General features: G+C 39.3%; 2 protein-coding genes and 3 long non-coding RNA genes across 7 annotated transcripts in view; 2 read left to right on the plus strand and 3 right to left on the minus strand.

Annotated features, from left to right (window-relative positions):
• Positions 1-10,928: 10,928 nt before the first annotated feature.
• On the minus strand, positions 10,929-36,220 carry LOC111937856 (transient receptor potential cation channel subfamily V member 5). Of its 3 annotated transcripts, none has more exons than XM_086882552.1 (16): positions 35,782-36,220; positions 35,536-35,698; positions 26,043-26,140; positions 25,521-25,643; positions 24,497-24,637; positions 23,866-23,964; positions 23,483-23,658; positions 22,470-22,616; positions 19,934-20,146; positions 19,504-19,590; positions 18,381-18,457; positions 18,026-18,191; positions 17,684-17,750; positions 16,833-17,101; positions 15,980-16,086; positions 10,929-14,492 (listed from the first exon to the last, which is right to left on the minus strand). In XM_086882552.1, exons 1-16 carry the CDS (start codon positions 35,804-35,806, stop codon positions 14,219-14,221), a joined length of 2,232 nt encoding a protein of 743 aa, XP_086738678.1. In that variant the 5' UTR covers positions 35,807-36,220; the 3' UTR covers positions 10,929-14,218. The 3 variants fall into 3 exon arrangements, with proteins under 3 accessions (XP_086738678.1, XP_086738680.1, XP_086738679.1); XM_086882554.1 differs by having other exon boundaries at positions 16,819-17,101; positions 35,782-36,180; XM_086882553.1 differs by lacking the exon at positions 35,782-36,220 and adding an exon at positions 18,969-19,038 and having other exon boundaries at positions 16,819-17,101; positions 18,381-18,450; positions 35,536-35,752.
• Positions 35,856-38,886, plus strand: LOC111937867 (uncharacterized). The gene is made up of 2 exons (XR_002868802.2): positions 35,856-36,144; positions 37,287-38,886. It is a non-coding gene; the product is annotated as an uncharacterized LOC111937867 (long non-coding RNA).
• Positions 38,887-52,363: 13,477 nt separating this feature from the next.
• LOC111937874 (uncharacterized) lies at positions 52,364-56,382 on the minus strand. Its single transcript, XR_015284926.1, has 3 exons — positions 56,276-56,382; positions 54,933-54,992; positions 52,364-54,770 (listed from the first exon to the last, which is right to left on the minus strand). It is a non-coding gene; the product is annotated as an uncharacterized LOC111937874 (long non-coding RNA).
• Positions 56,383-56,458: 76 nt separating this feature from the next.
• Positions 56,459-58,295, plus strand: LOC111937978 (uncharacterized). The gene is made up of 2 exons (XR_002868817.2): positions 56,459-56,690; positions 57,886-58,295. It is a non-coding gene; the product is annotated as an uncharacterized LOC111937978 (long non-coding RNA).
• Positions 58,296-60,225: 1,930 nt separating this feature from the next.
• KEL (Kell metallo-endopeptidase (Kell blood group)) overlaps positions 60,226-68,883 on the minus strand; it is a 21,284-nt gene continuing 12,626 nt past the window's right edge. The window contains exons 11-19 of the mRNA XM_023939477.2: positions 68,552-68,662; positions 67,427-67,525; positions 66,761-66,838; positions 66,201-66,304; positions 65,221-65,331; positions 63,115-63,182; positions 62,720-62,877; positions 61,805-61,897; positions 60,226-60,546 (exon numbers count right to left, since the gene is read on the minus strand). Of these exons, the coding sequence (XP_023795245.2) occupies positions 60,370-60,546; positions 61,805-61,897; positions 62,720-62,877; positions 63,115-63,182; positions 65,221-65,331; positions 66,201-66,304; positions 66,761-66,838; positions 67,427-67,525; positions 68,552-68,662 (999 nt within the window). The 3' untranslated portion in view covers positions 60,226-60,369. The remainder of the gene's footprint in view (positions 60,547-61,804; positions 61,898-62,719; positions 62,878-63,114; positions 63,183-65,220; positions 65,332-66,200; positions 66,305-66,760; positions 66,839-67,426; positions 67,526-68,551; positions 68,663-68,883) is intronic.

Below are 68,883 nucleotides of genomic sequence, written 5' to 3' on the forward strand. Positions count from 1 at the left end.
AGCCAAATTAAAAATCTCAGTAAAACTGGACCACACAACATTGCTATAGAAGGTCATGATGGGAAGACAGTTCTGTGGCTGGAACATGTAAGAACAAAGGGAAGTGCAATTTTCCATATGGAGATCCAGTAGTATTTTCTTGTGCAATTTTGGACAGTATTTACTTTGAACACTTAAGGGTTTTCAAATCTTGTGTGCCTGACTTGAAAGTAAGCTCCCTCTAAACTGTGGGAATCTTAAATGAGTCTTCATTTCAACTCTTTGAATTTGACTATTGCAGGGATGAATAGTATTGTCCCACACCATAGGATACGTCAAATATTTTGACACCTTTGCATGGTTAAGGGTATAGAAATGTAAAATGTTAATGGCAACTCAACAGTCAAGATAAATTGACAGGAAGCTAGATGAAAGCCTGTTATATATTGCACACTTCTGAAACCAAACATGAGGAAGGTTTTCAGCTGAAATGACCACATGATTTGATCTTACAGACCAAGATGCAATCACAAATCGGGAGCATATGTCCAGCATTCTATATCTGCACATGCTTCCACTTATTAAGGAAAGCTTTTAGCAGAACAGACAGTGAATAGGAGCTCTATAAAGAGTACAGGACTTTTGATGAGCTTCATCTGTTGCCTAAAAGTACCAATTCTGACATTGTGCTTTAAGAGACAGATGCTGCAGAAGAGTTGTGTGTTAACAGAAAAAGCTCAGTGTTTTCAAGATGTTTTACATTTACAAAGCAACTTCTATCAAAGGTATGAAAGACAGAAACATGGAGAAACGTAAACCCACAGTCTTCTCTATTCCATTCTTCTATTATCCCTCTAAATAGCTGAGCAGAGTCAGCTGCCACCTCCATATATATATACACACAAACACAAATTCTATTCTCTTTTTCTTCCCACACTTAACTTCAAAGTTAACTTTGCAGTTCTGGGTCCTAATTTGTTGAATTTACAAAATGCATTTAATTTCTCCTTTTTTTTTTTTTTTTCCAGTTCATCTTATTCATTACTATTCTGCAGCATTCCTATTTTCCTCAGAGTAGAAGCTTGATTCATATGTTGTTTCTCTTTGAAGCAGGGAGATCTGAATACTAACGTGGCCCAACATGAACAGGTACTGGAAATGTCAACTATAATTTGACACTTTATGAAGTAAATTAAGCAGCTATTATGAGAAAAAGCTTTTAATCTGACACCACTCAGCTAAAAGCATCATCAGGATATATAGGTATCCCTAAAAGACTGCCACCAGACTGATATTCACCTTTCATAAGTACTGAAAGGAAAATATTATTACAGAAGCTGAAAGTGGATTCATACACATGAGTGTGCACACATGAATATTCACAAAGAGACAGTCACACAGATATGAATGAGGCCAAAGCTCAGAGTCCTTTATATGCTTATCTAGAGGACAACATTTATTTTTCTAATCTTCTGTAAGGAAATTGCTGTCCCTAGCAAGCACTCTGGGAATTGCCAGCAGTCACTGTCCCCCCTCAATGATCAATAGTTTTTCTAGCTTGCTTTTTTCTGTTTCATTCCATGTCCTCATGGCCACTTCTCTGTCTGTAATGAGAAATCAGAGGTATTTTTTCCTTCTGCCTTCCTCAGCTTGTGCAGCATTTTTTCATCTCTGCATTCTTTGGAGTCACTGAATTCATAGGGAGAAACATAAATAGTGTATCTGCCTTTAACCCCTCTGCTACCTTCTTCTTTTATCTTTAAGACTTTTTAAGGTTAAGGCAAAGCAATACTTCACACTGTGTCTGGCAGACCAGTTACTGAGGACTGTTGTTTTCTCCTATTTATGCCTTAAGCAGAAAACAAAAAGAAAAAGGCCTGGCAAAATTTGATGTGTGCAATGTATTGGATCCATCCCCGTGTCACAATGTTTTAGGGTTTCCTGTCACATTTGCTACATGTCTCTGGGAAACATCTCTTTCTCACATATGTACTGGCAGTCTCTGAGCTGGGAGACAATCAGGAGATTCAGCTTTAATTGCTCATTTTAGCCAATGGCTGGCCAAGGATGCTGATCAGGAAAAACTCAGGCACAAATGGAAAACTAAGAATGTCTCTTAATCCCATTCACTTGGATCTCTGCTGTCCCAGGATTTCAGTATATATTAATGAAAATAATTTGCATTCCTATTCTATTAAATATGGGAAATGTTGGACCTAACAAATCATTGATTCTTTCCTTTCTTTCCCACCTATTTATATTCAGTTGTAGCTTGGAAGAGTAATGAGTGCCTTTATTTTCTAAGTTCTGGGTACTTTTGATAATGCCTGGAAGCCCTCCAACATTGCTCTATAAGACAACAGACAACATAAAACAATGCCTATTGTCTTGTGTATTGTCTGACAAACAGAAGAAGAAACAGTTTCTGGAAAGGAAAATTGGCAAAGACAAAGCCACATAGCAATAGAAGAACAGGAATAATTGAAACCACATCTTCAGATAGAGTGATTCTCATGTTTTCTCAAATGAAAAGTAAATCATGCACGCATCTCTTGAGCAAGCTTAAGGAACTCTAAACAGATTCCTCCAAGCTGTCATTTCAGCTAATAAAGAAAATATTTCAGATGTTCTTCACTGCTTTGATGGGAAAGAATGAATGCTGGGAGCTAGCAGTGATCTGTTGTCTGTAGCGGGAGCTCATCCTCACTCTGCTGGAATGTCTATAGAAGTTGTTTCCCTTTTTGCGATAGTCAGCCAAGGCTGAATGAACTCAAGTCCTTCATCCCCATTCCAATGACAGTTCAGCCACTGATGTGGAACAGACCTTCCCTTGCTCATGTATAAATATCCTATGAAACTCATCACTCCTCCAAGGCTAATACAACTCCCCATCCATGACACACTCCACTTGTTCAAGGCAAGATTAAGGCAAAATGAACTGTAGACTGTGGAGGCCTTTCCTTTCTTCTGTGTCAGACTGTGATGTTTTGCCTGTTTTAGCTAGGTGTTATCAGGCTCATACATCCCATGTGTACAAAATGAAAGACAGAAATCTGAGGCAATGATTTCACATTCAGTGTAAAATTTTATCACTCCCTGCAGGTCTGTGATCACCTGTGCTGTGGAAACAGTGTTCAAGCTGTTCTGGAGGGAGCATTCACCACCACCTGCGATGATGGTACAGGAACTTTTCCTTCTTTTCATGTTGGCATAAAATACAGACATGATCTAAACTTTTTGGGAGTCACTTTCTCCTTTTTTTTAATCTCTTTTATTTCTGTCTTCTATGTCTCTGTTTCTAGTCTGATCATTATTTCTTTCCCTTCCCTTCATCTTCTCCCACATGAAGCAGAACATTTATTAGAAATGTGGAATGCAAGAAAATAGAAAGACGGAATGGAGAAATTCTGGTTGTTCTGGTCAGACAGTTTTCTTAATCTACTGTTGTCTTACAGTTAAAAATTGCATTTCTGCTGTCTTGCACCTAACCATCCAATCTGGAGCTATATTTCTTGGCTCAAGGCTTGGAGATGAATTTCCCAGTGTTGCAGACTTCCTGAATGATATCAAAATTTCTGGCCAAAGGGACTTACCCTGAGGTTTTCAGGAGTCTACTTTTTTGACATTTCTTTATAGATTTTAGAAAAAGATAAAAAAGTTTCCTTAGGTTTAACTATAACTTCATAAAATAATCTTGATGAAACACTGAAACGAACTAGATCAGAAAATAATTTCTTGATTGTCTCAAACTTGTCTTCTCAAGTGTAGATTTGAGCTCAGCAGAAAATTTTCCTTTATAATTAAAATTATTACATTTCCAGTTTCACATTCACAAAGCCTTCAGAAAATACCCAGGTAGTATCATAACTGCAGAGAACTAGGTAGTTTTAAAATATAGTGGTGCCTGAATGAAGCAACTACACCGTGGGGCCCAATTTTAAACTGCATTTTTACTAAGTGAACAAAAGTGGAATGGAGGAGTGTCTGACAACTTTGTGGTGTTTTGGTTATAAAAATGCTCCTTATTTATTTGCTTTAAGTTATTTCTAACTACTTCTTTTTCTTGTAATTCTGGGTTGCGTTGTTTTGGGTTTTTTTCAAACACTTTTCTAGTTGGCTGAAATGCAAAAATGTAATAAAATTATGAGACCTGGGAAACAAACTTTTGCGTAAGTTTCCAATTTCTAGAGGCAAATGTTTTAACTTACCGAGCTGACATGATGAAGAGTTAGGATAATGTTAGAATCCCAGCATCTGACTTCTTTATCATAGTGTTTTGAGAGAGAGCTACAAAGGGCTTTTTTTTTAAGTAGAAAACTTTTATTAATTGAGACCTGCTCAGTTATGTGCCAGTATAGAAAATATAACTTCAAATTCAAATAAGATATAGGAAATACGAGCTGTAGCACTGCACACACCCCCACCCATCCCAAGTGAAGGCTATTAACATAACCCAAGAATACCTAGATAATAATGTTTTGCACATGAGATTTCAGGGGAATCTAAGATTCCCTCCAGGTTTAAAATACTTTTAAAATAATCCTGCCAGATTTTGGATAATTGCATGCATGTCTTGTTGAGGAATTATGGAGATCAGGGTGTCTCATGGGCAGAAACATAGGGTCAAAAGTTTTTAGGAGTTTTTTAGGAGTTTCCAGTATTAGACAACACCTGTGCAAGTGATTCAGCCAGAAGAATGGACAAATTCTTTAGTACTATTTTCAGATCCAAATAAGACTTTATCTGTATTTTTTTCCTCATATTTTTTTAATTCCTTTGGGATTTTGGGGGGGGGGGGTTGTTTTGTTTTGTTTTGGGTTTTTTAATTTTTTTTGTTTTGTTTTTTTGAGTGATACTCAGAATTGATCTGACAAGCTTTCATGTCAATTAAATATAAGTGTAATGTAACTTTGAGGTTATATTGGAGATCTTTCTGGCATCTGCATGAATAAAGCAGAAAGGATTTGGTTCCCAACATGACAGATCGCCAAAATTTCCATTGCTCCCTTTATAAACTGCCATAGAACACTTCTTTTTACATTCTCCAGCAGAGCTATATGTCATAATATCAGTTTCATGTTCTTTTTCAGCTTCAAGTGTAACAGGACCTGGGCATTTTCCTGTTCATTGTTAAGAAATATTTATTATAGCAGTGTGTGGTGTTTCCCCCTGTGAAACCATCTCCATTAACAGGATCTGAAGTCATCATGGGCTCTGTTCCAGGTACTGTGTAAAATCAAGTTAGTAGGAAGCCACGACAACTCACTGCATTGCCTCTGCTTATGTTTTCTGCACTGAGTAATATGTGGAAAAGCCCTGAACTTTCTTCAAACCATTTGAAAAAATACTTATTTTTAGTGAGGTTCTCATTGTCTTAATTTGCCCGTGGATGTTCAGCACAGTGTTATCTGCAGATAATCTATTCAGCAGTGCACGGTGGGAAGTCAAGCAACAAAGTCAGAACAAGAGGGCTTCCAACTGGACATAAGGAAAAGGTTTTTTATTATGAGGACTGTTCAGAATTAGAAGAGATTTTGGAGGGTGTGTGCAGTTTTTTTCAAGCATTCAGAAGCTTCCAAGATCAGATTGGAGAAATCCCAGAGCAACCTTGTCAGACTTCACAGGAAACCTCGCTTTGAACAGGAGCATGGGCCAAACAAACTCCTGAAGTCCCTTCCAACCTGAAGTATTTCATGCCCTTAAGGACCAAGTTCTCTCTCTCATGGAGATGTGTCAAACAAAACAGATTGTAACGTGTTCTACCCATGCTCTGTATCTCCTCCTAAACACAGGAAAAAGATGGCTAGAGAAGATTCTCAGTTCTGTCCATGGGCATCTCTCACTAACTGTTTTTAGGCTCATATGGCAACAAGGAAACAAAAGTTGAACTAAACTTGTCTTCCTTGAAAACTAAGTAATTTATTCTCTTATAGCTTTATGTTCTGTATAACGAAATACTAATCAAATTTAGTATTCCATACTAAAAAGTTCATTTTTTCTTTTCTTCCAAATTTTCAGAGACAAAACCATGGATGAAACATCACTTGCAGAAAAGTTAAACAGTGGTTAGTCACTTCTGGATTTATTTTTTTTTTCATGCATTTGCTTTCCTTTTAAATACTTTTTAAAAACTCTCCTCTCCTTGCTAGATTTTTATTTATTGGCATGTTGAACTAGTCAAACAGGACTCACATCATTGCTGACTATTTTTTTATGTGTCACAGGGTTTTTCCCAGGTCTCAAAGGTAAAATATGCACGTAGGTGGCAAATACAAACAGAGAAAGGTTACTTGTGTGCATACTGAAGTTGGCAAGTGAAGAAAATACTCAGTGGTTACAAACAAGCAGTTCTTACTTCTGTGTATGTTGGGTGTGTGTTTGATGTGACCAAAATGAATAGAAATGCACTAACCACATGTAGCAGGTTGTTTTTGGAAAGACAAGTGTCCACCCCTCGCCCTCCTTCTTCCCCTAGCTTTTATTGCTGAGCACAACATCATATTGTATGAAATATCCTTTCCATCAGCTGGGATCAGCTGTCCTAGCTCTCTCTGCCCAGCTTCTGGTGCACCCCCAGCCTCCTTGCTGGTGGGGCACTGTGAGAAGAAGAAAAGACCTTGACACTGTACAAGAACTGCTCAGCAACAGCCACAACGTCCCTGTGTTGTCAACACTCCTTTAATCACAATTTTAAAATACACCACCATACAAGCTATTGTGAAGGAAACTAACTCTATCCCAACCAAAACCAGCATATTAAATTAATTTTCTGCATAAATTATTGTGGAAGAAGCCTAGAGGGTGAAATGACAACAGAAGATAGTGTGGAAGAAATCCCCAAATTAGTTGCCACAATAATAATATGAAACAAGAGTTCAGCTCCCAAATTTCCAAACTCAGCACAAATGTCTAATGAAATAATGTGAAACCCTGGAAAAATTATTTAAAGCAACTGCACTAAGTGCCCAGTTATGTTACATGCTTCTGTATCTTGTTTGCATACTCTTCATGCATGTCTACAAAATACTCTGGAAATTGTCTGACCTTTTCTGTAAGTCTGAACTCTGTGGTTCTCAAAATGCTTTTGAATCTACTATGCAATTACCACTAAAAACAAATATTCTAGTAATAATGTAGCATTTTGTTCCACCATGAACATAAGTTCAGGAATAAAACCCTGCAGTTCCTAAGTTTAAAAAAAGCAAATATGCTTTGCATAAACAAAAGGGACCTTGGGTATAGATGTCTTGAAAAAGTGATATAAACACAGACCTTTAGATGGATTTCAGTGGTTAGAAGCCTGCAAAGATGATAATGAAAACTGTACTGTAAATTGGTGATCTACCTCATTTCTGACCTTCAGCATTGTCACTCTGAATAACAAGTCCATTGAAGTAGGGACATGCAGCTTTTTTCCCATCGCTGTGGGAAAAAAGCGATGCCTTTGTTCTCACGGGCATCGCCATTTTAATATATTATTATATACAGTCCATACTGCAGCAGGTGCAGTTAGGTCTGTCTTAATTTCAGGGGTTTTCAGTTGGATTCCTTTACTTTTTGTTATGGGCCCATTCTGACTGTACTAGTTTTCATACCTTTTGCACAAAGCTCAGGGCATGAGGGGAGGTGCCACACAGACAAGTAAATTCTAGGCTTCTTTGAATCGTAAGCTATGAGGAACATCTCACAAGTTTGAGATTTTTTTCTGTATTTTAGCCCCAGGAAAATATCTTTCTCTAAAGTCTCCTTTTCTAACAGGCTAATAACATTAGTTTCAGTGTTAGGTTGCATTGTGATGCTGAGAAAGGAACTTATTTGTTGCAGAGCTGCAAAACCCCCGAAAGCAGTGTGCAAGTCTATCATATCATAAAGCTAGGAAAAGTTTTGATTGTTTCTTCTCCTGTCAGGGAGTGGCCCCAAACTAAAGAGTTTTAAAAGACAAATTGGCAGATTATCCCATACTCAAAGAACTGTATGAAAGTATTTAGGGAAGGAACTGCTGAAGCAGTGAAGAAAGAGAATGACAGAAACAAAAAACTTCTTTCTTCCTTCCCACTAAAGAAAATCCAGATATAGAGGCGTTTAAAATATGAAGACAAATACACATCCAGAGGAAGTATTGCTCAGCATAGATCATCAAAATGGCTGTCAGAACCACTTATGACCAGCAGCACAGACACAACTCTTGTAAACTAAAGGATCTACTTAATTAGATATTAGCAATAACTTCTGACTAGTCAATAGGAGAGATGGTGGCTCATAAGCAGGCACAATTAAATATAAAGATTTTATTAATTTAGCATTAAATTCTATGCCTGAATCTTTAGGCTCAAATATCTGGAAAGTACTGGAGAAGTAAGATTTTAGAAGAGATCTTCCCAAGAAGCTACAGAGTTCCTGACTATATCACTTCAACCTTTTCCTTTTATTAGTGATCAGTTGTGCTATGGTTCAAAAATGCCCTCACTTTTAAGAATTTATATATATTTGTCTTTAAATAGCTCACCTCTTGTGTATTATGAGGAGGTAATAGACATTAGATCTGACGCTAGGTCATTTGTATTGATGTATCAAGAAGAGAAACACCATGGTGGTTACTTTTGTAGTTTGCCATGGCAATGCTCCTTCAGATTCTCCCAGCACCTTGCTCACCAACTACTGATACTGGAAAGTCATCTTAAAAATGCTCAAAAATCACTTTCAATGATTCTTTCTTTACCTGAATGATGTGCAACACTACACATCAAATAATCTTGAAGGAAAAACGTTGAACAAAGACATAAATGGTAACTGCTGCTTGAAGTGGAGAAGAGGTGGAAACTCTTTGGTACCATATGTAAAAAGCATTTCAAAATATCCTATCCTTGCCCTTCACAGATAACAGGAGGAGAGCACTGAGGCTGGTTGTGAAAAGCTAGTGGCTAAAGATCTTAGCACAACCAGGACCTGGACTGACTACATTGTTTTCTTTCAGCATAAGTTCTGCCAGACCATGAGTCTTGAAACTATTGTTCTTTAAGCCTAGGAGAAGCAGCTAGGATCACCATCTGCTATTTGGTGAGCCACTCCTTCTACCAGCCCTGCCCCAGTGAGATCAGTATTTGTTAAAGGTCAGTTGCTTTAGAATGAAGATCGATACCCTGATATGTGTGTGCAGACTGTCCACGGCCACTGCCAGCTGTTGACACAATGCTATGAAGCTGACCTTTTGCACACTGATATTATGATCCATTCCTGATTATTTCATATGTGGAATATTGTAGAGTCTTACCAGTGGGAGTGGGTGAGGCCCATCCCAATGCCTGAGACACAGGAGGAAAAAGCATGCCAGCATTCCCAAACATCTCAGCAGTATTTCCAGAGTCTCATGTTAGAATGAGCCAGTCTCTATTGCTTTAACAGTCCAGGGCACTTTCCCCAGGAGACCAAGCGAATTAACAGGACTATAAGCTTGAAAAAAGACCTAACTCACATCTGAATCTATTGGATTCTGTTTCATGTCTATAATAAAAGATAATATGAGGAAGCACTATGGACATCCATGTGCAGAAAGAGCATAGATGCAGCTGCATCTGCCATATACCTCCTTAAAACCTGTTATTGTAATTTTATTATCTTTTAGTTGAAGTGCAAAGAAATTAATTATTTGCCCTGCTATGTCCTTGGGAATTCTAGGAAGCAAGCACTTTCTCCTCAGTTTTCCATCCATGACCCAGACAGAACAATGCATGGTATGGTGTTGCCAAGTGGCTGTCAGAGCAGCTTGACTACACCAATAAACCAACCGATTAGTATCTGTTGCAGATTTTGTTTCCCTGGAAGCTTGAATTTATTGATGTTTTATATTAAAATTCTTAGGCTAACTTAGAACTTCTCAGAGATTATAAAGAATCAATTATTCTGATACTATAGGCTGGTTGAATTTACACAGCAGTGTTTTCTTTCCTAGTCCTGATTCTTCCCAACATGCAGTCTCAGTTAATTCTTACAATAAAAGGAGAACTTCAGCCAACCAATGCATTTGATTAATGAGTAGGAAGGTGTTCTAAGGACAAGGTTTTCATGTATGCAGAGGGTTGATGGTAGACTGTGCTGCTTTTGGAGCAGCAGAGAGGAAATAATTTGCAATTATCAACTAAGCATAAAACAGTAGCAAGACCAGAGGGTTTTCACATGGCCCATCTCAGAGATGCTTGCTTACTTCTTCACTAGTTTCTTGTCTTGGGTTGTAGGTCTCTCAGGGCAGGACACAACTCTTGCCAGAGAGTTCTCAGTGCACAGTTGAGAGCTTGATTTAAATGCTGTAATGTCAGTGATAAAGACTACCTTATTCTTAAAATCAATAGTTAATGGCTCTAAGTATTACCCCAATCCTCTGTGAACCTAGCATTTGTTGAATTGGTTCGTTCCCATTTAGGAAGCTTTCAAACAATCAGCTTGAATCACAGTACTAATTTAAGACGTGGTGTAAACATCAAATTCGGTGAACCATGATTATACACTGGCATTATAAAAATGAGCTATCTGTATCTGTTTTGCATGTGCATTACTGGAAAAGCTCTGTATATATGTGCATTTTATTGCAAGCAGCTATAGCAAGGACGGCTGCCTCATTGTCCCACATTTATCATTCCACAAACATGAAAACACAACTTCTTCTCTGAAGAAGAGAGAACTGTCCTGCAGTTTTCACTAAGCTCTCAATGACTTTAAAAAACAGGGCCTTGACAGTTCATAGTTTGAAACAGAAATCAGCATTTGGAACTTTATACAAACTTTGTATAAAGAAATACCTGAAGTGGATTGCTGTGGAACAACGGATTTAAGAAAAATATTTAGTGTAGACCCGTAGATGAAAATACAATTTGTCAGCTAATGTCTATTATCGCTGATAGAAAAGAAAACACAAAAATTGGCTCCTGATAGTTATTTCAGACACAAAGAAGCACTCAAGATACTCCATATTTTTATTGTCAGCAAAATAGATCTCATTTAACTACAAGCAAGTGGATCAAAACATTCATTCTTATCACATTATCATAAACTTCAGTAACGTAGAAGACAGGTTGAGGTTAGCACTTTCAGGGAGGGAAGGAATGTCTGCTTTGAAATCATTGCAATGTTGTTAGGAGGGAGAGGAAAGACACCTTGCAATAGCAAGGAGCAGCAATACTGTTTCAGAATTTTAGGACATAATTACATCAAAAAGCACAAGACTTGAAGCAAATCTTGAAGCAGCACATTCATGCATAACACTACAGTGAAAGTGCTTTGCCTCTGTGTGACTGCAGTCACTGCTATTGCTGAGTCAGAGCCAGACTGCATTGAAACAGCTCAAAGGTTATTCCTGTGCCTCCTATTACTTCATCACCTGAGATTCACACAGGTGCACTTCATGTGTATATGTCCAGATGAAAGAGAGTAAGCCACATTCATGTATCAAATTTAGTATTTCCAACAACTGGTGTGCCCATTACATCTGCTGAATTTCCACGCCTCTAGTTTTCTTCTGGAGCCATTTATCCTACAGATAAATAAAATTATTCTAAAAATAGTCTGCATCACTGATCATCAACTAAAAACCAGGGAATCAATTTACTATTGGTAAAATATTCTGCCTCCTTTTTCACAAAGTCATTTTCCAGGGTTTTCTCTTTTTTAAATATGCAAGTAATTTTAGGAAACTGGAAGTCAAATTCCAATAGGAGCCAGTAAGAAATTTTTTTACAATGAAGGTGGTGAAATACTGGAACAGGTTTTCCAGAGCTGTGATGGATGCACCATCTCTGGAAATATTCAAGGCCTGGTTGGATAGGGCTGTGAGCAAACTGATCCAGCTGAAGATGTGCATGCTCAGTTTCTGGGCTACATGACCTTTAAAGGTCCCTTCTTTCTATGATTCTATGATTCTCTATCCTATTTACATTAGGCAACCCCTAAGTCAGAAAATCAAACACTCTGTTCTGATGCTGTTGTTTGCAGGGGTATTGTGCAGGAAATTTGAAAGCTAAGTATCACAGGATGCAATTCTATGAAAGAAGGCACTTGGAGAGCAGATACCAAAATCAAAAAAGGTCTTGCACTGGTTACTGAGTTATGTTCTGCCTCCTGCCATGTCAAAGTGTTGTTTTAATTTCTAAGATCAAATTTCTCAATGTTTTTAGCAATGAAGAAGAATGCAAAATCAGAACCAGGGCTTACACAGCTTGTACTTCAAACTACCATTATTATTATTATTAATACTATCATTAATATTATTATTTTGTCATAAAGGGGAGTTCTTTTGTAGAAATGACAGTATGTGGTTCCATCATAATTGTATTTCAGTGGTTTTCAAACTAGTAAAAATTCTACTATATTTGGGGCCAGGGATAGGATCTGGAAATCATTAGTTCTTCCCTTCTTGCTACTGCCTACTCACTATGAAATAAAATTAATCTACAATCAGAGCAACAATTCACAGTTCTGGTTAATGTACCACACTGCTCCCATTTCCACAGATCACCAGGGTAAAGGCCAAGGGTTTTGGGAAGGAATGACAGCACTTCAGTGACTGAAATCAGACAACACCTTCAATTCAATATTAGTCAACTCAAAAGCATACAGTTGAATTCCAGAGTGACAGCCTTCTCTCTGTCTTACACTGGAACACACACACACACAAAAAAAGCATTCAAGTAAGGGAAAGTGGACATTTAAATAAATACACACAATTGCAAAGATCATGATACTCATTACAGCACCTGCAAGTGAGAAGGTGTGGGAGAGGTTTCCAGTGATATTTCAATACAATCAGAAATCCACTGGATTCAGCTTTTTCATTGTCTGCTTTGATCATCACAGAGTGATTTAGCTCAAAGTCTAGTGCTAGATAATAGTCTTTAATTTCTTAAAGAGCAAAGTCGCTTTTATTATTACTGTTGGAAGGAAATGTTAAGACCGTGGATTGCTTTCTGCTTAACTTCTACTACTGGAATGAAACTCCACATGCGTGAGAATACAAAAAAAAAACCTGAAATGACTGTCCATTTCTCTGAACATTTCTTCATTTTTATTAAAGTGGTCTGAGGCAGATGATAAACTGACAGACTGGCATAGTGTCATGCCTGGAAGGGAACTGTGTGGATGCCTTAGCTGTTCATTGGATAGTTTTAGACTTTGAGAGAGAGACAGAGAGAGAGAGAGAGCACCAGCTTCTGAACTGTCTCTGCAATAGCTCTTATTCATCTATTCAATATCTCCTCACCATTTCTTTCCATGCTAAATAGGAGCTCACTACTCTACCTTGCTGGCTCAGTTATAAGTCAGGGAACTATGGCTCAGAAACCTATTCTTCCACAAAAAGCAGAAGACCAGCTTTAGCTTACTTGGGAGATAAATATCTCTGCTGAAATTTCACACTGCTGGAAGTCACCTAACCAGGTCATACACTCTCTCAACTGGAAAAGAAGTTCCCACTTTAGAATCCTCCCAGGAACAGCAATCACTTCTTTTCAAAAGCTTAAAGTGCATTCATGTGACAAAAAAAAAAATAAAACAAACAAACAGAAACATCCATCACCAATAAAAAATCCAAACAAGCAAACCAAACCAAAACCAAAACAGTCCTGCTAAAGCCAGAAATGTTGAAACTGCAGTTAATGGAGACTGCCTTTCTTCAGAAGGCGAAATATGTCAGGCCCTGAATGCCAGCTGGGTAGTTACAGTCCTTTTCAATCATCACAGTGTCAACAACTACCTTCATTCCTGAGATCAGTTACAGGGTTTGTGGGGTCTGGGAAGTTTGGGGTTTTTTTCCTGTTCTGTATCAAATCATAAATCAGAACTTCAGTCATTCTTTGCTATGAGAGCCTTGCAATTTCGTGAAACTGGTGGGGGGAAGGTTATACTCTATGTAACAGTCTGGAAGAGGGCTGACTGATCACTTCATTGTAAATGGATGAAATCCCTTTGCAGGCTTCTTTTGATCATTTGCATTACACAGCTCATCAAGCCCACCAGCTCGGTGTAAATATCAGTGCAATTGCAGAGACGCTTATAAGTAGGAGAGAAAAAATTGCATTTTTTATCGTAGCACACATGCCATGAACTGCTCACAAAATCTTCGCCAGCAGAGTTCTCCAAGGCTGACGAATGTGTGCGGCATGATGGGGAGTGTTCGCGCAGATGTCATGACAGTCAGACAACTGTCATGGCAAAAGAACCACTTCATACACTGTGGAGTGAAAATAGAGGCTTCTTAGACATCATACACCTCCTCATCCACGGCAGGACCGACCTCTCCACAAAGCTGGCGGAAGGTGTTGCGCCTCAGGATCTCCCAGCCACGGTGAGAACTAGTTCTGGATGTGCTCCGTGACAGTGACAGAGCAGACAGTTCCTTCTTGCACAGGGTGTCCCCGCTGGTTTCCAGCTTTTCTGAGCCTTTGTCATAGTTATCCCTATCCTGAGCCTTAAATGCCTCCGTGTACCGCATCATCTTGTGTTTGTTGGGATCAATCCTGTCTTCAATTCTGGAAGAGGATTAGAAGATATAAACTGAATTAAGTAGAAAAGTGCCAGCTTATCAACAAAACCCCTCCAAAAAACAGGACTACTGACAGAGACATTCCAGAAAAATCTGCACAGGAAACTGATCACAGGCAGGATGCCAGGAGTTGCTAGCACAATTATCTCCTAGACTTTCATCCCCACCACTGACTTCAGAACCTTTGTCTGCCTGTGGTTTCTTGTTCTTTAACTCATTTCCCAGTCATGATTTGCCCTTTCCATTTTGCCAGCTGTAAGCAATTGGCAGACTTTGTATATATGCATATATTCATTTATTTTCTCTGTTCTTGACTTTCCTCCTCTGATACTCCATGGCTGCCAGCCTCAGGATGTCATCTCTTGCTGAACCTTTATTTAATAGCTCCACTTCCACCGATTACATTACTTATAGACTGTCTTTTGAATTACTGTCCCACATATATATAATGAACACCCATGTGATTTGACAGAACTAAATCACAGAAACACTCTTTTCTCACAGCATCCAATAAATAATTGGCATTCCCAATTATTTACAGTGAATTTCTGGGACACTGCTCTTGCAATACATTGTTACATCCCATGCCTTGGGCTGAAAGTGTTGCATATTGGCACCACTTTAGGTTGGCTTATTCTGCCCAATAAATCTGAAAAGCCACAAGGCTGTTTGCCTGCAGAAAGTCCTGTGCAGAGCCAGCAGTTGGACTTTGATGATCCTTGTGGGTCCCTTCCAACTCAGGATATTCTACAAGTCTATGATTCTATGATTCATACAGCCACCACTCCCCCTTCTGGCTTTATCGGCAAAAGATGGCACAGCTAGAAAAGGCAAATGCCCAAAAGTTAATTCACTTCTCACCTGGCATAAATATTGATTAAAATGAGAAATAATGAGGAATTTAGTGCTACCCAGACTACAGACAGTTTTTCAGTTCAGTGCCTAAACTGAAATCCTGGACCTGTGCCTTTGTCATTGCAAAGGATAACATATTTTCTAGGTTCAGTTCTGAAAGAAATTTTGACTTCTATTATTCCTGTTCTGATTTTGAGTCATTCAGAGGGCAGCTCATTGTTGTTGAATGCCTGATAGATTGATTCTGCCTCTGCCATTTCATGTGTCCAAGGGACAGGGACAGCCGACCAAGCACAGCAGTAAAGTTCAGTGAACCTGATTTTAAGAAGTTTGAAAGAAAAATTCAGGTCTTATAACCCATGCAGTTTCTGGGGTCTGTCCAATGTGACTGTCGGATGAGAAAGCATCAGATGTTTTCACAAGGAAACGCACAGCAGAGCTTTCTGAGGGGGACAGCGCTTGTCTATCAGTCACAGACAGAAAACAGACTGGGGTCTGTATTCTTCAACAACAGCACTTCAAACACTCCCAGGACCACTGGAGAGGCTCTTTATAAACACCCACACATTGGGTTCTTCTTGTTGGGCCCTTACAGGCGCACACTCCAAGAGAACTCACCTGAGATACCATCGGTCCCCCAGCCCAAACTCCCGCCCACAGATTCCCGAGCGAGGCCAGAGGCACCGTGGCAGTTTCCGCTCCAACATGACAGTAGTGGCAACAACCTGTGGAATGAGAAAAAAGGAAAAACTCAGATGAATTAGAAAAAAAATCAGACTCTCTTTCAAAAATATTAGTTTCATGAGCATGGATCCATACTATACTTCATTACAGCTCCTTAAGGAAAAAAAAAATAAATATATATATATATATATAGTCTATACTCTATTTCAAATAAGGCAGTCACTAATTTAGGTCTGTGACATGTTTTGAAGAAGTAATGGTGGTCTTACAACACTGTCACATTTCTTTCTTTTTATTCCTCATGGAAATGATTAGGGTAATGAAATGCAATCTAGAGAAGAGGACAGTATCTATACCCACTTTAATTGTCATCAGAACTTGCCACTGTGGCCACATGACTACATTTAACCCTTTGTCTGACTGTTTTCACACAGAAAAACATAGGAAATTAATTTCCTGTTGATTTGCTATAAAACCGGTTGAATGTCTTTGCCTTTTGACCAAGACAGGCCAATTTCTTTTAATGGTTCAAAAGACATTTCTGTCCTTCCTGTAATCATTACCTTGTCTTCTATCCCCCTCATACAATCACTATAATTATAATTAAACTCTCAGTTACACAGCAATGTGATCTGCAAGAAAAAAGCTGCAACTTCAATTCTATTTAACAAGAGATTCCATGCATTGGGAACGAACATCTAGGGAGACACAGGATGGACAAGAAAGGCTGATGGGCTTCTAGCTGCTCTTTGAAATAAGGTAGGAATGCCCACCTTAACAAGATTACCTGGGCTCTCCAGAGCTCATCCTGCTCGTGGGCCACTCTCCAGTGGGTGTCACCCATCATGGCAATTAACAAGTTGAGCATCAGGAGGGTGGCAATGATGGCAAAAGCAAAGTACACCACACTGTACATAAAGGGCAGGTCCACATCGTAGTTTGCAGGGCCATCAATGATGGTGAGGAACAGCTCAAAAGTGGTGAACAAGGACATGGGATAGTTGTAGAACTGCCCAAGGTTTTCAGGGTTCTCTGTCTGGAAGATGATGTAAAAAGCTAGAAGAGAGAAATCAGGAGGAAAAAAAAGAGAGAGTTTAACAACAGGAATCACATTCCAGAAGGAGTAACAAAATCCTATAAGATATTCTGACCAAAATAATTGGTCTGGGAAGGCTCTGCACACGTTTCTATGCAAGAACAAATCCCTGGTGAGAATCACTGGTGTCCTCGATAAAATGACCCAAATTTACTTTGATTATTATTTATTTCACAAAGTAGTGATCCTTTTATCCTCTGGGATATAATAAAGCTTTGTGTGTTAATCCAATTTTCCACAGACAAATATCATAAATGCAGTATGTTCTTAAACCTTAACTTAAAAATATATGGAGTTATCTGCATTATCCTAGTTTCTATTATCCTGGAAAGAGCAAGATTTGAAAACCAAACTGATAGTTTGAGAACAGAAGTCAGTACTGGGAAAGTGACCATGCTCAGAGAAATAGAAGCTAAACATCATCACCAGTTTTTCCAGCTATTCAGGAGTCAATCAGAGATTAAATCAAAACCCACACTCTTAATTCATACCAAAGCAGTTGGCAAAGGTAACATATGATTATTTTCTGTTTGTAGACTCACCTGATGCAAACCCCAATATCACCACAGCCATGAGCCAGCAAAAGCGCATGAGATCTCCAAATATCATCTGTAGAGCAAAGACAGAGCCACCATGAGGCCCAGCTGTTCCACCAAGCCACCCTATGTAAACCTTCTTCCAGATTCTAAGACCATGAGTAGACTAAAGGAAACCTTTGCACTAAAGAAATAAAGTTCTAAAACTCTCTGTGCAAACAAGAACTTGTCTGTTTGACATTAATGCAAAATTAGGCAAATAATCCCGAGGGAGAAAAAAGTATTCTTACAGTTCTCCCTATCTGCAAAGAGGTGCCAGGATAGCCCGTATTTGTTTGTGTCTCACACCTTCTGGATCATGATGGTGAAAGGTCCGAGCATCTGGAAGCCCCGTGCGAAGTACATGACGTTGCACCATCCCAGCACCAGGGCGAAGGACATGGGCACCACCTCCCCAGTTGTGCTAGTGAGACGCATCACCATGGTCACCAGGATCATGCAAGCATAAGTGATGCTGCAAGAAAGAGGAGACAGCGAAAAAAAAGTTCAGTGAAGGAAATATTGGTCAAGCCGTTAAAATAAATAAATTCAGAGAAAAAATACTCTAAAAAAAAATTGCAAAAGTGACTCATATGGAAAAAGAGTGCAGTGGGGAAAATGATAGACAATATATTTATTAGACTAAATATGGTTCTGTACTTACACAATTATGTGGAAAGGCCCTCCTAGGATTGTTTGTCCAAAGTATTTCGCTGCTCCAACTCTAAGGATATCTGGAATCTAAGAGAGACATCCTATTAGCTTAAGGACTCAGTTCCCATAATACTAGTAAATGTCATGGCAACCACCAATTTCCATGGATTCTTGGGGTCAGCCACATCTCCTCTGATAGATCAATTTCTATGCTACTTTAAAATAAGAAGGGTTGAGCCAGGTGGGCCCTTCTTGGGATGAGACAGAAATTGCTGAAAAATACAAGAATGCTTGGGCAGGTTGAGAGACTTGTCACAGGGAGGTGCCTCAGTAGCAAAGACAAAAAAGACCTCCTTGGGGAATCAAAGGAGTTTGTTAAAACTCGCACTGTGTTAGTTGTAGCCTTAGCCCCAGAGTCCTGACTAAGCACAGGAAGAAGGACTTGTCCTTCTGGAACACACCATAGAATCGAAACTGCACACTCCACTCAAGCTGAGGTCACACGAGTGCAGAGCAGAGAGGGGACAATCACCTCCTTTGGCCAGATGTGCCACTGTGTCTGATGCACCCCATATAGGCAGAAAGCTGTTTACAAGACCTGTTTCATTTTCAGTTCTTCCTGTCATCATCTTTTGAGTTTTCTCACAAAAGTTCCAATCTTCTATTTCCTATTATAATAAAATCAAGTTGGGGTGGTTGAGAAAGGCTCCTGTTACAAGTTCATGGAGTAACTGATCTCCAATCAAATACAAACTTCTCTGTTTATGCACAGAAATCACTTTACCCAGCATTCCTAAACACAGGAATATTTATGGGTGCTGGCTGAAGCAACATCTGGGAGTCAGCTGAACCATGGATGGTGCTAACAGGAACTGTGGATTACCCTGCAAGCAGTATTTGAGAGTGCAACCAATCCTTCTAATTGCTTCTTCCGCACCTGGAGTCTCAGGACACTGTCACAGTCTCTGTCTCATCTAATAGACACTGCTGGCAATGTCTATTGCAGTAGAACTATGTTGAAGTGCTCAGACTAAGCAAATAAGCCCTACCAAGTAGTGAGCACAAATCCATGTTTGTCTAGTAAGTAAAATCTGCCTTGGTGAAACTTGAAACTGTATAGCTGTTTCTCTTACCTCAAGGACCAAAATTACTACAGCTCCAATGACGGTGATCAGCTCCCCCACCAGCCTCAGCTCATCCTCATATGCCACATATGATTCCTGAAAAAAAAAAAAAAAAAGAGTTAATGAAAATTAAAATTAAATTTTAAATAAAGTGAAAGTAAATTTTAAAAGAGGATGGGGATGAAGACAGCCTATTGTTACTTATAATAAACATGACTAGACCTGGCAATGCCAGAGGAACCAGCCCAGCCCCAGCAACAGAGAACAGAGCACACTTCCTATTCCTCCCTGACAAAGGTCAGCTGGCCCAGAGAGGGGAGGAGGAGAGCTGCAATAGCTGGGGACTGGGGGAGGCTTGGACTTTCCAGTTAAGTAGGTTAGATGGGAGTTGCCCAATGGGGGCTCTACAGTCTCCTACAGACTCCTACAGTCACAGTACCTGAAGCATTTTCTGGACATAGATTGTGTTGTCCCTGCTGCTGGTTCTGTTGCCTGTTCGGGGTTTCAGGGGGCGGTAGACGCAGCACATGGTGAAGCAGACCATGTAGAGGATGTAGAATAAGGCCAAGAAACAGAAGTAGGGACGACCATACATGTTCCACTTCAGGCTCACCAGCTCCTTCACAGGTGTTAAGTCCAAGATCTGGCGTGCCTGAGGAAGAGAGAAAGAAGGAATTAATTGCCAAAAGTGCATTGTTTCATAAACAGCATTCACAAGTTTTCTTGAGAGACTGTTAATAAGCTATGTTCATCTGCCCTATTCAGCATTACAAAACTGAATTTCCTTTGCAAAAGTGGAATGCTCTGGTGGGCATTGGATTTGCTCAGTTTGTCAATAAAGAGCTTTGGAAAAAAGAAATATATCATGCAGAGAACGACTGTTGACTACCAGTGGGAAGTACAAAAAAAGCATGTTAGACGCTAGAATAAATTTGTCCTCTATCTAGGAACATACAATTGAGGACGACAGAATATCCCTGTTAGTACAACGGAAGTTTCTATATCAGATGTTTTAAAGTAGGAAAACTTACACATTTTTCTAAAAGATATTTTTACTTTTCTGAAGGTCTAGGGCTTATGAAAAAATATGCCTTTTCAGTTTATGCCTTATTATCTGGGTGATACTTAATTGAATTGCTTATATCAAGCCTTCAGCTTGTACTAGAAGACTGGACAGAGCATGAGCAGGAGAGACAGGTGTACCTTGCAACTTATGAATCTGAGCCACACACTTTATCCTAGACTTACTTTCTATTGTTTAGGGGAGCACTGCAGTAAGTGAGAAGAAAATGTGACTCAAATTGTTGTGACCGGGTTACTTTAAGGAAAAACTTCCTTACGCACTCTGGATGTTTTTCTTCTCTTGCTACAGTGCCCTGTTTCCTCTAAGTCAGCCAAAAATTGCTCAGTGCACAAAGTGCAGGGAATGTTTCCATAAATGGAGATGACTCTAAAAAAACTCTTGAATGGCCTATGAAATATCATAAAGGATCAAAACTTCATGAGAGAGAATCCACCTATGGGTGTTCTGGTTTCTGTAGAAGTCAGTATTCCAGAATTCTTTGCATAGGAGAGTAAATTTCATTTTCAAAGGGATAATACAAGTTTGAATCTTACTATAATCTTCCCACAACTGAGTTCCCTTATATTTTTTTATTTTCCAACCACTTCAGGAACAGAAAACATATCTTAGTACCTATGTGTGCATGCATTCCCCCTAATACAAGAGGAACCTGCTTCTGACTAAAGTGCTAAAGTCCAATAAGGACTAAGGGGCTAAAGTGCTTCTCTAGTCCAATATTGAACTGGGAGGGGATGATGGGATGGGGTCGCACATGGCATTCTTCTAGAGAGACAGCAAGCATTTAGGGCCAAACAAATAAAATGCAAAAAAAAATAAATTACTAGCTATGTGTCAAAAAATTGCAACTGCATATATGTAAGAGCATTCTGGAAAAGAAATAATTTTATCTCTTAATATTTGGGGATATCTTCTCTTCTGAAATGACAATTCTTGGATCTGCATGCACTATATGAATGCTTTGGGATAAGAGAGAGACCCAATATTCTGCTTTCTTTTTGGGATTATGGTTAGTCTCCTAAAGTGGACAACTTCCAAGCCTGTTATATTTTTTGACATGGACTGCTTTTTCCTGGATTTCCATATGCATCCCCACTCTCAGAAATTTGGAGGTTTTCACATAAAAGCAAATGAGAAGTCCATAGACAGAGGAGCTCCATAGCAAAGCTCTCCAGATGCTCAAACTTTTGTTAGAAAGGTTTGATGAAAATTTTGATAGGTGGAAATAATACAGGATGGGCAGAACTGTGCTAATTGAAGTGTGTTCTGATTCATTTCCTGTCCTGTTAGGATTATTTAAGGTCATTACAATTGACAGGGTTGTGTACCTTAAAAGTCCTAGGGAGATCTATCAAAGCTCGCCATTCCACTCTGCTATTTTGGTCTTATTAATCCTTTTACAAGCTTTTGAGCCTACAGCAGAGATAATTTGCCCACTTTGTTTTGAGTCATAACCTGCCATTAAATGAAGGGAATAATAACAATGAGTGGTTTTAAAATGCACGCCAGTTTAAGATTTCTGAATGTGCTCCTGTCTCACAGGGATATTGTGAGAGTTAATCAGTATCACAGTTACAGGAAGATACTTGCTAGAGCTACTCTACAGGTTCATAGTGTATCTCTGAGCCTGGTGAGATAAAACCCTTTTCTGTAGTTTGTTCATACCTAGTTCTTTCAATAACCTTCAATTTTCATGCCCCAGAAGAATTATATATAAAGCATCAGGTGTAGCCAGACCACTAATAAACCCCTATACTTCACATATCCTCTGCAGCTCATGGTATGAAGTCCTTGCTCTATGGATTTTATCAGTGAGCCTGAACCTTCAAACTCATTATTCCTTTCCTATAATCACCATGGTCTGCACTCAGGATGCATGCAGTGCCCACAGTACCTCTCTCTTCTTGGTGGACACTATGAGCTCAAGGAAGGACTGATCTTCAGCCCAGGAGTCAATCTCTGTGATATCATACAGCACAGTGCTCAAGGGGCCAAAGGACCAGAGATTCTGCTTCCGCTTCTGCATAAGGTATTGAAACATCTGAGGAGAAAAGAAGGGGGGCAAGGATATCAGAAACTTTCCAGTATATAGTGTATTTGCAATGAGAACAAATAAAGTTGCTCAAAACCCTTAATTATGACATATTTTCCTTGAACTCAGTAGCTGTTGTGGTTCCCATATCTCTTGGGAACAATTACAGCAGGTTTAGAATGGAAGAAATTTTTCTGATTCCTATTTCATCATTAGCTCATGCTTGACATAAAGGATGAGTTATTTTTACTCTAAATTCTAATCAAATTACTAAAGTTACTTGACACAGTTATAGTTCCTGACAATAGACTTCAGATTGAATTACATGTTGATTAGAAAAAAAAATGTGTTAATACTCTTCTACAAGACATCAGAAAAGAGGTGTGACAAGGGAAATGATACTGTCCCTTGTGAATCTACAGAAGAAACATTAACCACCTTTGTCTTTTCAGTGAGTGGAAGGATGAGGGTTTACATTAAATGCTAAGATTTTGTCTATGAATAAATGCCTGTGGACACCTGAAGAGGCTTCCCATCTGTCACATTTAGAGTAATGAAATCTAGACAAGCAAGACAATTTCTGTGAGCCTTTCAAAAAGTTGCTTGGGGTAAATGTGTCTGTTAACACCTGTTTAACTCAAATGCTTCAAAAATAGGGGGAAAATATCTATTCTTTAAGCACTCATTTCTTTCATTAGGATAAAGAAATCTCTTATAAAGAGGTTTTGGGATCTACATAAGACTTCTGGGAAAAAAATCTTGTTGCGTATCTTCTACCCACTAAGAACATGCATAAATTCCCTTGCTCTGACTGATGTTATTTCAAGGCCTCCATTTCTCTTTTGTACAGAGGTACCAGTGTCACACAAACTCACCACAGTGTTGCCCTCAACTCCAGCCAGTTTGAATGGACTAAGCCCCTCATTGTTAGGAATCAGTTCAAGTGACCCTGGTCCCTCTTTGCTCCTGTCATAGGAAAGTATCAGGCTGTACATGTGGCAGGCAAACGTCTTATTAGGTTGGAGAACCAGGATGTGAAGAACAGTGTTACCTATGGAGGAAGCAGACTGGATGAAGTATCTGGAATAGCCCAGCCCTGTGCAAAGACTGAGAATGGACTGATGGCTTTTATTTTCCTCATCTCCCTCATCCCACAGCTGTTTCTAGTGAGAGAAGAATATTTGCATGCACGGATGACAGTCTGAATTAAAATGCCCAGATCCACTCTGTGGAATTCACTGAGTCCCACAGCACATACCCAGAGAATCTTGAGCTCTAATGTCAGCTCCATTTTCAATGAGCAGCTGCACAATTTCCTCATTCCCCACACAGGCAGCAAATGATAAAACATGCTCTCCTGAAATGAAAGGGATGGGGAGAAACAACATTAAGGATCCAGGAGGTAGGAGAGCTTGAAGCATGCTGAGGGGAAGCTATACATGCTATGAAGCCATAGGATATGAAAGGAAGAGTTACTGTAGGTAACTTGTAAATTTTCCTGCCCCACTTCTCATCCTAATTAGAAAAGTTAAAAAAGACTTGTCCCACACAACACTAAAAGGAAGAAATGTTCTTTTCAGTGGTTTACCTCCATAAGAAGGTTGGTAAGTAATTTGCTGCTAGGAAGACACTAAATTACAATTTTAATACAATATATATATATATTTCCATACAAGCAAATATATAAATGTATTCTTTATATTCACATATCATTCACATACTCAGAGGAAGTCTTACTCTCTGCTAAAAGATGCATGTCTGATGACGCTTGAAGATAGGAGCCTCTGTTTACCCACTTTAGATGGGGATTATAGTGAGGCTCCCCCATATCCCCTCACCACTCTACTGGTTCCCTCCTTTAGCAGCAAGGGGAGAAGTTAAGGCTGTACCAAAATAGAAAAGGTTCTGGGAGCTGCGCCTGAAGAAGTGCCCAGTGGCCCTTGCTGTGCTGGCATTGGCTCCTCTCTTAAGCAAAGCCTTCACCAACGTGGTGTTCTGGTTGGCTGCTGCAATGTGGAGAGCTGTCTGCCCTGCAAGACACAGAAACAAAACCTTGTCTTCCAAGAAAGCAACTTCAGGCTGATCAGCAGTTTGTGTGTCAGTCACGGTAAATGGACAGCAGCTAAAGGGATTAGCTTTGAAGTTATCCCTGTTGTGTGCAAAGGGTTGTGCTAGAGATTTTACAGAGGTTCTGTTCTACTTAAATCTTTTCATTAGTTTATTAAAACTGACTTTACAAATTGCCAAAAAATCCCAACAGGGTGCACTTTCTAGATTTTCTTCCTAGGGAAAATCAAGACATGCCACACTCATCTGGGAAGCAAGCAGGAAGTTGCGAGATTGACTATGCTTTCCTTCCTAAGAAATGAAGATAAGGTCAAGACAAAACTCCCAAAGACTCACTCTAAGTTTTTAGTCCAAAAGAATTTTTAAAAACACCATTATTATTATTTTAGTGGTTTTGAGATTCAGACTGGAATTTCTGTGTACTCAACCAGAAGCAGTCTTTAAAAATTTGGGTAAGAGTCTATCCTCAAGAGCAGTGGCCACATTTCTCATTTTCTCAACCAAATAACTATTTTTTCACCTTTCAGGGAAGGTCAGGCAGATATCCCTTTTTTTATAAACGAGTATGTCAGAAACCAAACTGTATATATCCTTGCAATCCCTTTCCAATCCCTTGCAATTCCCTGGTCAAGGTCTTTGCATGTTTGCACATGTGTGTACTCATGCTTAATATAATTCCTCCCTTTAGGAAAGGTCAGAAGCCATTTGCATATTGGTTTTGCTGTGTAACAGTTTAGCAACATATTGAACCAGGAACGGTATAAGCCAATTTCCCAAACGTACAGATAGTACTTCCTCTCCCCGCCTGCAGGGAATCCCGTCCATCCTCATTCCCAGTGATATTACCTTCATAAAGTTCTGATGTCATCCTCTCATTGATAAGCTCAGGAGCTGCTTCCATCAGAGCCACTGCAGCCTCCAAGTTATCGTACATGGCAGCTACATGAAGGGCAGTCTCTCCCACCGCGCCTAGAAACACAGCAGGACAAGTGTGAGAATTGTTGAGACGTTCAACTGTATAGGACAAAAGCAGAAATAGATTCCTTGAGGTGGGGAATTACAGGAGGGCTATGTCCTCCCTTGAGTAGTGGCCTGGTACAGCCACATAACTGCACAGTCTCTGTCTTTCGCTTCAACAAAATCTGAAAACTGAGCAGAAACTTCAGGTGTCTGTAAGTGACAGCTGACTTCAGGCATGAAGTGAATGAGCACAACCAAGTCAGAAAACTCACTTTGCTGCAAAGCCGCTGACAGAGTTAAATCATCAGAGTCTGCTGATGCAAATGTTTAAGCAAACTAACAAGCTACTCATTGTAGGAAACTCTTGCCTTCCACAGAAAACCATTTTTCTCAAGTAATCCCAGTTACCTCTCTGATAGATATCGCATGTTCCGTCAGTGAGAAGTTTCCTAATGGCAGCAAGGTTGTTCTCTTTGGCAGCCTGGAGGAGTGGGGATTCCCAGATTCTGCAGTCAAGAAAAAACGTCTGATAAGGAATAAAGTCAAACACATGGTACCTATTTCCATAGCTAACATGGCCTTTGCTCAAGACAGTTTGTATCTTGAACATTTTAATTGAAAAATCAGCAATGCACATCTACCATCTGAGGTATTCCTTGAATGCACAAAAAAACCCCCAAACAACAAAAACAGAACAGGAAAAAGCAGAGCAGTGCAATTCTAAAAATACACTGAAGTTCATCATCTCTTAGCTTAGTGATACTGAACCGTATGGTGGCAGCAGAGGGGAAAGACAGGGGAAACAACCAAACTGTTTCTTGTTTTTGTATCCCACTTTTTGAAGCACAGAAATAGTGAATGATGGGTCATTGAAGCCTCCTGCAAGTAGACAGTTATCTCAGGAGCCAGAAAAAGCCACTTGTTTCTTCACACAGCACAATAAATTAAGAAAAGGTTGCTGTCTGAATTGCTCCCACAGTGGATAGAAAAGGGCAAATGAGAATTCCATCTGTGTTCTTGCAACACTTCCTATAATTAACAGACTGAGCTCTGAAATGTAGTTCTTCCATATACAAAGTTATGGAGAAAAACTCGACACCCTTTGCTATACTAGTATTTTCTCTAGTGCTGAGAGAATCGAGGAAATTGTTGAGAACTGAAATATGTTCATGTCCTGGGAAAGAACATGTGCTCAAACAAGTTCCAGACAGAGTGGTTCACTTATAGCTGAAGCATGTCCTTGAGTCTTCCATGAGGATCTGGGTTATTTGAGCACATCTTTTGCACTTGATGAAGAATTTATAAGTACAGCCACCAAACTTCACTACAGCAAGGTCTTTGGAAGCAAACAACAGGTCAAGGGAGGTGATCCTCCCCCTCTACTCAGCTCTGGTGAGGCCATACCTAGAGCCCTGCATCCAGGTCTTAGGATCTTCAGAACAAAATACGTATGGAGCTACTGGAGAGAGTTCAGCAAAAGGCAAAAGATGATCAAGAGAATAGAACATCTCTCTGATGAGGAAAGGCTGAGAGAACTGTGACTGTTTAGCCTGGAAAAGAGAAGGCTCAGGTGGTGCTCCTATCAATTTTTATAAGTACCTAAAGAGAGTTACCTGCAGTGTTTGTTCAGCATCCAAACAAGGTTTGGCAATGTTCAGCGTGAGTTGGCCACACAAAAGTAAAAAAAAGAACAAAATCTGCAAAACTGAGGTGAATATTTCTGCTGTCTTTGAGTATGTTCAGGTTTGTCCTTTAATTAAAATTAAAATAAATTAAAAAGTCATTTGGAGTGGGCCTTTTGATTTCTTGATTTTATACAAATAAAAAATTATAGATATCTCATATTCAGGAGATAAAGATTAAAGGGGAGGAAAGACTCTCAAACCAAAAGAAAAAAAAAAAATGTCTCATGAGTTTTCAGGATGAAATAGAAAGACATTTTTCTCTCCTAACAAGGTAACTCCTGTTTTAGACCTTTGTTCAAATTAAAATTTTGTGCTTTTATCTCACCCCTGCTGTTTTCTAGTACAGATGTTTAATTTGATCTTAATTATCTAGAGTGACCCAGGTCAGGCTGCAATGTGTGATGTGGAATAAGTCTAAGGATTACAGTAGAAAATCAGAAATTCAAGCTGATATGAACAAAGATAACACCAGCCCTTGTTTTTCTACCAGCCTCTATCTCTCCCTTAACTACAATTTAACAACTGGCAATAATTGTCTCAAGCACACCTCCCCAAAAAAGCATGTGGGACAAACACATTAATCAAACTATATACCTGCAGATACAGTAAATGCTTCCTCCTGGTGGCATTCCATGTATTCTGGCATTATTTAGTTACAAGATTTTGGGGATAAATTCTACATTAAGCAATAGGTGCTTTGCATTAAGTGGTAACACTGATGTGAGGATACATTACCTGTGAATATAGCTCTGTTATAAGCCACACTAAAATCCACATGAGAGACAAAGAGAATACAAATGGCCCATTGCAAAAAATGTTTTCTTACAACTCATGCATCTTAAGTACAGGACAGCTTAATGACAAAAAATAGGGAAGCGGGCAACATGAATTCTGTGGCTCAGAGGAATGTGTATTTCTTGCTTTAATTTATTATTTTATGAACAAGATCTTAAATAAAAAAGGAATTTATATGCCATTATCTCTGTGGATTTAATCCACTTGAAATGTTATGAGTTCTGCTCTCTTTTATAGTGGAAAGACACTGGAGACACTTGAGAAAACTCAGGGGATAAAACAAAACAAAAAATATCAGAATTATACAGATAAATAGAAAACATTTGAGTAAGTGTAAATTAATGGACATGGCCTACAAGTAATAGAAGCATAACTGAACATCATTGTATCATTCCACAAAATAAGCCCTTCCTGTCACCAAAAACACCCCATTATTTAAGTCACTAGAAACTAAACTAGAAAACCACCGAAGAGCAGAGGAGAAATAAAAACATTCAGGATAAAAAGAACCATCCTCAATAAATCAGGGAGCCATTCTGAGATATTTTTATATGTCCTTCACAGTCCTAGTTAGGGAAGTATTCCTTCTATAGCTTACTCATGCGTCAGTTTCATTAGTAACTAATGACAAGATGATTTGATGAGGAGATTGCATCTAGGATCAAACAAACAGGAACTAAATAAAGAGGCACTCTAAGCAAAAGTCGTAAGATTCAGTGTTAGTGAAGTCAGCCTGCCACCTCTGCCACTATTTTGGCTAAGAAAGACTCTGTGTTTCTGGAAAATACGTGTTTCAGAGGCAGGAAGAGGTGGGGTTTCAGTAGCATAAACAATACTACAATTAATATGTTGATGCTTTATTGGGTAGGCTTTTATCCCTCAAATGACCTCAGAGAGGAGGAAGGATTGGGCAAGAGACGGCATGGGAGGACACAAACACAATGCCTTTCTCTCAAAAATTACCAAAGTTCTTGTAAACAACTAATTAAATCACGATACAGCTACGAGGAAGGCACCTAAAAAATACTATGCTCAGTGTTTGGAAACTGAGGGCAAAATGGTCAAAATTTTCTTCTTATTGTAGCAACCTCCAACTGGGCTTAAAATGCCAGAGATCTCAGGCCAAAGAGCAAACCAGAAGAGGAACTCAGAAATGTCGGCAAATGTCATGGCACATTGCCTGTGATGTCTCAAAGGTTTGTGAATTACATGTTCTGAGCATATGCTTTTGCTCTCATTTAATTTTCTGTCTCATAATTGGGGAAACATTTTAACCTCATTTAAAACATACCGTTCTAATTATCAACTAATTTTTAATATATTACAGCAATGTACTGAGCACATAAATGTCAAAAACTAGGGGAAGTAAATTTGCTAATATAAAAAATTAAATGAAGTTGCCTGAATTTAGAGCCTCCAAAACATTTTCAATTATTTAACTTCTGCATATTTAACCAACTTTCTTCCTGACGGATCAAACACAGCGTGAGTTTTGCATTTTATTTCTTGGGCCCCTTTGTGTCAAAGCAGCAGCTGGCAAAATCTGTAACCTAAGTCTCTTAAAAGAGCAGCCTACAGTAAGAGCTTAGTTTCCATAAAGTACCATTATGTCACTGAACAGTGAGGCTGTATTTCAGAAAATGATTCAGCAGACATATCTAGACACTTTGAGACGATAATTCAGCACATCTAAGTTAAGCTCCTCTTCTAATCCTGTTCATCCCCTTCAACAGCTATGGAATCAAGGAATATTAAGCTCCTGATTTACCCAGCTAAGTTAAGTTTGTAACTCTAGGCAGACTGGATGTTGCCTTACAGGATCAGTTTAGGATAAGCACAGTTCCATAGCAAGCCAGTAATTCTGAGGGGCAATGAGAACCACAGGTTTCCACCTGGATGTGCTCCTGGGTTCTTCTCACTGAAATAAGGAATGTGTCAGTGTGGAGGCAGCTCGTGAGCCTAGATCATGCCTTACTATCAGCCAGGTTTCTTCACAGATGATTCAATGATGTGCTTGGGAAGCCATGAGCTGTTTTTCCAATATAGGTGAGGGCAAAACCAGGAACACCAGAAAATCCATTGTGAAACAAAGAGGAGATAAAATTTAGGTCAGATTATGACTGAGGAAGTCATGTAAAATAGTTCTGAACAAGGTTAAAGATTTCACAAGCACTTTCTGCTGGTAATATGTGCCCTTTGAGGCTTCAAGAGCTTCTCAAGAACTTCTTCTGGAGTGCAGCCTGCTCATTTCACTTATGGACAGATAGAGAATGCAAAGGCTAGTAAATAAGTATTAATTTCATTATAAAAAGAAGAATTTGGATTGCTATGGTTATTCTTTCAGGACATCATTCAGAAGCATCTTTTTCTATTCTTCCCTTATCAGCTTCTACAACTTCAATCATTCACTATATTCTTTGCCCTAATTTAAGTTTGTTTCCAGCTTCAAGCTTTATACCCATGGAGAGTCAGTTCCTGAAGTTCTAAAGCAGTTATTTTAACCTAAGCTATAAATTCACCATCAGGATATTGTTTCAGCTTTCTCTTCTTTCCCTGTTGTGCTCAGAATATCCATGCTCCAGAATGAATCACGAAATTGTCAGAGGAGATTCATCTTCTCCCTTCCTTCTCCTAGTCTGTGCATGTAAATGTGTGAAAGCCTTCAGGAGAGCAGAGGGCTGCTCAGAGGAAGCCAACCAGCTGAAAGAGGATCAAAGCAATCACCTAGCAAGATGCCAAAGGAGTTGGTGAATGACTGCACAAAGTGAAAAGGATCCAGATAACAGGGGCTTGGACAATCAACAGGGTCAGCAAATTTCCTCAGCACCAGCAACAAGACTCAGCAAGTTAACTGGGACCTCTTGCTTGTGTATGTCAAAGCCCCTTCAGCTGAGAGTAAACAGAGCTTCTCTGGAAATTAATTAAACAGGTTAATAATTGCCAATGTTACTAGACAAGAAACTGATAGGGAATTCTTATCCCTTCAGATATTTGACTAACTGCTACACAAAGCAATAGAAATCTTGATCAGTTATTTCCAGCAGGGCATTCTGCTTGCATTAACATATTTTTTTTCCTAATTCTGCATCTGAGATCATCATAATAATAATCTCATGCTAGAATTGTTTTAATGGTTCTTAAGTTGTTAGTTCTTATTTATTATCACTGGAGCAGTCATAAAACAAATTTGTTCTTTGATGTATGACCTTATTCTGCATCAAAACTTCCAGCCCTCCTCAATAGGGATTTTCTTGCAGTTTTATTCCAGGTTGTGTTCCTTACCCTGTGTCTAATAACTTTTTTCTAATAGTTTTTTAATTTGGGGTGGGGTTTTTTCAGGGCACAAATTTAATGTCTTCTTCTTTGTAAGGAAACCTATGGCCAAGTTTAGGAAATCAAGTAATTTCCTAAATCCACAAATAACTTCCTAAATCTATGAGCCTGAGATGCATCTATGGCTGAGCTTGTGCGTTGCTGGGGAAACACGACTTCTGGAGGACCTTTACATTTGCTAAATTAGGGAGACTGTTTTTCTTTATTAGTCTCAAAACTTTCATTAGGATGAAGGTGTATCAGTAAAGACCAGAAATGCTGCCATTGATGCTTTTGATTCTATTTTATGCGCAGCAGCAGCCAATCGTTCTTTGCATCATGACTGCTCAGAAACACTGTTGTTGAAACAAACTATAAATAAAGTGCTGGAACTGGGAGCTGGCATCTTTATTTCACTGTCACCTTTGGGAGCAAAAGAACCAATTAATACAGACAGGTATTGTGGATTTTAAGACAGGACAATGCTATGTTAAATAGTGGGATGAAAACTCAGTAATGTTGTTTAGACACGAAGAGCCAAACTATGGGGACGGCTCATTCACTACCAGCTTGAGAAAGATTTATGTAGAAGCTGAAGACTCTCTGTGTCCTTGTACAACTCTCAAACAATTCCATTTATCTGCATTAGGCTGAGCCCTTTTATTTGTGCCACATTTGTTTCCAGGGTAAGCAAAGCACCTCACTAATATGTCTGGGAGACTAGAGAGCCACCAGAGAATTTGGAAACGGAAAGTTTTATTGTGACATCTTTGGAATGACCATAGCTCTCTGCAAGTTATGCAATTTGTCCCAGGCATCTCTAATGTATTACTTATAATAAATATTTATTGTTTATCTATCAGAGTTATGGATACAGGCAATAGTAGGAGGAAAAATGCTACGTAATTGTTATACTTTTACAGGTACTGGAACCATGTACTCACTTGTTCTCATTTATATATTGCTTAATTTTTATGAACAGTGCAATTCTCATAGGGTGGATTTTCTAAAATCCTATTCCAGGAGGAATTTGTTCACATTTCCTTAGAAACTCTTGCACTGAAAATAATTTCTAGATCTATTACACTGTGACACACATGTGATTCTTCTTCACCTCTATCAGGCCCAAATTTTCATAAGTATTCATCTTTCTGTTCTCCATCTCTATGAATTATGTTGAGGGTTTATGTTCATGTGCTTCAGGCCACGTAGATCCCAGAGTTTGCTTCCAGAGATGATTCTAGAGAGACCATATGAGATGTGACCACGGTCCCTGGGACTCCACATTGAGCTACAGGCTGTTTAAAAGGAGAGTCTTCAACAGAGAAATACCAGAATATTTAGGCCAAATAAACTCAAAGTCCTTTTCAGTTCTAGGAGATTGTATCACATTTTTTGAACCTGGATTCCCCAGGGGAAATATTATAGAGTGCAATATTAATCCCTTTCTGTGAATAGGATGAATAAGAGTGATGAGAATAAATAATGCTAAAATCTACCGCTAGTAAGATTCAAAACACTGTTTCATACGAAGAAAGAGTATGAACATCAGTGCCAGGGAAGGTGACAACTGCCAAAACAATTAGTTTTCAGGTATTATTACCAGTCCTCAGACAGAAAAAAAAAAGACTTGTTCTTCTATTGCTGACTTTCTGTGTGCGATCAGAGAATGACAATTAAATAGTAACATATTTACCACTGGCTTTCAATAAGACAATAGTAGAATTTAACCACTGCTAATTACTGTATATATTCCAACACCATTTTCACTACGAAGAACTCAAGCTGAAGCCACAACACTGCAGTTCTATACCACAAAATGACAGGACGCAGCAAAAGCCCTTTTGGCTTACAACAGATTTTCCACAAAAGGAGGTTTCATAAGAGTGGCCCCCACACACCAGTCACCAAAGAAGGTCTTCCTGGTGTGTTTTTCTATCTGTACATAACTAAAAATGCAAAAGCAATAAAACTGATTCCAGTCCTCTGCAAAATGTTCGGGTTTTTTTTTCCTCCTCAAACTCTGAGCTTCCCTGGGGACAAGTAACAAAAAAGTAGCCCAATAGGAAGAGCTGGTCCTGTCCCTCTTTAGGAAAAGACTTTTCACATATTGGCACCACATAATTTGTGACCAAAAAGGAGGAGGCTAATTTGTGTTAGTTGAAAGCTGTGAGAAACACATAGACCTGAAATGGAAGGGAACAATGGTGTCCCCATGCAACACTGATATCACAGTGAATATTGTGCACACTGCATGTGTTTTACAGAGAACTTTATAAAGAAGCACAGAAAAGTTAACTTTGGGACCAGTGGGATTGCACTACAGTGACCTAAGAGAAATTTATGCAGAAGGGTTTGTATGACTAACATTTTTTCATGTTAGTTCATGTTTTCCTCCATCAGTAGCAACACACAAGATGTTCATGGCCCTGGAGCACATGACTAGTGAGGATTAATGAGCAAAGAGAAGTGGCAACCTAAGACTAGCCTATGTGAAAGGGAGCAACAAAAAGGAAGAGACCAAACCCCGCTTGACAACAGCAGATGGTAAACCAAGGACTAGAACATCATCAAAAGTTATGATTTTGGAGATTCAGGTTGAACATTTGGAGGAAAAAACCCTCTTTCACTAGGAGGTTACTACAGCACTGTAACAGGTACCTAAAGATACGGCAGAATCTGGGGACCTGGGAAGCTTTCAAGACTGAGCTAGACAGAGCTTAAGCAATGTGATCTCTTGCTGGCAATAGCTCAGCTTCAAGTGGGAGGTTAGATAGAGATCAGCAGAGCTTTCTTCCACATCTCTTTCACTTAAAAATATGAAGATAATGTTACAATAATTAAAAAATAATGTATTGCAATGTATTGCTTATTGGCATTAATTACAACTATATAATTAATATAATTAATTTAATATATTAATATATTTAGACTTCTATTTTATACTCATTTGGATCTTACAGAATCTGCTGAGAACTTATTTTTCAGTTACCTGTGATGCTTTTCATGAACGCATCAAAATGTAAACACTTCAGCATTCCACAGAAACACAATTGTTCCCATTGTCCCTCCCATTTTAAGTGCATTTAAGTCCCGCCGCTCTGAAGTAAACTGGAACAGGCTTTGTTACTTGGCCAGAAGTTATAATTCTTTCCCTAAAGGTGTACTTGTGACCGTCTTAACTGCTTCTTTGCATATTTCTATTCATATATGTGTATATACATATACATACGTATAGATAGATTTTGTCGCACACAGTCACCTTTTTGTCCCCACAGATGTTCAGAGTTATGTGTGGAAAGAAAAAACAGATTTTTACAAGCAACTGGAAGCAATTTGTTATTTGAGTACTGCAGCATTTGTGCATGCAGAAATGACAATGAAAACCAGATCCAGCTGTATTTCCATGAATAGTGCTACATTTCTGTGTGTGGAGGGAGCAGCCCTGCAGAGCAGCAACACAAACAGCCTTCAGTATTCACATGGCAAGACACAGCCAATCTTCTGGATAACCTAAGGTCTAAGAGGAGTCACTGTGCATGTTGACACTCAGGTCACAGGGCTGAGAAATCACAGTCTGACCCAGGAGGTGACTGACCCCCAAAACATTCAGCAATATTAAGCCTACTCTACCCCATAGTAAAAGCAACCTTTAGAGAGACAGAAAGCAAAATCCTGACAAAAAAGCACCACTATTTCAGCTGGCTGCAGCCTATACATCACACACAATCCTAATAGTCATTATAATAATAATGATGACAATAATAATGATAATAGTAATAATAATAATTTAAAACAAACCTTCATGCATTTTCCTGTGAGCTTTACCAATGAAGCAGGACAGACAAGAGAATACATTATTAATTTGTGACTGAAGTCCTGCATTCAGGGTAATTCAATTGCAACCTGGTAAATCTACCTGTGAAAGCAGATAAGATTGGAACTCCAGAAACATTCCACCTTGAAGGAAGAAATCTGATAGAGAAAAGTGCTCCAGGGTTGTTTAAAGTTTATCTACGGACAGAAAAGCCTAAGGGGAAAGAGTGAGAATCAGCTACAGGGAGAGCAGGAGAAGAAAGAGAAGACAGGAAGGCTGAAGTGCACTGTACCTTTTCTGCTGGAGTAAGTTGATTTCATCCAGATGTTTATCCCAGGATTTTTTGCCTTGCAGCTTCTGACTTAGTCCATTCCATATCCGGGAATAAAAGGGATTGCTCTCCCCAAATAAAGGCACCCCCATATCACGTCCCTTTTCCTCTCTTGCCCAGCTGCCTGAAATCCAGCAATCCCCACTTTGGGAAAAAGTCAGGAAAGGCTGACTGCAGGTCACCACTCCTCCACCCTCAGTTACTTACAGAGGAGACTGTCAGTCAACTGCATCAGCTGATCAAAGTACGTGTAAAAACACACAATAAAATCACTTGTTCCTAGCAGACCATACCTTGAGCCTCATCAATTACTTAGTTTCCAAAATAGCCCAACCCAAAGGTGTGTCTGATTTAGAAGTAGCTCACCAGCAGCCTACCCCTCAAAAAGACCCTGAACAGCAACTGAAGAATTCATACAGCATCAAGGTCCTAGGCTTCTACTATTTTGATTTTGAAATCTAGACTTTAGAAGCAGTCATCCTCCTTTTGTATCTCTGAATTCTTCTGAAAAGCAACATGTAAGCAATTTTGAAATAGACAGCTGAGCGAGTGAGGCAAAACACCTTTAAGGTGAGTGAACATGTGGGAACCTGCCCTAAAAGACACAGGGCTCTGGGAAGGTGGCAGAGAGGAGGACACACCTCCCACCTCAGCTGTCTGCAAATCCCATTAAAGAAATTATCGTTACAGACTCCACCTTCTCTACGTAAAACAAAATCACCTTACTCCACAAGCTAGAAGAAGAGTTTATGTAGATTAATGTGTAAACTTTACATATTTCATTTAATGTTCTACAAGCTCTCATTATTTCATCTCCTAGAAAAATCTTTTTTTAGGAAGGAGATGAAAATTTCTATTTAACAAAACCTTTTTTTAATTATTTAATAAAAACTTGATTTTGGCACAGAAAAACATATTCAGAGTCAGGGGCTATTTGCCTGCAAAGCAGTAGACCAAATATCAAAATGAAGAGATGAGGCATCCTTCTTTGTGTGAAGAAGATGGAAACTATGAGGGAGAAAAGAAAAAAAGACCAATTAAAAAAAATACAAAAGGGAAAAGAGAAAGCTCCTAGTTTCTAATCTTTGTTCCCCAAAGACTTGTCCCAATATTTTTATACCTTGAATCAACAGAAATACCCCTTCATTCCTACTCCTGCTGTAGTGGAAATTAATTCTGTTCAGGGTGCCTGGACCCAGGCAGAATCAGTAGGTAAGAGAGAAAAGCGCATAAAGCAATAGGACTGGGTAATTTCTTTGAAATTCCTGGTTTATTTAGAGGTTTCTCAGAACTACAAAAGCAGGGTTAACATCCAAACTTCTGTAAACTCATGATGTATCCTATCCTAGAAAATCATAAATTGCCACACAATTGCTACACAAAAAACAATGCTTTAAGACAAACGTGAGGGATCATACTCTAAAATGATTTCACTGAGCTGACTCGGTCTGGGAGGAAGTATCGAGTTAAGCTGTCGTAGTGGGAAGAATATATCATTTCCTGCTTTGAGAAGTTGGAGTTTATAGCAGACAGGTGTTTTGAGCATATGTTGTGTTTTTAATAGTTTTTTTAAAGGATATCAATAATGAGGCCACCCTAACACTGTGAGGGATGGGGGGAAGTAACTCCTATTGAAATTGAGAAAGGTATTTAGATACTGAGGTATTGAATGCCTCTGAGAGACGAACACAATCTCTATTTCTCCCAAACAGAGAATACTTTCCACTGTCTCCCCAAGGAAGCCCTAGAAGATTGGTCTCAGCAGTTCAGGAAAGCAGTGATTTATTCCTGCCTCCTCTGGGCAGCACTGCCACCCTGACAGCAGCTCTCAGGTACAAGAAGTGAAGAACAGTCGGACAGAAGGTGGAGGGAGAAGTTCTTAGCTAACCATGGAGGCAACATCTGCAGCACCAGGGCAGTCCCAGCAGCTGCAAACCAGTGTCTCAGGTGGACTCACCACATGGTCGTGGGCGGCTCATTAGAGCTCTCATTACGGCTCCAGACTGCAGTAAAGCTGGCTCAACAGTTTTCCTTTACCCACTTGTACGAGCATAAAGTCTAACACTGCAATAGAGTGTTTTCTTTTAATTCGTGGTAGAGGGCATTTTCAGGGGAAACAGAGTACGGAGGTGAAAGGTGGATGAAATATGTAAGCATGTGGTAGGGTCTGAAACCTCTTCAGTAGCACATCATGACCAAATCACTTAAGCGCTGCTGGGCTTTCAGTCTAGCAGGCTGTAAATAGTTTTATTCAAAAACTAAAGACCTGATAATGCCTTGCAGTTCAGATGTGGATTGTAGGTCTATACAGTTTGTGCGCATGTGGTTTTCCACATACCTCAGTGGTGCTTTTAGGTCTTTGAATCCCTTTCCTCAGCTCTTGAGTCATGTTGTGGCTGGCTTCTAGCCCTTTAGCTCCTGACACTATTCTAGCTCTACCTGTTCCTTGTTCCAAACTCCTATTGCAAATAGCGCCTTAATCTTGGCTGCCAGTGGTGCCCTTTACTGGTTGTTTGTCTTGACTTCTCTTGATTCTGAAATGGGGTAATTCTGACTGACCTGATTCCTGGACTCTCTTGATTCCAGCTTGACCCCTTCTAACAAATATGACATCTAATGTCAACATCTTCCACACAAATTCCCTTCTATATCCATAGGCCATCCATAGCAATGTAAGCATGAAGAAATGCAAAGTACAACCTGTCCAAATGTGTTTCTCACACCACAGTGTCTAAGAACGCAAAATTAAAACAGACCAGCAATGATGGAACGATTATTGCAGTTCAGTCACCTCCTGGCTCTGGGGTATCTACCAATATCATACATGGCACAGTTAGGATGTGCTGCCCTTTGCAGGACTACAGAAACTGTTCAAATAAGCCAGTGTGCGGAGATACTTCAGTAACAACCAATTCCTAATTTCCCATACCTGCCATAAATACAAGGGAGCAAAAAACCCACTTTTGTCACTGGGGATTGTTATCTTGCTAGAGACAATACTCTGCACTTTTTTATAGCACAATGCATTCCTTTTAGGTCAGCCTTAATTTTGAATTTATTTATTTTTTATTTTTTTTAAAATCTGAATAGTTGAGTGTAAATGAGGTGACCTTTGGTGAACCTGAAATTCAAGTTAGCATTTGCTAACAACATACTTGAAAAGGAAAAATTATAACAGGGGGATTAGAGAAAAACACTACAGGGGAATTTTTCAAAATAACTCCAGTTTTGGTTTCATCCCAGACGCCTTTTCAGTCCCTTCTTTCTTTTCAAAATTAAATCAACACAGCTATTACCTGGCCTACTATAAAAGTAATTTCAGTGCTAATGTAGAGACAGACGTAATTTGCACAGTACATGGATTCCTTTCCTTCTGAATGTTCCTGACCCCTACATTCCATGTTCTTACAAAACTCCTGTCAACCTTCCTGGAAATTTTGAGTGCCGGAGGTATGTAAGATTAAATCCAATGTGCTTATCTGGTAACAAATCAGGATGGGAATGCTTTTTTTTTTTTTTTTAATCTTTCTGTTTTTATCTTACAGGTATTTTAGGGGAGGGGGAATTGCAAGAGCTGTGTGATATTTTAAAGTTACTACAAAGATGTAAGTGTAATCCCTGTCTTTCACAAAATCCACAGGAATGCAAACTCTGAGCATCAGGAAATGGAAAAGATAAAAGGTGTTGTAAAAGTAAGGAAATCTATTGAACCTAAAGAAGAACCTGAATTAGCTAGACATGGTAGATATCCCCCATTTTGATATTCTGAAAAGTTTTTAAGGAAACACACAAGATTATGTAATGAGTGGTACTGGGAGAACTTACACAAAGTGGCTTTTGAAGAGAATGGAAAGAAAGGAAAGTCAACTCCTTTATTTATAATTATGATAAATTGAAATTCTCCTCTTCATTTACCTTCCGAATTTGCCCCTCACATCCAAGTTAAGCATCTGGTAGACAAATAAAATAGCACGATTAGATGCTTAACACGCTCAGAGCCAATGAGTAGCCAAGTTATCTTGGCTAGAGTACAGACAAGTTTTATCTGTCAGAGATAAGTATCGCTCCCAACCATCTGCCTGGACAAATTTCCACACAAAGACTTGCCTGTTTTTCCAGAGCTATAGACTGCCAAGTCAATTCAGAAACTCTTATTCTTCCATGTCTTTTTTGCATATAATCTCTCTGAATCACATATATGCTCAAACTTTAAAAATCAAAACACATTTTATATTTTTTTCTCAAATTCACAAAGCAATTTCACTATAAAAAACTAGCTCTTAAAAATTCCCAGTTTGGATATCGTACGAGAAATTCTGACATTTCAGCAACAGCAAAAACAAAGTGCATGGATTGCATTCCCAAGTTTACACTACCATCTTAAGAGCGAGACTGGAAGTGCAACCTACAACCGGACCAGTCTTTCAACACTTCCCCTGTACATTTCTGGTTGTACTGCAATCCTTTGTCTGAAATCTCAACATTTAATAAAAGCTCTAAAGATTTAAGTTGTGAGAGAAAAGAATGAGAGCAGCAGAAGTACAGGAAAAAGCAATGACAAATAACAGTTTCTGAGTACAGAGAGAACACAGAACAGAAAGTCAAGAAAGTCAGCAGTAAACAGTGATGTCGCTTCTCCATGTCTATAATGGATAATCTTCCATCTGAGAAGATTGTAATAATAACTAGGCAGCAACTGATTGATGCATTACCAATATGTTAGGGAATCCTGTTGGACTGTGGTATTTCCAGTTGTTCAAGTTATATATCTTACTTGTGTAGCATAGGAAAACAAAGCTGTGGATGATTGTATGGAAATGCACAGCATTATGTACCCTGCGATATCACACAGCTGAGTGGTGATAGCTATCAAAACCAAAACAAAGTAACAGAGGAAAATAACTAGATATTCCAGAAGCAGAATGCTAGTGGTGTTATCTCCACCAGTCTTGAGAAACTCTTATCTTCACAGGATCTCATCTGCTGTGTAAATATGAATTACTTCACCATCAGTAAATCACAGGTAACTCAGCAACAGATGTAACTTAACAATGCATTATAAACAATATAGCAGGGCATAAGTGTCCTTGAAGCATCTACTTAATATTATGCAACTAATCCTGATGTGTAATTCCATGAATCCATCTCCTGGCCTGGAGGAGCGCAAAATGCTAGAGGGAAGCTGGTAGTAAATAAAATATTACACTGGATTCCCTTAATTAATAGTGTGGCCTTGTTGTGTGTGTGTGTGCAGTAAGCCTGGTTGAGAGAATTAAAGGGAAGTGGTCTCTACTTCTTGACTCAGATTAGCAGAAGCAAGGACAACTACTCATGGTGAGAAATGGCAGCAGAGGCACAGGCTTCCTTGAAAGATGAATTCCTGAGGTCCTGGTCAGTTGGATGAGGGATCAGCAACAGTGCCATTGACTGTTACAAAAAAGCAGCACAAAGATCACTAGACTTTGTAAAACTTACCTTCCCCCCCCTACCCCTCCCCAACATTTGCAGCAGACTTTGTAACATTTCCAGGAAAAGCCAAAAGAGAATGGAAGACCCCTGATAACTGCAGTCATATTGGCAGTGTGAAGGAGATCTCTTACTGAAATAGAGTATTACTAATTCATAAAAAACCTTGATTGAGGGAGTCAGTGGTATTCTACCTCACTGGGGAACCCCAGACAAGGATCCTGGATGGTTTTCTACTACTGTGATTTGGGGTACTAGCTCAAGTCAGAAAGCTTCCTGTTAGTGAGCTGGGAAGCTTATTTACTGGTGGTTTACATAGACACCAATTCCCCAGCCTCCTGTCAAAGGAGTACCCAGGGACTCATGTACTCAATAGAAGCAGAAGCATATTCTTTTATGAAAGGTGGACTGAGTAAATGTCAAACCAATATTCTGCTCCTGCAGATAAGGAGCTAGTAGTAAGTCTTAACACAAAAATAGGTAATAAAGAAAAAGTAGAAAAAGGGCTTAGATCTCCACGTAGACTGACATTAAAATTGTGACAGTGGTGCCTTGAGAGGCTACCTAGAACAGAGGCCAGACAGAGGAATAAAGCAGGTATTTATTAAAAAGGCCTTCAAAGGATACACCTTGGGCAGGACAAGAGCCTGGCTGGGGCTACACCCAAGATGGATGATGGTTCACACATTTTCACAGTTTTATAAGTTTTGGTCCATTTACATATTGGGGTTAATTGTCCTGTTACAGCTTCAGGGTATGAAGTCCCATCCTCCCAGACTGCTCTCCTCAATTCGCTGTTTATACATTTTGGGCCTGAAGCTGCAACCGTGTCCTTGGTTCTTGGACTGAAAAATGATTGTTTTGTCTGACTACACTGTGAGGAGAACTTGCTAACACTTTATGTGAAGTTCAGAGCTATATACTGATGCAGTACAGAATCTGGAAAATATGAAAGCTAAAACTTAAGGCATCAACAGTAAGGTTATAAGAACCTGAAATAAAGTCATGAAAGCCTTCTCCTTCAGATTTCCTTAAAGGAGGTCTGGGATTCAAAGGTAGCCCAAGGGTGTTACCAGGAATCTCCAAATCAGCCTGTAAAACAGTGGGGAAAATCATCAGCAAAAAAGAGTGCCTCACTAGTTTTATTTTGTGGCCTGGAATGCCACAAGAGTAGCTAAGTCTTTCATTCAGCAATTGTAAAGTTCTGTGTATGAGTGGGTAGACCCTACCATTTTACTAGACACTCTCCTTGCTCCTAAAGATACACAAAAACATGGAAGTATATCTCTGGGATACATCTATGGCAATGCTAACCCCCAAAGCTGTGGCCAGCAACGTTTTTGGAGTTTGGAGAAAGGAAGAAGTTGGTCTAACAGCTGCTTGATTTGAGACTGGGTGTGAGTAAATAGACTCCCAATATCATAGCTGGCATCAGGCTTAAAAGATTCTCTGAAACCTCTGAAGTATGAATGCATCCTGATTTTATTCTGAGTTGGTTTGGGTCTTAGTCCAAAGCAACTGTACTACTAAGTCAGGATAGCAGACAGGAAATCAAACTTGGATTGTGACTGGGTTTTTTTGTGGCAACAGGTGACACCACTTAGTACTTGGAATGCACAACTCTGAGTTGCCCAAAGCACCATTAGGGGAACTCCTGAATATATGCTTTGGTGTAAGAGGAAGAATTTTGAAGGTAAGTGCTGATGACAGAGGTTAAACTTTGGTCCTGACAAATAGGGGAAATCTGGGCCCTGTTAAATGTTTGTCTTTAAGAATATTGCATCCTGAGAGCAATTCCTGGTAGAGCCATTCAGCTGTACATCTCAGATTACAGGGTTTGCTACAAATATCTGCCACCTGTGAAATCTCAGAGCAGACTGAAAATCCTTGGTTTTATTTCTCTGCCCCATCGTGGTCAGGTCCCTGAGTGTACTCAAAGGCTTTAATGGTCCTGACCAGCCTCATCTGTTATCTCCAGCCCCATACTCATCACCTCAAAGTCTGTATGAGTCCCATAAATAGCCTATGTCTCCAGGTTTCCTCCCATGTTTCCTAGGGTTTCCTTCCCCCTGCCTCCTCTTCCTTGCCCCATCCCCAAATCTTGTCAAGGGTAGAGTGAATTTCTGCCCCACTCATCCCCTGTTGTATCTCAAGCCCACCTAGCCTTTAGGAACCTCATAGGCACTCTGAGCTCTGCTACCCAGCCCATATTTTCCCATGCTTTCTTCTCTTTCTCAACAGTCTGTGCTTGGCTTTGTGTCCCCTGAAATAGTCTCATGGAAACCCACAACAACTAATTCACTTTACTACAGTCCTTTCTGGCTTCAGAACCCTGAGGGGTGTGAGGGCACTTTTGCTGGGAGGGGACTAGTACTGTTGTGATCCTGAGTGTACTAATGGGTTTTCATGGCCCTGACGAGTCTAACCAGGAGCCTTCAAAAAAGCTACACACACACAGACACACACACACACAGACACACACACACACAGACACACACACACACACACTCATATGATGAGCCCTGTTTAGAGGGCCCTTGTCTCTATTTTAACGCAGAAGCCCAGTTTAAGGTCTGCTTTGTGTCTTCAGCTCCTGCCTGCAGCTGTGCTTGTGTTTGGCCATAGGCTCCAGTGACCTGAACCCTGACTTCCTGACTGACTTCTACTTTGCCTTCACACTTGCCTTGTCAACATGGATATATACTTTGTGATAAGCAGGCCTTGTCACCATCGCTGGACATCATTCTGATCAATGGATTAATTTCCTGCCTTGACCTTAAACCTGCCTCACCACCAAGAAATTGCTTGAAATTCTAGGGTCTTGCTTGAGTGACCATCTCCAGGTCTGCCTACTCACCTTGCTCAAATAGTGTGGGACTGCACCCCAGATGTGAGGCCCCTGTCCTGTCTGGTGTAAAGTCAGGCTCTGTCCTGTCTGTTGGGTGCAGCCAGCCCTTGCTGCTTCCTAACCCTTCCCTCACAATTTAACAGGTCCTGTAAATATCTCTGCACTTATTACTCTTCAAATTGCAGTCTTGAAGATTGTCCCAGTAAAGTCTTGACCTGTTCTCAAAGTTTTGGCAGTAGCAGAAGGTCATGGGCAGATGTCAGATCTGACTGGAAGCTCTGCAAAATTAACTTAGAGAATCCATTGGTCCTGAAGTAGAAATAAATATCTCTGCCTATGTGAACTTGTTTCTTTCAACATTAGTAAAGGAATAATCACTGTAAGTGGTATATTGCATTTATGGTATCTGAAGAGCTGCTTACAGCATTTTTTTTGGTAGAGAAGTGACAAAGAAGACAGTGGTTTATAAGGGATATCCTGAAGGATATTCTTCAACATACTTGATGCTGGGAAGGAACACTTACTGTTAGGTAATGGTCCGTTCAGAAGTATTTGTCCATTAATCAGCTTTGGTTAGCTAAAGCCAGGCAAGGTTCAGGTTACTGTGTTACTGTGTGAGTAATTCTGCTCTTTGTGTGCGTATTATGGTATTGCAATAGTTAAGAAAGATACTCAAGGGCTGCAGAACTCATTGCCCTGAGCTTCTGGGAAAAGGACTGTTATACACCTCATGGAAAATTTTATGGCAGAAACTAGAGTGTTGTACGCAAAGGGAAACTGATCCAGGGAGATGGCAATGAACTAAACTTAAAATAAAATTTTATAAGCACTGAGAAAGGAAATGGCCAATCTCCTGTAAGATGGAGTTAGCTGGGTTTTATTTAATGCATTCATTAAAGTAACTAGTAGAATTAAAATAATTTATTTGTTTATTTATTTACTTATTAGTAATTTGTTATGTTCTCCTGCTGGAAAACTTGATGGTTGGGATCTTTTTTTGTTTGATTTTTTGTTTTTCCTCAGTTTCTGTTGTATTCACCCTGTTGAATAAAACAGGATTCTTTTTCAGATTCGTGTTATCTGATTAGACTTTATCATCTAATGAATTTTGAGCCTGATATAACATGACATCCAAAGAGCTACAAGAGCTGTATTTGCATTAGTGAATTTTTACCCTCATCCCTGCCAAGAAACTGGGAGAAATTTTACTCCACTGCAGAGAGAGATATGTTCTAACCACACAATTAAAGACAGATGAATGATCAAAATTAATCATCACACTCTTTCCCCTGAGAATGTTGAATATACCAGAAAGCTGCCCTCTGAAACAGATGTGCACTGATTAAAACTGAGTAAAGGACAAAATTATCCTGACAGGTCAGGTCTTTGGCCACTTGTACGTATTCCAGGCACAGCTGAATTTTTCTGTTATGAAGAGTGTCCTGGAGATTTTGAAATGCACCTTTGCAGTGACAACTAACTACTTTCATAAGTGGAAATAAGTTGCACTGACTTACACTTACTTACAGTCCTGAATAGGACTGGCATTTAGAAAACAAACTATTAGAGTAAGTATTCTATCTTCATGAGAAAATCTGAGAATAGAATTTGAAATAAAAAGTTACTGTTCCCTTTGCATGCATGATTCATGACTTTTCCCAGGCAGAGGCTCATTTATAGCCTCCCTAAAATCTCTTACTCTCATTGGCCATGGACCAAGAAATTAAATATGTTTAAATACTCCTTAAACTACATCTTGACCAAGGATTTCTTTTTTTTTATTATTGTTTTGATGATCCAAAATGACACCTTTCCCTTCAATGACTGACATAAATATCACTTGTGCTGCTGAAGGGAGAATAGGTGATGTGACACAGAGATCACAACAAGGCACCACAAATTTGGTATCATAGAGCAGCATCAGGAGGTGACTCAATAGCAGCACCACTTCTCCTTGATTCAGCCCTTATGTCCCAGTGTGGAAGTGTGGTCAGTGTGCATCCACTATCCCTACACACAAGCTCAAGTCTCAGCCTAACACCCAACAACTGAATAGCAAATATAAATGCGTATTTTATCTTAGTTATTCCCAACAGTCTCCATAGTGAGTTCCCTAGTTTTTAACCTATTTACCTGTGAAACACAACAAGAGCTGGTGGTGTGGAAGCTTTGACGTGTCTCTGTGCCCTGTGTGTTAATTAGGAGAGATTGACTGACCTCTACTGGGTTGATCAGAGCTCATTCACACTGTAGATGGCATCACAAATACATTCAAAGAACAGAGGGCACCTTCAGTAAATTGATGACCCCAAAGTGTGGGGAATGCTTGCTACACTGGAAGGCAGGGCAGCCATTCCGAGACTACTTGATAAAATGAAATAAGAGTCCAAGAGGGCTCTCATGAGGCTCAACAAAGACAAAAACTCAGTCCTGGATCTAGGGTAGGAAAACTACAGGCCAGGGAAAGATTGGCTGGGGAACCATCTCTGCAGAAAGGAGTCTGTAAGTTTAACATAAGCCAGCAGGGTGTCCTTGCAGCAATGAAGGTCAACCACATGCTAAATTACATTAGCAATACTGTAGGCAGTACGTCAAGAGAAATTATTTTTCCCTTCAATTTCAGAGGGGTTAAGCTGTGTTTAATAAGAGACTGAATCCAAGGTTGGAGTTCCCACACTGGGAAATGGGAGCACGTCAAAGAAAGGGTCACTAAGATGGACAACATTGTGGGAGGGGAGGGGAGAAGAGGGGAGGGGAGGGGAAGGTACAGGACTAATTGCTGTGTCCAGCAGGGTCACAGAGGTGATGGAACCAGACTCTTCTAAGAGATACCAAAGAAAAAAAGCAACAACTTTCAAACACTGCAGTGAGGGTAATTCAGCAATACAATAGGTTGTCAAGAGAGGCTGTGACATCTCCGTTCTTTGAGCTTTTCAAAACTCAGTTGAACAAGACTCTGTGCCAGCTGATCCAGTTTTTATGTCAGCATTGCTTTGAGCAAGGAGAGACTACAGCCTTTTTAAAGGCTATGAATGTATAGAAGTGTTTCTAAAAACTAAAAATTAGACAACTCTTTAAAATGTATTTTATTAAGATATGAATGTTCTGTATCTAATCATCACTTAGTCACTGATGTTAGCACATGCTAGAGCTGTACAGCCAACGAAATTACAGTGTTGTCATCTCCTATAAACATTAGCCAAAACAGTTACTGGAGGTGACCAACTATCCAAAAAATGTGACTCTGTTGTCCTGCAGGGTTTTTTGTGTGAACCAACTCTGCACACCAGAGTCCTCTGTGAACCAGCTTGCTTCTTAACCTGACTTCCCATGAAAACTCTACAATCTTTGTGTTTACGGTTGGGAAGAATCTACATCTCATCTGCCCCTCATGATTTCAGAGTCAAGTTCCTGGATGTTCAAGGCAATCAAACTCCAAATAAGTGAAATAAATGGCAGCATCACTTGGAGTGGGACTTTCACAGACACTGAGTCAGATCAACTGTAGCCCTAAAGAGGGCCATTTCCTATTCCTACAGCAGAGTAACAAGCATTAAAGTTTATGTCCTTGCCCATCTTCTGATCTGAAGGCTGCAAGATCAGAGGTCACGTCTTTAGAACTGCTGTAAGAACACTGTATCCGGGTGACCTTCATCCAAACCCTGGGGAAAAGACCACAAAGTATTTTTCCACCTGAACATCTCCTGTGCACCCACGGCATTTTTCCATAATTTACCCTTTGGAGTCAACAAGTTTATTGAAAAAGAAAAGGTAACTGAATATGCTTATTCCATTTGGCTTCTCCTGTTTTGAATTACCAAGGAAAATAGTTATGCCTTAAAGCCTTCATTGCATCTTAAGGTTTTTTTTCTGACGTCAACTACAAATATTGACTCCCAATCTATTTTCATGTGATGCCATATACAAACTTCAGCTAAAAACTGATTATCCCTATCACAGACCAGATCATAAGTTCAAGTTTTAAAAACGTGACATGTCACACCTTGTTCTTTTCTTATTTAGGCTATGTGGTGTTTTAAATCATTCCTCTTTTGGAAATTTCCTAACTCTTTTGAGACATTTCCATTTTCACCATTCAGTAACAAAACTCTGATATCTATTTCTTTTTCAGAAGTTCAGAATGTGCTCAGAACTTCGAGTATGGGAAGCACCCACTTCAATACCATAATGCTTACAAAAACCTGTCGGACTTACTTTGCCGACCCATATCCAGAGTTCACAGAACTCTGCCAACTTGCAGATCCATGAGTGCTCTGCAGCTGTGCAGTTATGTCATGGACACTTTTAACTCCAAATCATTTTGGGTTAAAAGTGCCTTTGAAAAGGTTACATTTTTTGCAAGGAGAATTTAGAAATGATAAATTGAAAGAAAATAAACTACTGACTATATAAATTTAAAATGTACGATCAAATTTCTTCTCAGAACTGGTAATTTCTCCAGGTATGGCAGCTATGTCTGACCTATCCTGATTTCTTTGCCATGGTGTGATGAACACAAACTCTTGGCTGCATTTTTAGTTTGCATGGTGCCATGCAATGAGTGTTAAAGATATCTCGGTGATGACTTCAAACTGGGGCAATCATTCAGTTTCTCTTATTTTGGTGCACTACGTATGAGAGATAAACTTTGTAATAATAAACAGAGCAATTATAAGCTGATAATAAGTAATAAGGTTATTTAACACTGAATAATTTAAATGGTCTGTTTTTCCATAGCTGTCTACCCTATGTGAGCAATATGCATTGAAACCATACCCTAGTGAACAGATCACTTTAAAAGACAGAGGAACTTATCACAGGGCTAACGAAAGATCATTTTTCAATTTTAAGAATAATTCTCACTACTAGAAAGCAAATGTAATTCCTATCATTTTATCTTTTGTGACAGTTCTCTAATATTGCCTATGCACAGTATAATATTATCCTTTCCTATGAAAGTCGGAAATATTTCTTGTATTAATAAAATACTGTTTATGTTACATAGAAACAGCAAACATTCCAAGCCATGACTAGGAAGTCATAGGGAGAAAACCCTAAGAGTATACTTTTAGGGTTAACAGTGTTATTTCACATGAAAAGAATCTCAAAGGCAGTCACATAAGCTACTAAATATAGGGCAGTTGAACTTCTCCACCTTTGGGGTTCTTCTTCACATAAACCCTTGTGAATCTGCTATATTTGGAAAGAAGGAGGAACACCAACATAAAAATCTTCAAAACAACTTCTGCTATTTGTTTCCTAGGGCCAGACTGCCAGACATGCACAAAGAAACCCAGGAAGAACCTGAGCTCAGGTGCTGCAGTAGTGGGCACGGTTCACATTCCAAAAATTACAGATCAGATTGCAGATTGGGCATCACATTATTAAGAGTATGATGGGAAGAATGCAGAGTCTGGCAACTTCTGCCCTCTGTTGCAATTCTGAGAAACCATGATAGTAGTATCGTACAAGGCAATATTCAGAACATGTTCACCTGCATTAGAAACAGGAAAAGTAATTTGATGGCAGTATTAATGTATTTCCATTTTGGAAGGAATATCTGTAAATGGGAGAGTCACAGGTTTAAAAGAGCTATATCAGATAGATAAAGAGAAGGTCAAGCACATTACAGAAGGTATAGATAATGCAGTGCATCTAAGATATCTTTGCATCTGCAGCTATTACCTGTCCAATCTGTCCTGTGACACAGTTCTCAGTCCAAATGCTTCACAATGGGACACAAACACTTCTCTCTCCCTCTCCAGACAACTCAGTTTGCACAATTCAGATCATTTACCAGGAAATAACATTGAAACATTCAATTTTGGATTGACTGGTTTTGTTTCAGCTAACTGAAAGCAAAAAAATACCCAGACACTCTAAAATTTTAGAGTGTTTATTGTGTAACTGCCTATGTCAGACACCTTGAAGACTATTTGTATTACTCCCACTTAGCTAGCAATCATGCAGGTACACTTCAGTGAAATCCTGCCTCCAATGAAGACATTGCAGTTTTGCAACTGACTTCTTTTCAAAATCCAACTACAACTACATTTAAAGGGACAATGCAATCTCTTACATTTTTCTATTCCATTACAGCAAGGCAATATTACAGACGCTGGCTTAGAGATACTGAAGGAAGAAACAAGGAGACTGGAACAGTAAAACTTCTCTGAGCTGGAGAAAGAGAGAAGTTGGAATGGTATCTATCCCATGTGAAATTCAGAAGTGAAAGTCACAAAGGTTAACAAGCAGTGTTGAATGGCTATTTAGAAAACACCATTAGGACACCAGTAAGAATGAAAGAAGACAAATTTTCTTCATAATAATATTTAATTGTTTAAACATGGAATTATTGATTTAGTTCTTTTAATACTATATATTTTTCCTTGCATTAAGAGTGACTGGGATATACTGCATGACACAGACTGTGCAGCTTCAGGTGCAATTCAGAGCAACACCTCTGACAGCAGTGAACTATCACAGACTTTCTTACCAACTACCTAATTATCTTGGATCTCCACCTTATCATTGTACTGCCCTCATTTACCCCAAACCAAATTACAGCCTGGAAGGAGACTGCAGTGGTGATTTGTGTACTTTATCTGATAAACAGTTACATCATGTGGTCAGCTCTGGAAAGGGTTCAAGAGAAATTAAGACAGAACCTTGTATAATTGCCCATTCATAAAGAAAGCATGTCAGAACAATGTCACTGATGTTTTGCCTGGGGAGAAAGGGATCCAAGGCCCTGACAATGCACCTAATGACTTTTGCATTCCCACGGTCCTTATACTATTCCTCTTCTTTGTATTTTCAATAAGCAAATGCAGAGTTGCCTCACATTTTCATTTTCAAGAACCCTGGGTATATGTAGACTCCACCTATTTGGAGGCCTCATTTTATTGCCATAATTATATATACATTAATTTATTAAATTATAACTACCAATTATAGTTATTAATTTAATTAGATAGTCATTAAACTATATCTTTTTCTGAATAGGCCTCAGATCATTTCACAAATTAAAAAATAATTAGCATCTACATCATAAAAGCTGAATAAAAAAGAGAGGTATGGATATATACAGATTCCACAGGAATCAAATGTAACTTCCATTGTACAAGCATTGCAATGCCTTCTGCAGAAATCTGCAGTGCATGTTGGACTGAGTCCCTGGATTTTTTGAGTTTTTTAAAAGTCAGTTCCTAGATTTCATTGCTAAAAAAGAACCCAGAAAATATTAAGCAACTATATTCAGAACAGAAGGCACAAAATATTGCCATATTTTGTTTCTTATAATCTTAGATCGTTTATTAATTTTCTTAAGAACTTGCTTTAATTATGGTGATTTTCTGAAATAATAAGAAGTTCAAATTCTTTCCAAGTAATTTATGTCTTATATTGTGTCTAAATTTGGTCAGGGTAGCCTGAAGTAAATTAGAGATAAAAGTATAAAAGTGTTTTAAAACAAGCATAGTTAGACTGTTGTAAAAGATATTTTAATATTTATTGAATGCATATGGAGCTGGTTGATGACAGACATAAAGATATTTGGATAAATGATGTGAGGCTTAACAGGCCACACAGAGCAATGTCTCAACAATTAAATCTTCTTCTGACCCCTCTGTTAATGATGAAGCAATCAGGTTCTCTATGTATTTGAAAGAAGCAGCCCCGTAATTAGTTGAGTTGTTCTGATTTAGAAGTTTCCAACTGTGAACCTTCATCATGTGTCATGATGTCACAATGTGCCCCTTTTTCTGAATCCATTTTCCTCAAAATTACAGGCAGGGCTGTTCATTTCACCTAAATCTAGATATATTTTTAAAATTAGGTAAGTCTGAGTAAGTGAAAAAAGTAACAGCTCTTTGAGCTGGTTGGAAAAGACTGTCTTGTGGACTGTCTTGCTATTAAAGAATATTAGATTTAATACAGGTTTAATTCGTACTGTGTATCCTGCATATAATTCTACTGTTAATATTTTAAATAATTAATAGCAGTCCAAATAAGAGCAAATGAAAACAGAAATGGCACAAGAAGAGAATGAGAAGAGAAAGTGTTTGTGCAACACATATCTCAGTGGAAATCCAGTTTGCACTACTTTTTGAAGAAATCATCCATCACTCCCAGCTCAGGAGCTTTTCATTTGTTGTTTCTGTGTCCTGGTGAGATAGACAAAACCTTTGGGAGAAGGTCCATCCCTACATGGGATGACACAACCTGGCTTCTGCAATCTGTTCTTGGAAGAAGCAAGATATTTCCATTTCTAGAATCCTGTATTAGTGGTATTAGTGTATTAGTGGTGAAAAATGGGCACATTTCAAAATCCTTCTGCTCTTTTTGACCCCTCCTTCTAAGTTTTCTTGTAAGTGATGACCTCACAAGCTGTGAATTCTGCATGAGAAAGCAGAGAGGGAGAGTACCTGCTTTGGGATAGTCATGAGGATTCAGAGATTGCCAGAAAGGAATTAGTTTCTCAGAATTTGAAGCGCGCTTTATGACCCCCTGCAACACCAGTTCAGTAGCCAGAACTGCCTGCAGTCCCTTCACCACAGACCTCTAAACACAGCTGTCTGTGGCCCGAGCTGAAGCTGTTGATTCACCTCAGACACAACACCCATCATTCCTGTCTTGCAATCATTCCCAGCCTATAGTCACAAAACCCTCTGCCAGTTCCCTCTGTCCTGTCCTGCGTCTCTCCACTTATTTCTGTTCTGGAATCTTCACAAAGTTCTTGTGCCGTTCCCCACTACACTGTTGCCTGGCCTTTGTAGGCCTGGGCACTCCTAAGGGAATCTGCTTTCAGTCATGTTCTGGAGCTTCCCATTACAGACTTCAGTATCCCCAAATTCTCCATCAGTTTCTGATCCCGGCATCAAAATCAGCCAGTAGGTGTGTCTTTGGTTTCCTGGCACTATCCCGTTCTCTGAGGAATACAGCCTTGGGGTAGGATGCAGAAATTCACTGATTATGATCTTTCGGTCCATTTCCTTTCTTCCCTTCATTGGCTCCTTCTTGCCTCAAGGCCCTCACTGCTCCATCTTGGGAATGACTTTACAGCCTCATCCACCTCCTCATTACAAATCCAATGGGGTTTTGACCTCTCATAGGAGAGTCATCTGATGCAGACAGTGATAACCTTCCTGGTGCTGCCAATTGTCCTGTGCTTCACTGGACCGGAGAGCTGCTTTTAGTGGATTTCATGCACCAGGTCTTTCAGCCTGATGAGGGAGAAAGCATACATTAACTAGTCTGCTTCATCCCCCTCCCCCAGCCCAGCCTGAGAGCAGTGGCCCATGTGCTGTTCTGCCTTGGGTATTTTCATCATCTTTGCACCACACTGAGTCATGTTGCAGAATTTCCTAAGGAAGGAAAACGTGAAATACTGAGTCACAATCCCTAGAAAGAGAAATTATTGCTCTGACTGGTTTATCCAACTGTTTCAGTGTACTCATCTTTCTCATAACCTGCTCATTCTCTGCTATAGTACAGACAGAGGAAACCATTTCCCACTGTTCTTTTCTACCTTGGAGCCTCAGTTTCAGAGGAGTCCAAGGGCAGTCCTTGGGACTTCACTAAGAATCCACTCCATTGCCTACAGAAATGAAGCTGTATCTCTTGGTCTGGGACAAAAGCACAGCCTTAGGCAGGAATCTGTTTTCCACTGCAGTCTGTGTGACAACAAAGAGAAAGGACCATGAGGATTCCAGGGAAGGACCAGGCCATGGGAAGGGAGGTTTTTGAATGGGGGTCATTCCTTCTTCAGAAGTAAGAAGTGAGGTTAGCCTACTAATATGCAGGCCAGGACAGCCAAAGCAAAAAGAGAGTTTAAAATATGTCCAACTTAGACCCAATATCCAACAACTTTAAAAACAAAACAGTTTATTGAGGATACATTTTAAGAATGTAGTACAATCAATGGGGTGGCAGTGCCGGCAAAGGGTGATTTAATTCTGGGAGCAGAGATGAAGTGGGGAGAAAAGGTAATTATTAATTTAATTCTTTCAACCTTTTCTTCTCTATTGTGAGGGATGTATACAAATTGAAATTTTCACGCATAGTCGCATTCACAAATGCAAAATAGAGAACAGCCAGAGAAATATGTATACAAGGTCTGAGATGGTCAGGTAAATATTCTATTACTGTCACCACACTGAGGAAAAAAACATTAGTCAGGCAGTCTGGTCCCCTGTATTTATTTTTCTTTCTAAAAAAATTCTGCAGTTTGATTTTAAGACCTCTTCAGTGATGAAGCAGTGCTTAAAGAGTAGTGCTTAAATCTTTCTTTTTAAAGCTTAAATCTTCTAATTTCACATTTCATCATTTTCCTATTTTAATTATATATACTTTGCTAGGGAACATACATCACCAGAAAGAAAGCAAAACAGGAGTCAGAACTCTCTGTACTCGAGCAAGGATTTCGTAGTCACTGTTTCTTTTCAAGATCATGCCTTCTTTTGAATTTGGAGTGTCTGTCACTCAGTAAAGGGCAGTCCAGCCATCCTCTGTCCCGCCCCAATCATTTGTTTTGCTGGCTCACTGCAGAGCTGCCTTTGTGTGACTGCACAGTTAACTGCATTGAAAACTCACCCAGTAGAAAAGTGACTTAATAAAACCCGTGTTTAAAATGGTTTTGTCACCTAATACACCCCATTAACTGAGCCACACCAACACAAGTGTCAGCAAAGGAAAAGATGTAGGAGCAAGCATCCAGTGGCAGGAACCCTTGCTGAGGCAAGAGTGTGAGCTCATGCCAGAATGAATATGTCATCATGACCTCAGTCAGAGTTTTCACATCTAGCATCTATTTACTTACCTACTTCAGTGAAAAAAAGAATTTCAGAGGTGCAGGTGAGGGCTTGAAAGTATCCCACACTCCCTGTGAGGAATGTAGAACACCTTTGAAATACAATCTTATGCTGATTTGGGTACAGATTACCTTAAATGCAGAGATCTCTGTAGGGAGCATGCCCCTTGAAGTTGCTTTACTAATTGCTCTGCGGGACTGAAAATTCCACGTTCCAGTCTCACTCCCTCTTACCTTTTCTGATGCAGATCTGTTGAAGCTTCTGTCTTACTCCTGTCTTATAGTATATACCTACTGATACACAGTGTATTGAACTCTTGTTACACCATTCAGTAGAAGACAATAAAGAAATTTATTTTACAGCCAAGCACATTATTTATTTGTTGAATGTAACATTCAACAATTCCACTCGATGAGTATTTCTAAAAAAATGATCTTTGAACATCCTGAAGTATATTTCTAATGAGCACTTTCTGGGCTGAATGTAAAATCTTTTCAAGACAAGCAGGAAAAAAAGAGCGCTGAATGTCTTGGACAGCAAGCTAAAGCCGACCTAAAACCTGGTGCAGAATATATCTATATATCTATATATCTATATATCTATATATCTATATATCTATGTATGTATGTATGTATGTATGTATGTATGTATGTATGTATGTATCTATCTATCTATCTATCTATCTATCTATCTATCTATCTATCTATCCATCTCCTTGCATGTGTGTAAGTCTATAGTAACTATCATAGGCCCAGAATAATTACTATCTTGGTGAGCCAATTCTTCAACCTGGCTTTTGGGTGTCTAGAAAGGAAAGGTGAAGAGCTTGAATGAAAGGACCATTGCTAATAGTAGAAAAGGGAAAAAAACCCACACAAACAAGAAATAACAACCACACCCCAAGACCCCCCAAAAAAAGACTCCAAACAAAACCAACACAAATTAAAATCAACACAAAACCAAAACCAAACAAACTTAAAGTAAAATCCAATGGATCTTACGATAAATCTGTAAATTTCAGGAGTGTGAAAGAAATTTGGTACAGCAAATGATAGTTGGGTTTAAATGTGAGTTTGAAAACTAGAAAATTGTCTCCTATTTGGTATGGTGAAAAGTTGTTATCAGAGGTGTAAAATGCAGTCTGGACAAATATTTTATTAGAGTGGGTAATTTGGTTTGGCAAAGTCAATGGCAAGGGTTAATAACACAGGAGATGGGGTTTTTCTCTGTAGAATAGGTGCTTTGCAAGATGAGTTGTTTCTACATTGGTGTTGTTAGAGCACCATCTAGAGGTCATTTAAAACACATGCTTGTCATTAGACTGGATTTAAAAAAAAAAAAAATTCTATTTACTGAGGCTGTTTGAGACAAATAGCACAAATTACTAATAATTGCTTAAGCACTGAAGTGGGAAATTCATTACATTTTCCACTGCACTTGCACCAGTCTTATAAAACACTTCTTGTTCCATTTCAGTCAGTTGTCAGCTACAGAAATATTCAGGATTAAGTGTGATTTTTCCACATAAGGTAGTGTCCTATTGTTATGATCCAATCACATTCATCCTCTTTTTTACCTTTTAGCAGAGATATACTTTTTTTCAATTATTCCCAAAAGTTTTCACACTCTTTCCTTGCTTTGGGGTCTTTTTAGCTACATAGGGTGAAAGTTCATAGTGTTTCTGCCTAGCAGCATCCAACACCTTTGTGTCAAATGGTGTCATGATGTCACAATGTGCCCCAAACAAGACCGTGGTGGTAGTTATGTCCAGACTCCATTACCTGAAAAGCAGCGAGGAGCAAAAGTGTCTTGTGCTAGACAGCAAAATAGGATGGGGGGTAATGCAACCCTGATAATTTTCCTGGGATTTGCCATCTATCTGATGAGTTTGTTCCCAGCCACTTACTGCTCAGAAGTTTTTCCTCTGAAAATCCAGAGCATGATTCGCACTACTGAGGATGAACAGGAAGAGGGAAACAGTCCAACAGCAGGTGAGAGGATGGGCTAAGTGAGAGGATGAGAAATAAGGGGCTTGGAGGGCAGGAAATGAGATTATGTGTGGACATAGAAGCTTGGTTTTGTACTAAGAAAATCAGGAAGAATGACAAGATATATGTCAGGGGGAAGTGGAGGTCCGATGATCCCTAAGGAACAGGGAGCTTGCAAAGGAGTGGGATAGCAAGGCTATCCCACAGGCCCAAGCAGGACAGGCCTCGGGATGGCAGTCAGGGTCAGACAAGAGGTCACCAGGGAGGTCCACGACATTGAGACAGGTCCAAGTTCAAGGAGGAATACCAGTCAGTGTCAGGACTAGTGATGGGGAGCAGGGTCAGACACAGTCCAGTGACAGCCCAAACCTACACTTACACGGGGCAGAGGACAATGGGAGACACAAGTTCAGGCCAGTCATCAATGTTAAGACCTCTTAGATCACCCGCAGCCCTGACTGCAGCCTCCTGTCTCAGCTGTCTCCCTCCTCACACCTTACAGAGACCTGAAAGGAAAGGTCCAGGACACCCCTGGGGACCAGGGTGAAACAATGAAAGAAAACAGGCAGACACAGTCCCATGACTGCCAAGCAAGTCCATAGTGATAAGGCATATTCAAGATTAAACCAGGAGGTCAATTTGCAGGTCAGGATCCAGAATAACAGGGTCCAGACACAGCTGGGACAGAGACAGAGCTGGAGATAAGTGTATTTGCAGCAGACCACAAATAGAGATCTGAGACCCAGACCCCAGCTTAAATGCAGCTCTTGGACACATAGAATTCATGTAAAGGCTCCAGACAGGGCTTTTAAGGGCTACTACAGCATACTGCTATAGTCATGGCCCTGAAAAGATAAAAGAATGTATCTGGGGTGACTTTTGTAATGGAAAAGTACAGGAAAGGAGAAAAACATGAAGATGCAAAGTGGAGTGAGGAAAAAGTGATTACTAAAAGAAAAGATTTAAAAATCAGAATCACAGAAACGAGAAAAGGACAATGGAAGCAGAGAGGGGGAAAGAGGTATGAATGAAAAGCTTCTTGGGATGAAGGAGAAAATAGAGTGAAGGTGAAGAGGTTTTGAAAGTTTAGAAAGCAAGGAGAATAAAACAGGAGGGACACAGAGGTAAAAAGGCTTCAAGTATGAAAGGAGTGAACAAGAAGAAAGCTTATGTTGTTTCCTTTTTCCCTCATTTACAGACTGGGAGGAAATGGAGGAGTCATTTGTGGCCTCATCAATAGGGGAAGGAATGGAGGTGATTGATATGGTGGAGCCTGAGGGCTCAGAGACACTGAGCAATTCAGCAGTGAAGGATTTGCTCTTGGATCTGGCTCTTCTCCTCAAGATTGGTTGTTTTTTGTTGCTTTTTTTTCTTTAATGCATGACCTAGAGCTTGAAATAATTTCTGTCTTCATGAATGATAACAATTGGAACATCTAGCTATATTTCATGATCACCCACTGGACAATACAGCTTGTCTTCATCAACCACATCCCAGGGAACTGAATTAGAACATTGAAGACAAGGCAAAGGACCCTGTGCACATATTGAAAGTGTTTTCCTTTCCTCCTGAGAAACACAATAAATTCTCATTTTTTTCTAAGCCAGACTTCCCTTCTTGCACTTCTCATATGTTCTTTGTGTAAAAAAATCATAGCTAATAATAAGAATTAATTCAACTCACCAATATCACCAGTGACCCTGTCTTTTGAACAGAATATTACTAAATTCAACATATATTGAAAGAACAAAGGGAAAAAAAGCGTATTCCAGGGAACTGTATCTCCCCACACACTTTACAAGACACATACAAGAAAAGTTAGACTCCTCAAAATGTATATTGTCAGTACCTTTCACTTTTTCTAAACAAAAGAAACACAGAAGCCAAGCAGTCTCAGAACACTGAAATAATGTCTAGATCATACACTAAGTGTTGTGCAGTGGTATTTGCTATTATGCTATTATGCATCTTAAAAAAGAACTGGACATGCTGCTAGGAGAAAACCAATTGGATGAGTGAAGGGAAGGAAGAGTTTTATGTTTAAATGGTAATGATAAGCACAAGACAAATTTTGTTATTTTTAATGTTATTTTTATGTTATTTTTTGTTTTTATTTTTTTGTTATTTTTTGTTATTTTTTATGATGGTAAATAAATCAAACTATTTTGAGGTATGCTTATTTTTCACTTGTGAAGTTCAGCTAAGAGTGCCAGACAAGTTGTGAACTGTACAAATACAGAAAAAAGATACAGGCCTGATGATAAAGCATTAGCAAAGTATTTTTTTTCCAGAAGAAAACACTTTATTAATATTTTTGGTAATTAATGAAAACAAAATCACTGAACAGTCCATTCTTGGAGAACATTTTACTGTGTTTGTCAGTACTTGAAAAGGATTAACACGGTTATTTTAAAATGCTTACATTGGTAAGAGATGTTTCCACTTGCCATCATCCACTTGCCATCATTCCACAAACAATCCCCAGGCAGACAATATACTAGGTAAAATAAAAATGTTCCCATAAACAAGAACAGTTTGAAGAGTATGCAAAAGGTATAAGTATTTTGTATACTTATTAATGTCAGTGAATTTTAGAACATTACTATAAATTTTCTAATGATGAGAACTTGAAATAGCTGTAATTATTACATTGCCCATAAGAATGTACTTCAGGCACTTCTGCTATCCCAAATCATGTTGCTTCTTACTCTGCTTTTGCTCTAAAGCAAATTAATATCTAAAATTCGATTTCAAGTCGCAAGTAAAATCCTGTAACAGCTCTACTCCTCTGCTTGGATGGTAAATATTTACAAATGTAGGGACAGAACCAGGTTCAGAATCCAGAGAAGCTCTTGGAATTCCAGTAGTTCAACCTTGAGAAACTTCTAGAAACCTTTGTGACCGTCCCATACTGCATCTTTTACCATATCCTTAACCCTAGACACCAAAAAACAGAGGATCTTGTTGGAAAACAAAGAAAATCTGTTCTCAGCTCCTCAGTTACCCTCCCATTAATGGGGATGCTTTCCTCTTTCCTCTTATGTCTGAGTTTTGCTGATGAAAAAAAAAAGCAGAGCAGAGAAGGCCTTCAGTAAACTTCATTATTAAGTCGCTTAACTTTCAGCCCACAAATTGTAGCCACTGAGTCTTTCCTGGCACCTGACTCCATTTATTATCAAAAGAAGAGGATTCTTCCCTCTCTTGTAAATTATGTGTGGTTTGCACAGTACCCCACAGGATTTCCCCAAGAGCTATTGTAAGGTATGAACAAGTCTTACAGCTCCAGTTTATTGACAAACCCTTTCAACAGGACTGTGAGGCTGCTGGAGCAGACAGGTAAATGCACTCAACAGAGGGACTAATCATGTAACAGTCTTTCTGTTCACAACTACTCACAAGCTGTTGCCTACTAGAAACTGGCAGGTCACCTTGCTGCCCTAGGACTTGTCACACATCTGGGACAGAGCACTGTGAGCCTCAAAGGAGATCCTCTCCTTATGAGATCAGTTTGAGAATTTCCCTGCCATCAAATGCTGAGGAAAGGAGAGCAAGAAAAGGAAGGCAAAGGAGTGAATAAGAGCACTATGTCACCCTAGAGGCCCTAAGAAGAAGGTAATTATTTTCATGTGTCAGGCCTTCCTCTCCCTGGGATCACATCTCTCTTCCTCCTCTTCCATGCACATTACCAGATGCGGCATTTGTTGTCTGGGTTCATTGGGGATCCACTGGGGCATTGGAAGCTCTTGGAAAAGTCCTGGCTGTTGCTGACAGGCCCAGAGACACGAAGTGGCAAGGGACTATGTGGATCTGTGTTCAGGGAGGACTGGAGCATCTCTGGATCCTGGTATCCACACATTGCCTGAAGGGAAGCAAAATAGAACAGTCAGTTTGGCTGAAAGTCCTCATATGAACAAGACTTACGGTTCATCATGCCTCTGCATGTGTCAGAGGGTGCTGGAGTAAACAAGGAAATGTGCATATGTGGCTAACAATAATGGTCAGATTTTCTTTGGATTGTTTTCCTTTTCCTTAAACTTTTCTGTCCCCATTTCACTCTCTGACAAGTCATCTGCACTTTTTCTATACTGCACAGTCCAGTAGACAGAAAATTTAGGCCACCCTGTCTGGGCTCTTGCAACCTTGGACTCTGTCTAAAAAAGTGGTAAAGATGTCTCAGTGCCTAGATTCAAGTTCTTAATTGAAATCAACGAGTGCTCATCGACAATGGAGAGCACTTATACAAAATCCCATCACTACTCTAAAGACTCAGGGGAGGATTATATGATTTTACTGGTGCTAAACTGGCAATCCAAGTCTTCATTCTCATGACTGTAGTGGTTTTTTATCAACAAATGATGCAGTAGCTGCTATTTAGCCTCTAAAATGCAAATCTTGCTGCCAAGACCCAATAAGCTGTTTTTTCATGCACTGCTCTGACTTTAATAAACACACAAAACTTCTCACTTTGCACAATTACAATGACTTTTAAGTGTTTTTTTGAGCATAGAAATCCAACCATCTATCACGAGGAACTTGGCAGCACAGCTATGCATAGCTGCACAATTTACTGCAGCTTCCCACAGAATCAGCAAACTATGGGTGCATGTACTTCTAGTTCTTTATCTCTAAATAACATTTGAAACTCCTTTTTTCACTATCAGTCACTAAGAGTGACATGACATCCAGCTATTCATCATGACAGAAAGGGGAATGAGGGGAGGGAGGGACAGATACATGACTTTTACACTTATATTTCACTTTCCATTGCTTACAAAAATTTTAAGACTGAGTACTTTTTTTGCTGCTGTGAGCAAAGGCTGGCAATGAAGCCTGCTTTCCCTGACACAGCTGGTCTGCTATGACTTAATTTTGGTGGATTTCAGTGTTTTGTAAAATATGTATTTGCAGACAGGCCTTTTGTTTGCTTTGAGATCCATAACAGGTTAGGAGCTGTAAATATGAATTTTAGCTACTAAATAAGATTCTGTATCTCACAGAATCATTGATCATTTTCAGCTCTCTGAAGAGGGGGGAAGTGACTGAATATTGACAAAGACAAACTGTAAGAGTGTGGAAGAAATGGAGAGTGAAGACACTTGATTAGACTCATTCATTACATGAGCAAAACTGAGGTAGAAAAGTTGATCGTGTGAAAGTCCAATCTTAGGTAAATCCTTCTCTTTGTGCTTTTTCAACCAATTCTTATAGGCCTGTGGAGAGATAAAATGGATAATTATAAATCTTCCTTAGACAGTACCACTAGCTCATATCTTCTGTTAATGAGATCTATCAATCTAATACATATTTAATAAATTAGCAAGTTTGTATCTCTCTCCTCATTCTGAGGCTCTCTGCTGATGGCCATGCTCTTATTAAATCTAAAGTGGGAGAATACAACGTAATTACTTCCCTTAACATTTCAGACGCTACTACACAGATACTACCACACACATTTTCATAGGATTTGGTAATTATACTATGAAAGAATGAAAATTATTTTCAAAACAGATCACAAATACTTGACTATAAATTAAATACTTCCTGCCTCCCAATGTCCTTCATGAAAGAATGTAACAAATACCATTTTAGACCTAGGGATCTCATACCACCCTCAGCAGTTAAACTCCTGAAGTACTGCATCAGAAAACAAAAAATTCTCTCTAAAGTACTGCTGAAAACATTGTTATGGAGTCATTTCACCACCACACAAAATTCTGTTTTATGTCTCAGCTTACTTCCTCAATTATAACATAAGCATATATACAATAGCATGCTTTCATATGCATGATATCAACAGGGAAGTAAGGGTGGTGAAGGGGAGGAGTTGTCTTACAGGGACATATTGAGGCTATGAGCAAAGCTTTGTGAGGAACCTCTCTCTGGACTAACAGAGGACGTGCTGGGGTCATATTTCACCAGCACAGGTGAGCAGGAAATCTGGAACTGGAGCAGGATGTGGTATAGGGGAGCAGCAAGGCAATCTTGTGTGTTATGCAGTGAGACTACGAGACTGTAGAAGTAAATCACGATACCTGGTAAGCGATGGCGACCCCTCCAGTGTCAGCTGTATTCTCCAACAGTGTGAAGGTGCCATTGACATTAAAGCTGTAGCTTTCATACTGTTCAACCAAGCAGTCTATAGATCTTTGTAGTGCACTCCTGTTGCATGCAGGACAGCCCCCAGGCAACACTGTGGGGGGAAAAAAGCCCTAGAAGTAAAGCTATTTATGGCATTCACCTGTGTTCCTCATATTAATCACTGATTCTTCCTAGAAGCCAGCATGGACAGAAATATGTTTTCCTTAAGTTCATCTACCTTAATAATATATTGTATACATTGATGTAAAGACTAGGATTTCAGATCCTCTAAGGGGAAGTACCAGTGGGACCTAGAAGAGTAAATGAAAACACCACAGCCAGTACCCACCATAACCATAGAATGAGTGAAGAATTTCATGTGCCATGAAGACCCCGATAGCTCCAAAATTCACAGCGCTGAAAAATAAAGATGAAAAGAGTGCTTTTGGGAAGAAAACGAGGGCAGAGGAGCATTCTTTGTAGCCTCTGAGCACAACTCTGTGCTACACAGGCGCGTTCTGCTTTGGGACCACACCAAACCATTTTCTATGTATTGCCACTGAGGTGTGCAAAAGTGAAAACACAAGTGAAAATTATCCTTATGCTTAAAATTGTACTATGGGCTTATTTTAAAGTATTTCTCACTAATAATCCATCATAACAATGAGGAGTCTATGAATGAAATTCTGCCTTTATTAGCAATGACAGGTGTTGTTGTTGATACATGTTCTTTATTGAACCTCTACTGTCTGAACTGCTGCACAAACAGCAACTACAATGGTAACCATACCAAAGCAGGATGTTTGGAGAAGCAATCTTGCAACTTTTGTCTAGTGAGAAAGGATACATAGAATTGGAAAGGCAAATTCAAATCATGGTGTTTTGACTGCAATTACTCTGGTCTAGCATTGGCAATCTTGCTACAAGCAAGATTGTCCTAGAAACCTCCAGTAGTTCTTTTCAAATGGAATTTCTATGGTTCTATGCAATGAATTTACAGATACTCTCAGAAGGTAGAGAATATCAAAATGCATTTCCATTATATGAAATTATGGGCTTGTTCTTTCTTCCCATGCACTGATTAACACTGCTGAAGCATGGAATTTTCATTATTCCATCACTGGGAATTTGGTAGGAGCTCCATAGATGATAATTTATAAATTTTACCCAGAGAAGCTGTGGATGCCCCACCCTTGGGAGTGTTCAGGGACAGGTTGGATGGAGCTCTGAGCAATCTGGTCTAGTGGAAGGTGTGCCTGCCCATGGCAGGGGGGTTGAACTAGATGATCTTTAAAGGTTCCTTCCAACCCAAACCTTTTCACAATGCTATGATTCCATAACAATTGTACTGCTTTCCTGAGTTCTTATTTTAAAAATTATCCTCACAGTCACCTGAATTGAATTTTACCAGTAAAGTTTAAAATCTGGAGCATCATCTGAGAAAATGCTATTATACCAACTCACCAAAAGGTGATGAAGTTTTATTTAGCAATCTACTCAGCTGAGGTGACAGTGAGAAAAATGTACTTTACTAACACCAAATACAAAAGGAATAAGAAGGCACAGACACTTTTTCACAGTGAAAGAATATAGTCACAGATCATGCCACTGGAAAAAAAAATAAAAAATTATTTTCTACTAGTCTTTTGAGATGTCCTTTTCTTCATACTATAATAAATTAATTAAATACTGCAAGGACTAGAAGATCATCATCAAGAAAATAATTACTTTTAACTGAAACATGTTTCTTTTGAACTTCAGCCTCTTGTCACAATGTGAGCTTATTTTTCAGTATGATGGTATTAAGACAAGTATCTATCCACTATAGGCAAAAAGGACATAGAATTATATGCTTACAGTCAACTGTTTGGAGTGCTTTTATTATCAGAAAAAATACTGCTTAAGAGGTCTGTTCCATATGATGAAAGAACAGAACCAGAGAAGTATGGTCTAGAGAAGTGTTGTTATTGCGAGGGAAAGCACAGAGTTAAAAATCTATTTGCTTAGTAGAAAGGGTTTCTTAAAAAAAAAAAAAAGAGAGAAGAACTGTGATACATTTGAAAAAGACTTCTGTCAAGAAGTTGCTGTGTGAGACTCCTATTTTCTCTGGGTTAGATTTCAGGAATCCTTGGAATTTAGAAAATGAGAGGCAAAGGTGAAATGTCTTCTTTACAGTTAACCTACATGTGACTTCTGCCTCTTTCTCTGGAGTAGTATCTTTGTGTTTCACCTAGATTCTGATTTTGCTTCAGCAGGTCAATGATTACTTTCTCTCAGAATGCATCAAGCAGTATCCAACTGGCTTTAGAGAAAGCTGTGTTTCCCCCCCTTTCCTGTGACTTTCTAGGACGAAGTAAGAAAAAGAAATTAAAGACAGCCTGCTAAGACCCCTCCTGGAAGCATGGTGCAGCCCAGGGACTGCATTCAGCTTGCACCTCTGAAAGCCCCTCCATACCTGGGAAACTCCATGTGGAAAAAAGGACTGCGGAACATTCCAGCCGGAAGGACCACCATGTGGTCTGTCATTGAATAGTATGAATGCACGCTCCAGGGGTGCACATGCCAGCTAGAAGCAAAACAAGAGAAAGTAGAGAATGTATTATCCTTATCTCCATATCTCACACTTTGATCCTTTCCTTGACTGAGCTTGCAAAAACAGTTCAACTGTTCACACAGCACCAGCAAATGATGAAATTCACATTATCTAGAATTACAGGTGTTTGAAATAAATCTTTGCTTGTTTACAGATGGTCAGAACTAATAGCTTAGTTTTCAAAGACATGAAGGGATTCTCCCTCACAGTTTCCCTGTCAAGTAAATTAGGATTAGTATCTTCTTGTGAAGTCCTGCATAGAATACTCTGCAGGAGGTGTAAGGAGGTGTCTGTACGTCAATGCAGCCTTCCTTCTGAAGCATCCTATGTCCTGCCTTTGAGGTGACTCCACCAGCATTCCTGTCATGACAGTGCTTTGCTCTTGGCTTTGTTAGGAAGTCTAGGAGAATCAGCTATCCCCCTCAATTAAGGGTGCATGGTCAAAAAAGTGGGGTTTTTTAAGGGGTCTGGTGCTCTCTTCACAATGACGGGGTACTTTGGTAGCATTGCTCAGGCTCAATGTAGGACAGGCTGCCAGATTCAAGGTTTCTTTAAAGCAGGATGCAGAGATGCAGACTTGCAGCAATATTCAGAACTGGTGAATCCACAGTCAGAGGTACTGAATCCAATTCTGCTCGCTGGCCCTCACCTACCCTTCCTCCTTTTCCACAGTAAAAGAGAGATATAGACGTACGGTTATCACAGTTCTGAGTGACCTGCTCTAACTAATCCTGCTTTGAGCAGGAGGATTGGACTAGGTGATCCCCACAGACTCCTTCCAACCTCAGCTGGTTCACAAGTATGTGATTCTCTTATACTTTTCAGATCACTATCTGACTTACTTTTTCTGTGGGTAATGCTGAAGGAGCTTCAGGTAGGAATTTTCCCTCAGTACTTTCAAGCAAGCCACCACATTGAGGAAAAAGGTATCTTCATTTATCTCCAGCTGAGGGGAGAGACAGGGAATGTGACTGTCATAGGGCATAATGAAGGAATTAATTGAACAATTGAGGAAAGGAAAAAACGAGAAAAAGAAAAGTCACAATGATCAAAAAAGGGTTAATCAAAAAAGAAACCAGTGGGATACTTGTGGTTTTTTTCTCTCTCAGTTCTAAAGACCTTCAATTTAAGATATGACAGGAATGTTATCTGAAGGCCAAACAGAATATACGAACAGGTAAAAAATTACTTCTATCAGGCCAGCCACTCTAAATAGGAGTGGTAAATAGGTAACAATACAGAAGAACAGAAAAAGGTTCTCTGGTCCCATATGTTCCCAAAAAAATGAGCAATAGGAAATGTGCTCCAGAGGTTGTAGCCTCTTTTGTAAGCAAGCAGGATAGCAGTTGATACAGGTAAACTGCCAGTAATGAGGCAGGCATGTTTACATTATATAGCTCACATTCTGGTATTCCAGGTTCACTTTGTCAGTCTGGAGTATGTGAGCTGGATAACCAATCTCCACTTGTAGTTTGGATACCTAAAATAATAACAAACAAACATAAATTGATCCTATTGATCAATAGGAGGCTTTACATTCTGCAAATCCTTTAAAAGGTTATTTCTAACCAATGTAAGCATGATCTGAGAGTCAGCCCTTCAAAAGGACAACCACTCTGTTTTGAGACATCTTGTCCTGCTTCTCTGCTTTCTCATCTCTATGATGTGAGGCCTAATTGCTCTATTCTATTTGTTTCTAAGTGTTCTAATTGTTCTATTCTTTTTCTTTGTATTGTCTTCTGCCATTCAGCTTTTTAGCTTTTAACATTCTGAGATGTATAAAATTGAATTGTATCCCAAAAAAAAATTTCAGAGTATTCATGGACAGACAAAAACTGAGACTCTCTATGCCTACATATCAGTGTATGTAGCCATGCATGCTGGCACTTAGAAAACCTCCAGTAGGTTTTTTTCACCTTCAATTTTTAGTATGAATTATTACATCTATTTAAGACTGTGTGACTGTAGAAGCAGTTAGGAATACGTAAAGGTGCAGGTCTCTTCCATTCCTTCTCCAAAGGCTTCCAGGGAACGGAAGGCCTCAGTAATTTCTGCCTTCTGCACGCACCGAGGCTTTAGCATTTCGGCGAGTCTGTTCATCCATCCACTCCACCTGATCGAGGCGGTCACAGAGGGCATCTTGGATCACAGAGAACATCTGCTCAGCCTGACATGGAGAAAAGGTCACATGGTCACAACTGCACAAAAACATTGCTCACTCTTAGCTAACATCTTCCCATGTTCTAGCAATTCAACCACAGAATAACTGGGGAAAAAATTCCTTTTTTTGTGTGTGTGATGAAAAAGATTTCAGTTTCTACAGTGATTTAGTCTTAAAGTTGTTTGGCATCCAGTTTTTCCTCACATGGCTCACCATTCTCTCCCACATACCTTTTCATCTGGTCTCTCACAGTAAGTAGGAGGGAGACAATTCCTTCTTATTCAATAATGAATAATTTCCCTCTTCTTGAACAAAATGAAAATTCAGTATCCACAAGTATTTCTTGCTGGTTTCTCCCTTTCCAAAATGATGGCAATCTGAGTCAACCCTTCTCAAAATCATGTTTTATTCATTAATATTTATGCTTCACTACATGTAGTCTTGGTTCTCTCATTAGCTTTTCTTGGCATTATTTACTCTTGTCACCTTATAAACTTCCAACTCTTTGCTAAAACTGGTGCTACACTAACTTTGCTCGAAAGAAAAAGGAACTTTCACCATCACAGGAGGAAAGAAAAAGAAATCTTTTCCACACTACAGGCAGGTCTTCTTTTTACTGTGGATCTACACAGAATTTTTTCATATGACTGCTTAGTGTCATTGCAATTGAAAATCTTATTGAGATATATCGCATTGGTGATGGATACTGTTAACACTAACTGCTATTCCAGGGAGCACACAGAGATGCATGCACTTGTAGGGCTGTGACAGCTATTGGTGCTGCACATTTGACTTTTCTAACAGTTGAGACAAAGCTAATAGCTGGTATTTAGCAATGATTATTCTAGAATGACACCAATGTCTTGTTCTGACATATTGCCAAATAAAGAGGGGAAATGCATTAGCAGAGGAACAAAAGGTAGGAAACCTATAGATGATTTTGCTGCCTTGATGTAGTCTTAAGGTCTCATGTCAGAAAAAGAAAGAGGTGAAAGTGAACTCTGCTTGAGGGTTAAGATGATGAATACCTACAAATTTCTTGGTCTGCTCAGGAAAAATTTCTTGCACAATCATCTTTCCTAGAACTGGGTCAAAGAAAGAGCTGGTATCACTCAAGCACTTCCTCCAGCGTTCAGCTGGGATCTGTAGGAACAAAGAAGTAGAGACACATGAGAGTGAGGACAAAGAACTAGGAAATCAGCAAAATTATATGTAGAAGTGTGGATAGTAGCACTGTCTAAAAATTACATCAGTGAATAAGTAATGTAGTTCTATTTAAGCTACTGCAGTAAACATTTCTAGTAAAACATTTCTTTCCTTATGATTTACTCCACTTACTTACCTTCAAGATGCAGATTTGTATG

This window comes from Cyanistes caeruleus, chromosome 3 (assembly GCF_971803275.1).
Source record: "Cyanistes caeruleus chromosome 3, bCyaCae1.hap1.1, whole genome shotgun sequence".
In the NCBI taxonomy this organism is placed as follows: Eukaryota; Metazoa; Chordata; class Aves; order Passeriformes; family Paridae; genus Cyanistes; species Cyanistes caeruleus.

Excerpts from the sequence above, each read along its gene's own strand:
- LOC111937856 (XM_086882552.1), bottom strand. The coding sequence starts at position 35,806 with ATGCAGTTGACTGACAGTCTCCTCT. Across the intron at positions 23,965-24,496 it reads CCAGAACCTTTTCTATTTTG|GAGAGCATGTTTTATCATTT; the intron begins GTACAGCCTTAA and ends CTTTCATTTCAG. Across the intron at positions 16,087-16,832 it reads ATGAGCTCTGGAGAGCCCAG|GTTGTTGCCACTACTGTCAT; the intron begins GTAATCTTGTTA and ends CTCATTCCACAG.